General features: G+C 44.8%; 5 protein-coding genes across 5 annotated transcripts; 4 read left to right on the plus strand and 1 right to left on the minus strand.

Moving 5' to 3' along the window:
• Window positions 1-2,261: 2,261 nt before the first annotated feature.
• On the plus strand, window positions 2,262-2,897 carry LOC136495883 (GDSL esterase/lipase At2g42990-like). Its single transcript, XM_066491681.1, has one exon. The coding sequence runs from the start codon at window positions 2,262-2,264 to the stop codon at window positions 2,895-2,897; it is 636 nt and encodes a 211-aa protein (XP_066347778.1).
• Window positions 2,898-22,316: 19,419 nt separating this feature from the next.
• Window positions 22,317-25,434, plus strand: LOC136497034 (F-box protein At1g70590-like). Its single transcript, XM_066492822.1, has 4 exons — window positions 22,317-23,004; window positions 23,443-23,576; window positions 24,028-24,210; window positions 24,940-25,434. Exons 1-4 carry the CDS (start codon window positions 22,332-22,334, stop codon window positions 25,111-25,113), a joined length of 1,164 nt encoding a protein of 387 aa, XP_066348919.1. The 5' UTR covers window positions 22,317-22,331; the 3' UTR covers window positions 25,114-25,434.
• Window positions 25,435-26,415: 981 nt separating this feature from the next.
• LOC136497794 (glucan endo-1,3-beta-D-glucosidase-like) lies at window positions 26,416-27,571 on the plus strand. The gene is made up of 4 exons (XM_066493655.1): window positions 26,416-26,726; window positions 26,810-26,838; window positions 26,960-27,194; window positions 27,300-27,571. The coding sequence occupies exons 1-4, from the start codon at window positions 26,651-26,653 to the stop codon at window positions 27,323-27,325; spliced, it is 366 nt and encodes a 121-aa protein (XP_066349752.1). The 5' UTR covers window positions 26,416-26,650; the 3' UTR covers window positions 27,326-27,571.
• A 131-nt stretch (window positions 27,572-27,702) lies between these two features.
• LOC136497793 (uncharacterized) lies at window positions 27,703-28,987 on the plus strand. The gene is made up of 2 exons (XM_066493654.1): window positions 27,703-27,963; window positions 28,071-28,987. Exons 1-2 carry the CDS (start codon window positions 27,910-27,912, stop codon window positions 28,722-28,724), a joined length of 708 nt encoding a protein of 235 aa, XP_066349751.1. The 5' UTR covers window positions 27,703-27,909; the 3' UTR covers window positions 28,725-28,987.
• Window positions 28,988-29,329: 342 nt separating this feature from the next.
• LOC136496779 (amine oxidase [copper-containing] zeta, peroxisomal-like) lies at window positions 29,330-35,965 on the minus strand. Its single transcript, XM_066492538.1, has 12 exons — window positions 35,354-35,965; window positions 33,313-33,422; window positions 32,925-33,230; window positions 32,567-32,679; window positions 32,117-32,447; window positions 31,820-32,035; window positions 31,496-31,732; window positions 31,084-31,269; window positions 30,584-30,724; window positions 30,012-30,280; window positions 29,808-29,889; window positions 29,330-29,693 (listed from the first exon to the last, which is right to left on the minus strand). Exons 1-12 carry the CDS (start codon window positions 35,586-35,588, stop codon window positions 29,574-29,576), a joined length of 2,346 nt encoding a protein of 781 aa, XP_066348635.1. The 5' UTR covers window positions 35,589-35,965; the 3' UTR covers window positions 29,330-29,573.
• Between the last annotated feature and the right edge of the window lie 32,469 nt (window positions 35,966-68,434).

The following is a 68,434-nucleotide window of genomic DNA, read 5'->3' on the forward strand; positions in this document are numbered from 1 at the left end:
CGAGGGCGGTGTTCCGCAGGGACGCGCTCCAGTGGTGCCATTTTACAGCTGCAGGCGGAAGTACCACGCATGGTACTTTTTTTGCTGCTCTTCTCTCCAAAACCAAGAGATGTCAAGTTTATACGCGCCTTGACTATAGGATGCGTCCATAAATAATAGTTAAAAGAGAAATACATAGCACATGAGAAAACTTTCCACATATCACTTTCCTACGTGCTGCTACCTCAGTCCCAAAAGAATACAGTTTTAGTTAGTTTTGTTAGTTGAAGTGTTCAAAGTTTGACCAACTACAGAGATAAAAAATATCACTGTTTTTAATGCTAAATAAATATATTCTAAAGATATATCTCGTGAAAAAACTAATAGTATTTATTTGATATCATAATTATTTATAGTTTTGTATACATGGGTAATTAAATTTAAGATATTTTAACTCGCTGCTGTGTTAGAATTGTTGTATTCTTTTCTAGATAGATAGATGGAGTACTTTTCAACTACCTTGGCCCACGAAATTTGAATTTAGGGCTAGTTTAGTTCCTCAAAATTTTGCCAAATTTTTCAAGATTTTCCGTCACATCGAATCTTTGGACGCATGCATGAAGCATTAAATATAAATAAAAAATAAAACTAATTACACAGTTTAGATAAAATCCACGAGACGAATCTTTTAAGCCTAATTAGACTATGATTGAACACTAATTGCCAAATAACAACGAAAACCGCTACAATTCATTTTGCCAAATTTTTTGGCATCTAAACAAGGCCTTACTGAGATACAGATGTTGCTGAACCAAAATAAAGCCGGCAGCACTTTTGTGCAAGATTCCCGCTGCACATTCGCCGGCATGCAAGCGAATCCTCGTGTCCTACTCGGAAGCCCTTCGTCCATCCACTACCAGTGAGCGGTGTGAACGCAACACAAGTACGGCAACACTCGCACACACATAGTTAGCCGGGATCGTATACGATCGTGAATTATAGGTTAAAATAGTTTTTTTCTCATATTAAATTAGATAGTAATAAATAATTCATAATCATTTATGACGAAACGAATAGGTTAATTGTCGATGGCCACTCTCTTTACTCGATTAAAGACCAACTACTTTTCAGTCCGTCCCAAGTAGGGACGCATTCGTATCCAACGTGGATGAAATCGAACTTGATAGCATTATTTATCATATTTTAATTTAAACTTAAATATATAAAAATATTATCTGATGCAAATACAAGATAGATATTTTGAATTTGCATTCGGATACCTACTTGTTTTTTAAATAACAAGTATATATTTGCTACATGAATAGTTTTAGTAGAACAAATAATTATTCATACAGAGATTTAAAATATGAGTATATAAGGTGGATAGATACTGGACCATTCATTCACGGATCCCCTTTTCAACCCCGCACGAAGTAGCTCGTTATGCATCGCCGCCGCCGCCGCAGGTCCGTTCGTCCTAGCTGCAGCCTGTGCTAGCCCTCTCGTTCCCCTTCCCTCCCCCATCCGCGCACATCGATGTACAACAGTGAGCCCGCTCCTTCTCCTTCCCTACCAAAGCAATTCCCCCGCGCTTGTGCGTGCATGGCCAGAGGCGGCAGGATGCGTCGCCACAGCTGCTGGAAGCGTGGAGGCGCCAACATGGCCGGTACCCGCACGGGTGCTGCTGGACTTGAGGCTTTCTTGCTGGACTAGCGCCACGACCCGCGCCTGCTGCCGGTGCCGGTGCCGCCGCCGCACTGCACTCCCTGTTACTGCCGGACTTGAGGAAGAAGGGGATCCCGGCACCTGAGGACTTGAGGAAGAAGGGGATCCTGGCACTCAGCGGTGGCCGGACTTGAGGAAGAAGAGGATCCCGCATCTCCTTCGCGCGAGCTCTCCACCGTCCTCCCTTGCGCGACCTCTGGTGGCGGCGGCGGCGGTTGTCGGGACTCTCCAGCGGCGGGGGCAGTCGTGGGGTTCCTTGGTGCTTCCGCCTTCTGATACTTCTTCGTTGCTTTGGTTTCCCTCCGTACTCCAATACGGAGGGGTTTGCCTCGGTATCCAAGGGAGCAATTTTAGTTGTAGTCGAATGCCTTGGTATTGAGGGGTGAATGCCATCTCGCAATGCCAAAAACATCCAAACAGCAGAATTGAAAAAACTCAATTCCAATTCCAAATTCCACGTCTCAGTATCTACGTCCAAACGGGGTGTAAGATATAATGATTTCCCGGCTAGCAATTGAATACTAGGATCCGTAAGTGATACTAATAATCTCACTGTGATGGTTGGTGATCCAGAGAGTGACCCCCCTGTGGAAGCAACTGTGGACATGTTCCGGGAGTACAAGTCCCGGCTGGCAGACCACTTGGGCGCCGCCGAGGCACACGCCGTGGTGGCCGGCGCCGTGTACGCCGTGAGCATCGGCACCAACGACTTCATCGAGAACTACTTCGCGCTGACAACGACGCGGTTCCTCGAGTTCACGCTGGCCGAGTACACGGACTACCTCGTGGGCCTCGCCCGGGGCTTCCTGGCGGAGCTCTACGGCCTGGGCGCCCGCAAGGTTGGCTTCACGGGGCTCGCCCCCATGGGCTGCCTGCCACTGGAGCGCGCCCGCGCCCTGGGCCGCCGCTGCGCCGAGGAGTACAACGCCGCGGCGCGCGCCTTCAACGCGGCGCGCGCGGACATGGTGCGCGAGCTGGGCGGCGAGCTGCCGGGCGCCGAGATCCGGGTGGCGGAGGTCTACGGCTTCTTCGAGGACATGGTGCGCGACCCGGGGAGGCACGGCTTCGCGCGCGCCGACGTGGGGTGCTGCGGGACGGGCACCTACGAGATGGGGTACGCGTGCGGCGCGTGGGCGGCGGCGGCGCCGGCGGGGACAGGGACGTGCCCGGACGCCGACCGCTACGTGTTCTAGGACGCCGTGCACCCCACGGAGCGCGCCAGCCGCCTCGTCGCCGACCACCTCATCAACACCACCTTCGGCCGCTTCGTCTGATCCAGTGACCTTCCTCCGTCTATTGGTTTCCTGAGCTGTGTATATTGGTTAATTATTACTCACTCCATTCCAAATTGTGTCATTTGGTAATCTTTTCAAGACAAAATTGTGTCAGATGAACTAATAGTACAGGACCTAGTCAACGAACAACCAGAAAGATAGTTACATCAATTCTCAGCTAAGTACACCGGGACGGCGTGTCTGAGCGTCTCCCTCGAGGGTCCAGGCGTGAGGCGTCCAGCTCCTCTCCGGTGCCGCCGGGTGGATAAACGGTCGGTCTCGCCGTTGTGGACGCTCGACATTCCACGGCCTCTCTACCCTGAAAACACAAAGCAAATCGCAGAAATCCGAATCTTAAACCACACAGTTTTTTTCCCAAACTAGACAATGCGCACCGGGATGATTTATTTTCGCACGTAGTACCTGCTAGTTATGAGACGGGTTTCCGTGGGACCCCGGCACAGGGCGGCCGAGGCTGGCCCTCGCTTCCCTGAACGGCGTCGTCCACCGCCAGCGGCTGGCGTCCATCTGCTGCTGCGATCCCGGTGACACCCGCGGTGCGCCGCCGGAGCTACTTCCGGAGCTCTCTGTCGTCGCCCTCCGTGCCGACGTCGTGGTCACAGTGGCACGCGCTGCCACCGTTGACGAGGAACTCAGGAGCGTCAGCAGCAGGAGCAGTACGAGAGTAGGACGGTGTAACAAGTTGGGTATTCTCTCCATTGCTGTTAAGTTGGCTCTCGTGCTGTAATCGCGCATGCAGCCGATCAATTCACTGAGCTTCTGAGGTGCGTGCAGCGTGAGTGAGCAGCTGGGAGGTGGACCTGGAAGTGGTTAGAGTCTTGAACTCAGGGGAGGAAGAGGAAGGTGTGTTTTCCCTCGGACTGGGAGGAGTTGAGTTGAGTTGAGTCGATGAGATTTGGGATCTGATCTGGAACGGAACGGGTGGAGCCTAATTGCTGGTGGCAGTTAGATATAGGTGGTTAAGTGTGGCATATTTTATTTATTACTGGATGCGACACACTCACCCTGTTCTCTTGGTTTCAGCCAGGCTTATTCAACTAGTCAACAATATTTTCCTCTCAAAAAACCAGTACCAGCTAGCCCAAATCAGCCTGCACACCCACCAGCGAATGGAGCGTCTGTCATATGCTACGCAGGTTGTGAGGTTCAATTCACATGTACTTCAGCCCGAGCCAAAGCTCTTGCCATGTGCAACCGCCGTCCTATACTCCTATATGTTTACATTAGGTACTCAAACACATGTCTAGAGAAGTAAATTAACCTCTGGTCAAAATATTCAACCGAGTTATTTTATAGATGAAGTTCTCCAAGTTTTAGTGGTACCTCTATTCTTTCATCAACAACCTCCACAACTTGGTGTAAAACATACAAACTCTCATCTTGTTGGGGGAAGCCCCCGGTGTAGGGGACCCTCTCTTGGATCCAACCCGTCCAAAGTCGCGGTAGGAGAAAAGTGTTGCCCTTCGTCCGGCGACCGTGCTTCCGCCAGCTGACGGGCGCAGGTGTTCGCAAGATTTCGCTAATGGACTTGTAGGTCTTAGGGTTCACGAGCATAGTAAGAGCTATGAAGAACATTAGGAGGGTGGTGATACGATAAGAGCACCCATCCTCGCGTTCATTTACCGCCGCGGGCGCATGCGTTTTCGCCACGACATGTACTCACATGTTGTTTCGTCGTGTTTTGCATTCATCTTAAGTTGTGTTCGCTGGGCTCATCCCATCGGGCAGGTGGGAGGCGAATGTCGGATGGTCCGGCGATGGAAGTTGGCGAGATGCAGGGCGGCGAGGTGATTTTTTTTAATTTTAACATTTTTTGAAAACTAATTTTAAATCTAACACGGTCGGGTTTTTTTAAACTAACACTTTTGGTCGCGCCTATTGCCCTGGCGCGGCAAAATGCCTGTGTCGCGCCATGCATGGTGGCGTGGCAGAGGGCTGACATGGTGGCGACCAGAATTGCTGACCGCTGACGGGGCAGGGCCTACCGCGCCACCGATCTTGGCGCAGCAGTGCCGCGCCACAGCGCATGGCACGGCGGTACCTGGATGGTTTACCGCCTCCACCGTGCCTTGTGCTTGGAACTGTGCCACTCGCCGCGGCCACACGCCCATCCACCTATTGCGGCCACTACCGAGGCCTGTGCCGCCAATGAACTTCGCACCGGCGACCACCCCGTCACTCCATGGCATCGAACTCTACGCCGGCATCGAGCTCCGTGTTGACGAGCCTTTTGCAACCGGGTGTTTCACGTGTTTCAGATGTATGTTTCATGTGTTTTCCCTTTCAACGGCCGCCCATATTAACCACCGTAACGACTGGTCTTCAGTTCCCCCTTACACGCCTCTCACATTAATTATAGGTGAATCAATCGATCACAAGCACTCGTGGACTCGTAGTGTTGCCCCTTAACAACTCATAGGATATATACGTACGCACTCATCGTGGAAGTTCATCAGATGCTTTCGACTTCTGGCCTCCTCCTCCCTGTCTATCTTTTTAGCTCCATAGAATAGATAGAAATGCAACTATAAAGTTGTGATCCTCAATTGTTATTCGGTGTTCATCTGTTGTGTAGTATCTTGGGACGCCAGGAAAGCTAATTATGACGGTAGTGCTGCCGCGACGTATAGAAACGAATATGAAGCAAATAAATGAAGTTCGTGCGCAAGTTGACCACATAACATTTTCATTGTTTGACATAAGTTTGACATAACATAACCAAATAACCCCGCAAGTTTCAGATGCCAATATTCATTTGACCTAACAAACTAAGACCCAGGAGTGTAAGGATCCCTCAGACGCCTCTATCTCTTCGGATTTGTTGGCAACACATTGGTAGTGTAGCCAACGTCGGTACGGTCGTGTCGACGGTGCATACGGCTCGTACCCTGCAAGTATATGATACGCACGATTACTTATAATTCTTTATGATCGTTAGTTCATGGAGCATACATATTTAAAGAAACTATCTTTGTTAGTACCTATGAGGCTCCTTGGGTACCAAGCGGGGCACCACCTAGCTGAGACATGACAATCTCGTCCTACGCCCAATCGTCCCACTGGTCTTGCTGTCTGCGGAAGCCCAGGGGGTCATCGTCCTCGTCATCCTCGGTTGCAGGGCCCTTCCCAGCTAAAAGGTCCTAATGGATAGAGGGGGGTGAATAGCCTATTAAAAGTTTCTACAACAACACTTAACAAACTGGTTAGACAATTATGAGGCGAAGCAAGTGTTGCGCTAGCCTACTAAAAAGCAAGCCACCTACCACAATTCTAGTTTATATAGTTTCTATCCACACAATAGCTATGACACTACACTAAGTTAGTGTGCTCTTAAAAGCTAACTAAAGAGCCACACTAACCAAACTAATAAGCTCTCACAACTAGCTACACTAAAGAGCTTGACAACTAGTTTGCGGTAAAGTAATGAGAGTGAGCAATTTATTTATACCGCCGTGTCGAGGAAGGAGCCAATCAATCACAAGAATAAATACCAATGAAGACCAATCACCTCGAAATCAAATGATGAACACAATGATTTTTATCGAGGTTCACTTGCTTGCCGGCAAGCTACTCCTCGTTGTGGCGATTCACTCACTTGGAGGTTCACGAGCTAATTGGCATCACACGCCAAACCCTCAATAGGGTGTCGCACAACCAACACAAGATGAGGATCACACAAGCCATGAGCAATTCACTAGAGTACCTTTTGGCTCTCCACCGAGAAAAGGTCAAGAACCCCTCACAATCATCACGATCGGAGCCGGAGACAATCACCACCCTTCGCTCGACGATCCTCACTGCTCCAAGCCACCTAGGTGGCGGCAACCACCAAGAGTAACAAGCGAATCCTATAGCAAAACACGAACACCAAGTGCCTATAGATGCAAACACTCAAGCAATGCACTTGGATTCTCTCCCAATCTCACAAAGATGATGAATTAATGATGAAGATGAGTGGTAGGGCTTTGGCTAAGCTCACAAGGTTGCTATGTCAATGCAAATGGCCAAGAGCATGAGCTTGAGCCGGCCATGGGGCTTAAATAGAAGCCCCCACAAAATAGAGCCGTTGTACCCCTTCACAGGGCACAACACGGGGTTACCAGACACTCCAGTCATATCGACCGGACGCTGGACCTCAGCGTTCGGTCACGTGATGCGTGCCATGTGTCCCTTCTCTTCAAATGTTGATCGCCCGATCTCAACGGTCAACTGATGACCGAACGCTGTAGCTCAAAGTGACCGGACGCTAAACCCCAGTGTCTGGTCGTTTCCAGTAAGCATCCAGAGACGACTTTTCAGGACCGGACGCGTCCGGTCATGCTCGACCAGACACACCCAGCGTCCGGTCACTCGATGACTCCTCTATGCGCGACCATGTCAGTGTGACCAGACGCAGCCAGCTAGCGTACGGTCATTTCAACGCCAGCGTCCGATCGATGGCCGATGCTGCGCTTTTTCTGCTGCTACTGACCGGACGCGCCGGTCCTTCAGAGACCAGCGTCCAGTCACTTGCAGTGACCTCCATCTTTTTTGTCTAGGGCGCCGGTGAAGTTTCTAACCCTTGCTCAAATGTGCCAACCACCAAGTGTATCACCTTGTACACATATGTTAGTATATTTTCACAAATATTTTCAAGGGTGTTAGCACTCCACTAGATCCTAAATGCATATGCAATGAGTTAGAGCATCTAGTGGCACTTTGATAACCGCATTTTGATACGAGTTTCATCCCTCTTAATAGTATGGCTATCAAACCTAAATATGATCACACTTTCTAAGTGTCTTGATCATTAAAACAAAATAGCTTCTACTATTTATACCTTTACCTTAAGCCTTTTGTTTTTCTCTTTTTTCTTTTTAAGTCCGAGCACTTGATCATCACCATGGCATCACCATCATCATGTCATGATCTTCATTTGCTTCACCACTTAAAATGTGCTACCTATGTTATGATCACTTGATAAACTAGGTTAGCACTTAGGGTTTCATCAATTCACCAAAACCAAACTAGAGCTTTCACCAGCGCTATGATGTGGTGGTGTACGCACCGCAGAAGTGGCACATGTCATCTGCTAAGAAGAGCTAGCTAGTGTCCTCAAAGAGGCTAAAGACGTGCCACCCAACCATGTTGGGAGTGGCGGTTCCTCATAAGGAGTGTCCATGTAGCTCAGCTTCTGAGCTAGCTTCCTACAACTCTTCTTCACCTTATACATAAATAGATGTTAAAGTTAGTGCATTTCCCAAACACATATACACTGAACAAATATTTTTGGAACGAACAAGTTTATGTTTACCTCCAAAAAAGCCGCGTGAATGCCTGGCCCCAGCCCTCTAGACTTGTGAAGTCAAAACGCTGCTTTGTTGGACAGCCTTGACAATTGTGTCGCCTGGGTACAGAAACGTGGTTGGACAGTTTTAATACACATACTTAATACCAAAAGGATAACAAATTGTACCATTCAAGTATCTTACCATGTATCTTTAAAGCGGAGCTCTCTATAGCTGTGTGTCCTCCCTAGTGGTAACGTCGTACACATCTTCGATGACATCTTCCTCTGAGTCCTCGGTAATCACCTCCTCAATGTATGGGGGCTTGATATGTGTCCTCGTAGACCTATGAAGCCACCATAGGTACTCGTCAAAGGTGTGCTGGTCGTATGGAGGACCCATATGGACCGGATGTCGTACCCTGTTCTGCCATAAATGGATGTACGCGCTGTGTGTCACGCGCCAATCCTTGGTCTTGTACCTCTTCCTGCGGTCATACCTGCAACAAATGATGTTTGTTGTGCCACTGAAAGGTCTAGTTTGGTTTTGGTGAATTGATGAAACTCTAAGTGCTAACCTAGTTTATCAAGTGATCATGAGATAGGTAGCACACTTCAAGTGGAGAAGCCAATGAAAATCATAACATGACAATGGTGATGACATGGCGATGATCAAGGGCTTAAACTTGAAAAGAAGAAAGAGAAAAACAAAATGCTCAAGGCAAAGGTATAATCCATAGGAGCTATTTTGTTTTGGTGATCAAGACACTTAGAGAGTGTGATCACATTTAGGTTTGATAGCCTTACTATTAAGAGGGGTGAAACTCGTATCGGAGTGCAGTTATTAAAGTGCCACTAGATGCTCTAACTCATTGCATATGCATTTAGGATCTAGTGGAGTGCTAACATCCTTGAAAACATTTGTGAAAATATGCTAACACATGTGCACAAGGTGATACACTTGATGGTTAGCACACTTGAGCAAGGGTGAAGAGAACAGAGGAGATGCCAGCGTCGGTCAAGTGATCGGACGCAGGATCCAAATGCACCGGACGCTAACTGCCTGCATCCGATCACACTGACTTGGCGGTACAGTGGCTAGGGTTTACCACCGGACGCTGGGCTGTGTCCGGTCGAGGTGGACCGGACGCGTCCGGTCGAGGAAAACTGGTTTTAGACCCTTACTGTACTCGACCGGACGCTGAGGCTCCAGCGTCCAGTCAGTTTTGTCAGAGCGTCTGGTCAGCTTTGTAGCCATTGAAATCTGACGAACAGCGTTTGAAGCCAGTGACACATGGCGTCCATCAGTGGACCGGATGCTGAGTCCAGGGTCCGGTTAGTTGAACCGGTGTGTCCGGTCAGAGCGTAGTGTGCCTAGTGAAGGGGTACAACGGCTCTATTTCGTGGGGGCTTCTATTTAAGCCCCATGGCCAGCTATGGCTCATATCTTTGTCCATTTTCTTTGACATAGCAACCTTGTGAGCTTAGCCAAAGTCCTCCCACTTATCTTCATCATTGATTCATCATCATAGTGAGATTGGGAGTGATCCAAGTGCATTGCTTGAGTGATTGCATCTAGAGGCACTTGGTGTTCGTGTTTTGCTACGGATTTCACTTGTTACTCTTGGTGGTTGCCACCACCTAGACGACTTGGAGCAGCGAGGATCATTAAGCGAAGGGTGGTGATTGTCTCCGGCTTTGATCGTGGTGATTGTGAGGGGTTCTTGACCTTTCCCCGGCGGAGCGCCAAAAGGTACTCTAGTGGATTGTTCGTGGCTTGTGTGATCCTCATCTTATGTTGGTTGTGTGGCACCCTATTGAGGGTTTAGCGTGTGAAGCCAATTAGCGCGTGAACCTCCAAGTGAGTGAATTGCCATAATGAGGACTAGCTTGCCGGCAAGCAAGTGAACCTCGGTAAAAATCATTGTGTTCATCATTGATTCCGAGGTGATTGGTCTTCGTTGTTATTCATCTTCGTGATTGATTGGTTCTTTCATCTACACGGCGGTATAACCCTCTTGATCACTCTCTTTACTTTACCATAAACTAGTTGACAAGCTCTTTATTGTAGCTAGTTGTGAGAGCTTGCATGCTTGGTTGGTGTGGCTCTTTAGTTAGCCTTTGAGAGTACACTAACATAGGGTAGTGTCATAGCTCTTGTGTGAATTGACACTATCTAAACTAAAATTATGGTAGGTAGCTTGCATTTTGAGTAGGCTAGTGCAACACTTGCTTTGCCTCATAATTGTCTAACCATTTGGTTAAGTGTTGTTGTAGAAATTTTTGTTAGGCTATTCACCCCCCTTTAGCCATTAGGACCTTACAAGTGGTATCAGAGCCGAGGTCACTGTTATTTGAGGCTTAACAACCTTCGGTGTTAAAATGACTCAAATCAACAACACCAAGAAGCCACCCTAATTCGATGGCTCCAACTATCCTTATTGGAAGGCTAAGATGACAACATATATCAAGTCAATCAATAGAAAGATTTGGAAGATGGTAGAAACTAAAATTGAGATAGAAGATGAAGAGGCTCCCACCGCCACCGAAGAATTACTACTCTAAAACAATGACATTGCTATTAGTGCCATCCATGATGCTTTGGATGAGAGAACATTTGAGCAAATCAAGAACATTGAGAGAGCTCATAAGGCATGGAAGAAATTGGAAGAATCATTTGAGGGCACCAAGGCAATCAAGGGTGCAAAGGCATACATTCTTAAGGATAAATTTGCTAGTTTCAAGATGAAGGAAGATGAGAGTGTGCCGGACATGTTCCATTGGATGGAAGTGATTGTAAATGATCTTAAGGCACTTGGTGAAAAGATAGAGGACAAGGAGTTCTCAAACAAGTTCTTGAGATGCCTACCCTCAAGATTTGGTACATTGGTCACTATTCTAGTAAGGATTGGTTTGGACACCATAACACCAAACCAAGTCTTGGGAGATATCATGACTGATGATGCCTATAGCGATGATGATGAAAAAGAAGAAAAGAGGGAGAAGAAAGATGAGAAGAAGGAAGACAAGAAGAAGAGTGTGGCATTCAAGGCCACATCATCCAAGGGCAAAGCAAAGCAAGAAACATCAAGTGAGAATGATGATTCATGGGATGATAGTGATGATGAGAAGATGGCTCTCTTTGTCAAGAGGTTTGGCAAGTTCATGGTGAAGAAAGGCTACCGTGAAAGAAGAAAGAAGTCTTCATTCAAAAACAAAGATGAGTCAAGAAGATGCTTTAAGTGTGGAAGCAAAGATCATCTTGTTGCTCAATGCCCATATAATAGCGACAATGATGATGACAAGAACAAGAAGAAAGACAAGAAAGAAATGAAGGATAAGAAGGACAAGACATTCTTCAAGAAGAAGAAGGGTGGATCATATGTGGTCACTTGTGATAGTGATGCTTCCTCAAGTGATGATGATGATGATAGTGATGATCACAAGACCACCAAGAAGAAGGTTCTTGCAAGTATAGCAATCAATGAGAAGCCTTCTCTCTTCGACTCTCCATCATGCTTCATGGCTAAGACCACTAAGCTACAAACTTATGATGATGGAAGTGATAATGAACATGATAGTGATAGTGATAATGATGATGATGAACCTACTAAAGATGAATTAATTGACATGCTAGAAGATGCTAGAGAACAATTTGACATCTCAAGAAGGGAATGCAAAAGCTTGCGTAAGGAACTAAAAGCCCTTAAGCAAACATTTGATGAGCTCAATGCATCTCATGAGAGGCAAGAGGATGCCCATGAGAAGCTTTGCAAGGCTCACAAAAAGCTTGAAAAGGCTCATTCCTCTCTACTTGATGAGCAGACTAAAAAGAAGCATGTTGAAACTTGCAATGTAGGTTTAACTTGTGATATAATTGATGAATCATTATCTATGCCTATCATTGTTCCTCCAACTAACCCTTCTTATAGCACTTCCACTTTCACCTCATTTAGTAGTGATGGTCTCACTTGTGATACCTCACTAGTGGTTGAGAATGAGAACCTCAAGAAGGAGGTAACTAAGCTCACTCACACCTTGGCTAAGGCTTATAGTGGTGAGGACCACTTGCTTATGGCCTTGGGTAGCCAAAGAGCTTCTCTCTACAAAGAGAGATTGGGCTATACCCCCAAGAAAGGCAAGGCGGCCTTTGCTCCTCACAAGATAAGTTTTGTGAAGAACAATAGTCGATTTTGCACTAGTTGCAAGCAAGTTGGTCATAGAGAGCATGAATGCACCAACAAAAGCAAAAATGCTAATGTATCCTCTATTAAGCTTAATTCTTCCTATATGCTTGTTAAGGGTACAAATGGTGTGAAGGCTAAGTTCATTGGCAAACCATGGATGGGCTCAAAGAAGAAAGTCATTTGGGTGCCAAAGAGCTTGGTTACTAACCTTCAAGGACCCAAGCAAGTTTGGGTACCTAAAAGGAATTGATCTTCTTTTGTAGGTCAATTACAAAGCCAGAGGAAGGCATTGGGTTCTTGATAGTGGGTGCACTCAACACATGACTGGTGATGCAAGAATGTTCAACTCAATCAACACCAATGGCAATGATGGTTATGATAGTATCACATTTGGTGACAATGGTAAAGGCAAGGTCAAAGGGCTTGGTAAGATTGCAATATCCAATGACTTGAGCATATCCAATGTGTTGCTAGTAGAGAGCTTGAACTTCAATTTGCTATCCGTGGCTCAATTGTTTGATCTTGGATTCAAATGTATATTTGGGGTAGATGATGTAGAGATCATAAGTGTAGATGGCTCTAACTTGATCTTCAAAGGCTTTAGATATGAGAATCTATACTTGGTTGATTTCAATGCTAGTGAAGCTAAATTATCTACATGCTTGTTCACTAAGTCTACCATGGGTTGGTTATGGCATAGAAGGCTTGGTCATGTTGGAATAAAATAATTGAATATGTTGATTAAGCATGACTTAGTTAAAGGCTTAAAAGATGTTGTGTTTGAAAAGGATAAGCTTTGTAGCTCTTGTCAAGCCGGCAAACAAGTTGAAAATACCCATCCTAAGAAAAGCATAATGAGCACTAGTGAAGCATTTGAGTTATTGCACATGGACTTGTTTGGACCAACACAATACACAAGTATCGGTGGAAACAAATATGGCTTTGTGATAATGGATGACTATACTAGATACACATGGGTATTCTTTCTAGTGGACAAAATTGATGTATTTGCAACATTCAAATCATTTGTCAAAGGCATTCAAAATGAGTTTGAAACAACCATCAAGAGAGTTAGAAGTGACAATGATAGTGAGTTCAAGAACACTAGATTTGATGAGTTGTGTGATGAATTTGGAATTAGACATCAATTCTCGACCAAGTATACACCCCAATTAAATGGCCTTGTTGAGAGAAAGAATAGAACACTTATTGATATGGCAAGGTCTATGCTTAGTGAGTACAATGTGAGTCAATCTTTTTGGGCCGAAGCTATCAACACAGCTTGCTATTGTAACAACCACCTCTATTGTCACCTATTAAAAGAGAAGACACCATATGAGCTCTTGAATGGTAGAAAGCCCAACATTGCATATTTTTGGATCTTTGGTTGCAAATACTATATTTTGAAGAAAGGCACTAGATTGGGTAAGTTTGATAAAAAATATGATGAATGATTCCTACTTGGTTATTCCACTACAAGCAAAGCATATAGAGTTTGGAATTTGGATAGTGGTACTCTTGAGGAAGTTCATGATGTTGAATTTGATGAAACCAAGGGTTCACAAGTAGAGAATGAGAACTTGGAAGATGTTAAAGGCATTCAACTTTTAAATGCCATAAAGAACATAGATATTGGTGAATTGAGGCCTAGGCAAGTGATTGATGATGAAGATGATCAAGTGCAAGTGCTCTCCAACTCAAATGTGCAAAATGATACAAATCAAGCTAGTGCAAATGACTCTCATGACATTGATCAAGATCAAGTGGCTAGTACATCATCTCAACCCAATGATTTAGCAAGTGCAAGCAATCAAGTTCCATTGCTCCAACCAACAAGTATTGCAAGAGATCATCCTTTGGATACAATCATTGGTGATATTTCAAGAGGTGTACAAACAAGATCAAGATTGGCATCATTTTGTGAACACTTCTCATTTGTGTCATCCATTGAACCAAAGAAGATAGATGAAGCATTGAAGGATGTTGATTAGGTGAATGCTATGTATGAAGAATTGAATAACTTCACAAAAAATCAAGTATAGGAGTTGGTAGAAAGACCAAAGGGACACAATGTGATTGGAACCAAATAGGTCTTTAGAAACAAGCAAGATCAAGAAGGGATAGTAGTAAGGAACAAAACAAGATTGGTAGCACAAGGATATACACAAGTTGAAGGTCTTGACTTTGGAGAAACATATGCCCCGGTTGCTAGATTGGAAGCAATAAGAATCTTGCTAGCCTATGCTTGTGCCCACAACATCAAGCTCTATCAAATAGATGTCAAGAGTGCATTTCTCAATGGCTACATCAATAAAGAAGTATATGTTGAGTAACCTTCCGGTTTTGAAGATGATAAGAAGCCCAACCATGTATACAAATTGAAGAAAGCATTGTATGGCTTAAAGCAAGCACCTAGAGCATGGTATGAGAGATTGAGGGACTTTCTCCTCTCTAAAGGGTTCACAATGGGGAAAGTTGACACCACTTTTTTCATCAAGAAGATTGGAAAAGATCTATTTATATTGTAAATCTATGTTGATGACATCATATTTAGATCAATCAATCAAGATTTTTATGATGAGTTTGGAAAGATGATGGCTAATGAGTTTGAGATGTCCATAATTGGAGAGTTGAGTTACTTCTTTGGTCTTCAAATCAAGCAATTGAAGAATGGTACATTTGTGAGTCAAGGCAAGTATATTAAGGATATGATCAAGAAGTTTGACATGATTGATAGCAAAGTCATTAGCACACCAATGGGAATCAATGGCAACTTGGATAGTGATACAAGTGGAAATATGGTGGATCAAAAGTTATATCGGTCCATGATTGGAAGCCTACTCTATGTGACCGCATCAAGGCCGGATGTCATGTTTAGTGTATGCTTGTGTGCAAGATTTCAAGCCTCACCAAGAGAAAGTCATTTGAAGGCTACAAAGAGAATATTGAGGTACTTGAAGCATACACCAAATGTTGGTTTGTGATATCCCAAAGGAGCAAAGTTTGAGCTAGTTGGTTACTCCGACTCGGATTATGCGGGATGCAAGGTTGAAAGAAAAGGCACATCGGGCATATATCAATTGTTGGGAAGATCACTCATTTCATGGTCATCAAAGAAGTAAAATAGTGTTGCATTATCAACCGCCGAAGCCGAATACATATCCACCGGTAGTTGTTGTGCACAAATACTTTGAATGAAGGCCACTTTGAGTGATTTTGGAATCAAGTTCAAGAAAGTGCCATTGCTATGTGACAATGAGAGTGCAATCAAGCTAACCAACAATCCAATGCAACATGCAAGAACAAAGCACATTGATATCCGCCACCACTTCATAAGAGATCACCAACAAAAAGGGGACATTTGTATTAAGAGTGTAGGCACCGAAGATCAACTTGCCAATATATTCACCAAGCCATTAGATGAGAAAAGGTTTTGCAAGCTAAGGAATGAGTTGAACATATTGGATTTCTCAAATATGTGTTGATGCACCCCCTCATTTTTATGACATGCCTCTCCTTTGAGCAATCCAAGGTAAAAGTTGATTGGCATGGCATACATCCTTGCTAAGGACATGTTTAGTGCATCTAGTCATATTTTCAATCTTATTAGGACCTTTCAAGTGGTTCTATTTTATTAGGCTCATTCATAAAAATCAAATGAATTTGATGTTTATATGGTATCACTATTGCTTCTATGCTTGACATGATCTAGTGATAGCATATGATATGTTTATGGGCTTGTAAACCTAGTGTTTAATCTAGAAAATGAGCTCTAAGTGTTTAACTCAACATGGTACAAGATAACCCTTATTTGGAGGTATGAAGAAGCTTATCCTTGGATCAAACCGAGTTAAATATCTTTGGCAAATAATCTAGATTGGACCAAATTTGGGAAAATGATTCTCACCCCATTGATTGACATTGATAATCTCGACCCTACAAGTAATACTATCTATATTTAGAACCTTTGTGGTCATTGATTACAAAGGGGGAGAGAAATAAAGATAGTAGTAAAAAATAGTGAAAAGGGTGAAAAAGGGGGAGACATATCATAAAAGGAGAAAAACATAAAGATATCTTGATATATGACAAAGGAAAGAGACCAACTAAAATTTTGAGCACACAAGTAGGGGGAGCAAGCTCATGAACTTGTATGATGCATTTGAATGTGCATTTCATATGTTTGCTTGCATGGCATAAGTTCTAAAATTCAAAATATCCATGCTTGTGTGATATATGCTAGTTGTAAGATTGAATGATGAAACAAAATCACTAGATAACTTTCATTTCCAAGAAAGTCTTTACAAGTGGTATCTTTCAAAGTATGTTTTCAAGTAATATTGAGCTAACCATGATGCTAAGGGTGGTATATTGGTGCACTCCGATTGGTATCACGCTTCAAAGGTCTATCGTTTATACCTTAGTATCATGTGGTAGACATTGACTCCTATATTTCCTATCTAAGCATATGTGCAAGCTACAATCCAAACTCTTAGCACATATGTAGGGGGAGCAATTGCTACCATTTGGGGTTTATGAAACTTGTCCATATCCTTTTACACATGGTAAATATGCTTGGGCAAGCAACATGGATTCAATTGAATTTTAATTCATATCTTTGTATAAGGGTTGTCATCAATTACCAAAAAGGGGGAGATTGAAAGCTTTAGTTTGGTTTTGGTGAATTGATGAAACCCTAAGTGCTAACCTAGTTTATCAAGTGATCATGAGATAAGTAGCACACTTCAAGTGGAGAAGCCAATGAAGATCATAACATGATAATGGTGATGACATGGCGATGATCAAGGGCTTAAACTTGAAAAGAAGAAAGTGAAAAACAAAATGCTCAAGGCAATGGTATAATCCATAGGAGCTATTTTGTTTTGGTGATCAAGACACTTAGAGAGTGTGATCATATTTAGGTTTGATAGCCGTACTATTAAGAGGGGTGAAACTCGTATCAGAATGCGGTTATCAAAGTGCCACTAGATGCTCTAACTCATTGCATATGCATTTAGGATCTAGTGGAGTGCTAACATCCTTGAAAACATTTGTGAAAATATGCTAACACATATGCACAAGGTGATACACTTGATGGTTAGCACACTTGAGCAAGGGTGAAGAGAACGGAGGAGATGCCAGCGTTGGTCAAGCGACCGGACGCTAGATCCAAATGCATTGGACGCTAATTGCCTGTGTCCGGTCGCACTGACTTGGCAGTATAGTGGCTAGGGTTTACCACCAGATGCTGGGCTGTGTTCGGTCGAGGTGGACCGGACGCGTCCGGTCGAGGAAAACTGGTTTTAGACCCTTACTGTACTCGACCGGACGCTGAGGCTCCAGCGTCTGGTCAGTTTTACCAGAGCGTCCGGTCAGCTTCGTAGCTGTTGAAATCTGACGAACAACGTTTGAAGCCAGTGACACGTGGCGTCCATTAGTGGACCGGACGCTGAGTCTAGGGTCTGGTCAGTTGGACCGGTGTGTCCGGTCAGAGCACAGTATGCCCAGTGAAGGGGTACAACGGCTCTATTTCATGGGGGCTTCTATTTAAGCCCCATGGCTGGCTATGGCTCATATCTTTGGCCATTTTCTTTGACATAGCAACCTTATGAGCTTAGCCAAAGTCCTCCCACTCATCTCCATCATTGATTCATCATTATAGTGAGATTAGGAGTGATCCAAATACATTGCTTAAGTGATTGCATCTAGATGCACTTAGTGTTTGTGTTTCGCTGTGGATTTTGCTTGTTACTCTTGGTGGTTGCCGCCACCTAGACGGCTTAGAGCAGTGAGGATCGTTGAGCGGAGGGTGGTGATTGTCTTCGGCTCTGATTGTGGTGATTGTGAGGGGTTCTTGACCTTTTCCTGGCGGAGCGCCAAAAGGTACTCTAGTGGATTGCTCGTGGCTTGTGTGATCCTCATCTTGTATTGGTTGTGCGGCACTCTATTGAGGATTTGGCGTGTGAAGCCAATTAGCGCGTGAACCTCCAAGTGAGTGAATCACCACAACGAGGACTAGCTTACCGGCAAACAAGTGAACCTCGATAAAAATCATTATGTTTATCATTGATTCCGAGGTGATTGGTCTTCGTTGTTATTCATCTTCGTGATTGATTGGTTCTTTTATCTACACGGTGGTATAACCCTCTTGATCACTCTCTTTACTTTACCACAAACTAGTTGACAAGCTCTTTATTGTAGCTAGTTGTGAGAGCTTGCATGCTTGGTTGGTGTGGCTCTTTAGTTAGCCTTTGAGAGCACACTAACATAGGGTAGTGTCATAGCACTTGTGTGAATTGACACTATCTAAACTAGAATTATGGTAGGTGGCTTGCATTTTGAGTAGGCTAGCGCAACACTTGCTTTGCCTCATAATTGTCTAACCATTTGGTTAAGTGTTGTTGTAGAAATTTTTATTAGGCTATTCACCCCCCGTCTAGCCATTAGGACCTTACAACCACACACCTTTGAATTGTAGCTTTATTATTAATCGATAACACACCTGTGCAATGCTTGGTTGGTGGAGTAAAGCGGTGGTGGGCAGCCTATCATTCTTCCAAACTGTCTACAGACCCTGATGAGCAAGTGAATCTCAACCACATAGAAGAAAATAAGAGGGACGTCGCAGCGATACTCGTCTGACTCATCCCTAGTGATAGGACTGAGATAGTACTGGAGCTCCGGAGCATCCCAAGAACACCAATGCACCTGAAATTTTGTAATTGAGTTAGGTTGTGATATAGTGTATATCAAATAAGACACAAGTATGATAGTAAAGAGAGCGTAACCTGGTGCTGTGTTAGGACGTCGAGACCATTCGTGTACTCCCTGTACTTGTGTCTCGTATTCCCTCTAACTAACTCTGCTTCTGTCTAGATATACAGAGCTGTAGGGAGTGTATCCTGTCCATTCCATCGCTGCATTGAACACGATAATGAATTAGCCATTAATAATCTCATCATATGTAACTGTCTCGAAGAATATAGTGAACCGAAGTACTTACCGATAAACCATTATTAAGGAGCCTCTCAACGGGCCATCGTTCCCAATACCAAACCTAGAGTAGGTAGGAGCAACCTCCAAGGTTCGCATATCCTGAGGTGCGACGGTAGGCAACGCATAGCTGTCGATACGTCCATGCCAGGATTGCGTTGCCCTAGTTGTACGCCGCTATGTTCTCACACGACTGGTGTAGTATGTCAAGGAAGATCCAGCTGATGGTGTTGCCCAAGGCGTTTGGGAAGAGGAAAGCACCAAGAAAGTGCCAGAGCCACACTCGAGCAAACCTATCGATTAGAGCCTCCTCAGCTTATGGGTCCAAGTAATCAAAGCGCTCTGTGATCCAGGACGACGAAACACCGAAACTTTTCCTAAAATTGACCAAAGAAAATGAGACCCGATGGCTGTAGGAAAGCAATGCAAGTATTAAATAGGCTTAAATTACTCACTTATTTTTCTTAGAAGACTCGTCGTCCGGTGGAAGAAAGCCAGTAAACTGAGCCACCAGCTCCCTCCGATGATCATTGTCAACTATCCCTATCACTGGAAGTCCTCCCAACCGAAGGCTAAAAATAGCCTTCACGTCCTGCATGGTCAAGGTCATCTCGCCATAAGGTAGATGGAACGTGTGGGTCTCAGGCCTCCACCTGTTATAAGGATAGAACGACTGTTAGTTACCTCAAATTTGTTACAAGAAAGTTTACATACAAAGAATGCACTCGCACCTGTCTACAGCTGCAGTAAGTAGTGCTGGGTCAAGGGGCGGAAGACTGTGGTTGACAACACGGACAAGCTCGAGAAAGCCGCATGCCGTATGTACGGCGCGTAACGCTCGTCCCACTAGTGCGCCCTGGTGTGCGTGCGGGGCCTCAAAGGAGGCAAGGCCACCTCTGCGTCGTTGTCACTCAAGATGTGTGCTCGGTGCTGGTCGTCGTACTCCACCTCAAGAATGGGGTACAACGGGTGCTGCGTGGGGGGCATCCTATTACAAATTGATAAACAAAGCGTTAGAGTATTCAAATTAACAAAATTCAAATTAGCATTATGTAGCATTGCAAAATTTGAACTACTTGTTATGCAATATGAAAGCACATGTATATATTCAAAGTAAAATTAACAGACATATCACACACTAGTAACATAAACAACTTCACTAGGAATATAAGCAATTGACGAAACTTTATGAAGTCATCAAAATCGACGTATCACGCACTAGTAGGTACCGACATTTGTAAACTAGTATCTATACCCAAAATCTCTAACTAAATAACTAACTATAAACTAAATAATAAATACCTAATCAATCCATAAACCCAAAATCCTAACCTCAAACATAAAAACTACCTACGTAAATCACAAACAAATTCACTAACCTAACTATCCTAAATCACCAACTATCCTAAATCACTAACTATCATAAATCAATAACAATCATAAAATCATAACTATCCTATATTACTAATTATCTTAAATCACTAATTATCCTAAAATAATAATAATCAAAATAACATGAAATCGAGAGGGAGGTACCTTAGGAGCGGGCGGCCTTGACGCGCCGGTGTTCGTGGCGCGACCGGCGCGTGCGCGGGCGGGCGCGGCGTGGGCGAGCGCGGCCACGTGCGGGCGCTGGCGACGGGCGGGCGGGTAGGGGTGCATGCAGGCGGGGGGCTCGCTCGCGATATTTATTTGGCTCTGCCGTGCCACGGATCAGGGCGCGGCAGTGCCGCGCCAAGATCGGTGGCGCGGCAGGCCCTGCCCCGTTAGCGGTTAGCGATTCCGGTCGCCGCCACGTCAGCCCTCTGCCGCGCCACCATGCATGGTGCGGCACAGGCATTTGGCCGCGCCAGGGCAATAGGCGCGGCCAAAAGTATTAGTTTTTTTAAAAAAAAACTGACCGTGTTAGATTTAAAATTAGTTTTCAAAAAGTATTAAAATTTAAAAAAATCGACGAGGTCAAGGCAACACCTAGACGGCCCATGGCGAAAGGGGAGCGGGCGAAGAGGCTGAGCTCCCCGGGTGAGGAGAACCAGCAACGACGCCAAAGAGAGAGTTGAGCCAAGTGGACCCGTGCACCGGGGTAGTTAGGTGCCTTCTCGGGGTAACGTAACTTTTTGATCAAATTGCCCTCGCACCTGGAGAATATGCGTGGGATCTAGGGAGGCGCGAGGGTAGTATGATCTCGTGTAATGTTCCCGAATGCTTATAAATAGTGCCCCATGGGACATTGTAAGGATGACGAATAACATTCCCGTTACACCTAATTGAGAGAGCTTCGCTCTTGCCCTTTCACCACCATTGGTTCAAGATCATATTCAATTAATGTGTATGCCCATTTACTGATCCTTCCGTTAAGATTTGGCCGATGTAACATGCGCTTAATCACATAGGCCTAGCAAGCAACGATGCATGTACTTGATAGTAAATAACGTCTCCATTTAGAACTTACATAGTACAACGATAAGCATAACTTTTCAACGTGGACATACCTTGCCTCGAGATCAAGAGGACGTCGACCAATATAAATGAAAGATCTACGACCTTGTTTGGGTTTTGGTAGGACTTGTTCGATTACGGTTAGCCTCCAATCAAGACAACTGGAGGAGATCGAACTGTTATATCTCTAAACCACACCTCTAATTTTCGATACATACTTAGGACATCTAGGATGCTAACATAGACTGGCATTAGAATTAAACAACTAGAAAAATGGCGCGACCACCCGGCTGAACAACTAAAAAATGGTGCAACCCACCAGGCTGCAATGACAAATTGACAATTGATCAGTCACTGTCACAGAGCCCAAACAATCTGTGACCCCACCCGCCATTCACACAAGACACAATGATCCACACGTCAGAACAATGAACACCAAATGGCGACATGCTCGGGTCCTGCCAGTCGCTCCCACCTAGGCTCCCAGTCCAAGGCCAACAACCCCCGCCTCCTCCCCTGGCTGGCCCGACGCAGGTCGGCGCGGGCCCTCCCCCTCCTCTGATGGACATGGACGCGAGCCAAACCTGGCCGCCCCCAACCCCCTCGCCGCCGCCCTTCTCCTCCCGGCCCCACGCGTCGCCGTCCCCGCACCGCCGGCGCCGCCGGCACTCCAAGAAGCACAAGCCCCCGCCCGCGCCGACGCCGCAGGGCGCGGACTTCTCCGCGCTCCCACCGGAGCTCGTCCACCGGGCCCTCGCGGCCGCGTGCGCCTCCGACGTCGCGGCGGCCAGCCGAGCGTGCCGCGCGTGGCGGGACGCGCTGCGGCCGCTCCGCGAGGCCGCGGCGCTGCACGCGTACGGCCGACGCGTCAAGCACGGCCTCGTGGCGGGGTCCTCTGCCTCACGCGGGGCCGGAGGGGAACGTCTCGAGACGGAGAGGCAGCGCGCGCTGGGGCTGTTCCGGCGGGCCGCGAGGCTGGGCTCCGCGGCGGCGATGGTGGACGCCGGGCTCATGTGCTGGGAGGATGGGCGGCGGGAGGAGGCCGTCGGTTACTACCGGAGCGCGGCGGACCTGGGGCATCCAGTTGGGATGTGCAACCTTGGAGTCTCCTACCTCGAAGGTACTGGTGGATTTGGTTCACACTTCACAGGGTTAGCTTTCAGGAGACTTGTTCTAGGTCGTTGTAGAAACATTCGGAATTCAGGAAGGGTTACTCTTCTATTACTCTTCTATTGATCTTATATATTCTATATATTCATCGTATATATTCTATATATGCGCACTGTTAGTTTTATCTGCAGGACTTTTGAACCATTCTAAGTAATATTTTTTGGGGAAGCTTTCCACTGTGCTCTGTCACTGTCTCTTGATGTTGCGATTCATTTAGTAAACTTTGGGTTGTTTATGTCCAACTCTAAACTCTGCATAGTAATAAAGAAAGAATCCACTAATAATTGATCAGTGTAGTCAAACATGTTATTTATTAGTTAGTTAGCGATAAATCGCCTTGTTCGTCTCAAGGCATTGCGCCTGATATTGCTGCCAAATATTTCCGCAGCTGATCCACCCAAGGCCGAGGAAGCCATTAGATGGTTTTATCCATCAGCATCTGCAGGCAATGCTCGTGCTCAATACAACCTAGGCCTTTGCTTGCAGAATGGGAAGGGTGTCAAGCGGAATCAGAAGGAAGCTGTAAGATGTGATCCCTCTGCTATGTCGGTGTCGCACACCATTTTGCAAAATTTTCCTTACAGTAGAAGTACTCCTGTTTTCTAGATGCATTTTGAAAAAACTAGGAAAATTGATACACTATCCTGTTTATACAATCTATGCATTTATCACACCTCTTACTAGATAGATTAGGAATAGACAACTGATGTTCAGTTGCTGAACTACTGGCTACCCTCTGATCTGATGATGCTGGGATTACCAGGTTCTGTTGAAGTTCTTTAACTCAATTAAGAGAAACTAGTTTTTTCAAAAAGAGTATTGGTTGGATTTCCTTTACCAATGTAATTAGGATCATGTCACCCAGACCAATCAAAATACACTAACCAGCAGATACTGGACTACCAGCAGGTTCCCATATTCTTTGTAGTACTTGAGTTGTACTGTGTAATCTGAAAGACACTTATTAATGCAGGCAAAATGGTATTTGCGAGCTGCAGAGGGAGGGAATGTACGAGCCATGTATAACATTTCCTTGTGTTACAGCTATGGTGAAGGGCTTTCACAGGATCCAGTGCGTGCTAAGAGGTGGCTTCAGCTAGCTGCTGATTGTGGTCACAAGAAAGCTCTTTATGAGTGTGGTATTAAACTTTGTGCGGTATGTCTTTACTTATGTCTTTCTTATGGGAGTGCCAGACTTGCTTATCTGGATTTGTTTGTTTCAAAATGTTTGGCATAGCAGGCACTTTTGTTTCGGAACTGTTCTTCGGGAAGTTGTCATGCGTTGCTTGCCATTATGCACTTCAGTTTGTAAATAGTGCCCACACAAGGTTAGGACATAATGCTTGATTTCCTGGAGAAAATGGAAATGCTCCTAGGGGAGTTCCCGCATAATCAGATTTCCTACTAAACGGCACCATGTTGGCATTGACTTTCCATGTCTTCATTGCAAACGTGTAATGTACATGGGTAAAACTTAAAGTAGCATTGCAGCTGATCTAATTCCTTTGTAAAGGTGATTAGGATTAGAGTGGATGTGCGGGTAACATAGGCAAGGTAAATTTCTTAAACACAGATAGTAGTACCTACAGCTCAAATTGACATCACAAGGTGATAATAATTTTCACGGCGTGTGCTATTAAATAGATACCCCAACTTGTTTGGGACTTAAAGGCTTTGTTGTTGTTGTTGTTGTTGTTGTGCTATTAAATAGATCAACCCTTAATCCCTTGTATTGAAGTATTATTATAAGTTACTTATAAGTTATAACACAGACCCATGCCAGATTCCCCTACTATGATTGCTTCCTAAATTTTAAGATATCCATATGTTTACCTGTAACTCAGGTGGCTCTCTTTTCTTGTGATGATGTCTATCTTTTATACAGGCAGGAGACAGGGTCAAGTCTCTCATGTATCTGGAGTTGGCAACACGGCGTGGAGAAACTGCTGCTGCCCACATGAGAGATGTAATATTTGAATCGCTCTCTGTTGTGAATGCACAGCGTGCCATGTCGGATGCTGATAAATGGAAGCCTAGGACACTCCATCCTAGAAGGTGAGGAAATGGACCGTGCCAAAGTGTAAACAACCATATCATATGTCCATACCTACGTCGTCTGTAGCCAAAATTGAAGCACGCCACGGAAGGGTGAAGCAAACATGTATGCTTCTTCAGCATCCTCAGGAATGTTAACCTGCAGTAGCCATACTGTGTCTCTCTGTATAAAGCCATCCATTGGCTGATGTAATAGCAGGAGACTTGTAGTACAGAAAGTTCTGTAGCAAATACTAATTATGGAGATGTCAGTCCCCAACAAAATTGTACATGTGCAAATTGCTAGTTTCATCAGTTTATATCAGAAGCCTGGAGGCTTGACATTTGTGTCTTTCTTATATCAGAAATGTCTGTCCATTGAAAGAAAAAGCAGAAATGTCTGGACATAGACATAGTACATAGGGCAGTTTAGATCTATCTTGTACCATGAGAATTTCTCTGTTCTGCTTCGATTGTGTTTGGTGTTCGCAGAAGGTTTGTGTATATTTTTCTCAAAACAAAGGTTCCCAAAACCTTGAGAACATTTCTGAAATCAATCCAATCTTTCTCTTCCCACGAAAAGTAGGGGGAAAAGATATTAGACTCAAGATGTGGCTCTGTTTTTGTGAATGGATCGCCTCAAATTCCTCCGCCTGGGATGGGAAAGCAGGAGCAAAGCCAAATGGAAAAGGCGTAACGACAAGAACAAGGAACAAAGCAAGGTACGTACGTTCAAGTGCCTGATGAGTGATGACATCTTTTACGGCCAGGGGCTAGTATTTGATTTTTGGATCTATCTCTATCTCGCAGTAATGGAACCCACATGGATCAGGAACGGATAAAGTAATGCATCATTTGGTAATCATGGGTGGCTCTCTCTGTTTATTGTAGAGCCATCCGTGGATAGAAACTCTGGTTAGTAGAGAAAAGGGGCAATTCTTCAGCTCTGTTGGGAAGCAGTACAACTGTAAGCTCAAATTTGAAAGAAATTCGATCCTGAGCAGTGCCTTTTTTTTCCCTCCATATTGATCCTTTTGTTTTTGTTTTGAGAATTCCTCCATATTGATCCTGCTTTGACTAGCATACATCAGATGATCAGAAAGGCTAGACTGGGGACAGAAACCTGTGGATAATAACCAGGAGTTGGTCAACGTGGGCCAAAATGACGTGTGTGTAGAGAGAGAGAGAGAGGACCGGGAACAAGATTCCCAGTACATTTGTTATCCTGCTGAAGCACATGGTTGGTTGCCTTGGGTCGAAGCCAGAGAGACCTGTGCCGGTCACAAAAATTCACGCTGTCACATGTGTGTAGCATGCACGAGAGCATCCCAGCAAGCAAGCTGAGTCAGTGTCACCTACTCTACTGCCTACTCTAATCAACAAGGCAATCAAGCAGGGGAAATCCTCTCCCCAAGCTGTCTTTATAAACCAGCTGCTCCCTGCTACTCTTCAGTGCAGAGCCACACGCCCACACTAGTCCCCATCTGACTCTCACAAGTTCACACAGCTCCCGGCTCCATCTTGGTGCCAGTGCTCAGTGTTGTGCAGTGCAGCAGAGCAAGATGGGGGGAGGAGATCGGCCATCTGCGTCGCTCCTGCTCTTCTCGCTGGGGCTTGTGCTCCTCTACTTCACCTCAGGTGAGCTCAAGTCCACCATTACGCGCTCAACTAGAAACAGCGTTCGTCTAAAGTGGGTACTCATCTCTCTGGGTGTCTTGCAGGCAGCACCGTTGGTCTCGTGGAGGGACAGGTACTTTTGAAATCTCCATTACGCCTTTGCTCTTGACGCTGTACTACGCCTTCGAAATCTTCAATTCTCAAATGAATAACCTGGTTGTGGTTGGATTGGATCTGCGTGCCGACGAGTGCAGAAAACCTGGTGCATCGCCAAGCCGTCGGCGTCGAACGAGATCCTGGCGCAGAACCTGGACTACGCGTGCTCCCAGGTGAGCTGCGCCGTGATCCAGAAAGGCGGGCCGTGCTACTACCCGGACAGCCTCGTGTCCCGCGCCGCCGTCGCCATGAACCTCTACTACGCGTACAGCGGCAGGCACCCCTGGAACTGCTACTTCAACAACTCCGCGCTCGTCGTGCAGTCCGATCCAAGTACCACACCCTCAATCCCATTGCTGCCCCCAGTCTTCTCTCCGCTCTCAAATCCTTCGTTCATTCATGTGCCATCTGATCGAATGTCGCTCGCTCGTTTTGCAGGTTATGGTTCGTGCACGTACTACTGAGGAGCCGAGGGAGCCAGGGAGAGCGGTGCCGACTGCCGATTGTGGCGGCGGCGCAGAATGATGATTGATGCAGACGAGAGAGATCCATCGTGCCCGGCTGCATTTGTATGCGGACTGTTGGTTTTCTAGTCTAGAGTGCCAATTTACCAAGTGGAGATTGGTAGCCGTGATGCAGTGATGCAGTTGACATTTGGAGATTTCCAACAAACTCATTGATATTCCGTTCAACGTGCTTTCAAATTCAAATTCATTGCAGCGGTGCTGCATAGATTTCCCCTTTTTTTCGCCACTTAATTCAAACATGGGAATCCATGGATTTGCGTGTGATGTATTCATTCCATCGGCCGTAAAAAAAAACACGCAGCGTATAGATCGTGGTCTCTCAGCAAGCAAGCCAGCAGTGAATACTCCACGATTGTTTACAACAAACGATCCACTCCAATCCAATCGCGGCGGCGCGCTCTCGTCTCCTTCACTTCACCGTGACCTACCCAAACGCGGCGGCGCCCGAAAGCAACCCCGAACCCACGACGCGTCGCCGCTGCCCGGCACCACTCCTGTCCCCGGCGACGGCCGACGGCACGATGCGGCAGCAGCCTTTCTCGCGGCACGCCGGCTTCTTCGCCTCCCTCCAGCGGGTGGACCCCGAACCATTCTTCCTTCCTCTTCTCTTCTCCAATCGCACGGCGCACAAGCCGCGCCCTACCTCCTCTGACGCCGCGAGCGCTCTTCCTCTGCTCTCCAGGTGGAAGACCGGCTGGCCTCGGAGCAAAATCAGGAGCAGAAGAAGAGCCCGCCGCCGCCGCCGACAACGGCAACGGCAACGGCGCGCCAATCCGAGGCGTCGCCGTTCTCGGACACCATGACCGCGTCCCCTCTCCTCTTCCTCGACCCAGCAGCACCCGCACCAGGGCCCAGCGGCACGGCCGCGAGCCGCGACAGCAGCGGCCCCGCGCTGGACTTCCTCACCGCCGTCACCGAAGAGGACCAGCGCATCCAACAGGACGACGACGACGACGACGAAGATGACGGCGGCGGGGAGGACATCGCGCGGCTCATGGCGCTGCTCGGCCTGTCACCGCCGGGGGGCGGCGACAGCAGCAGCCGCGACGACAACGGCGACGGAGGCGGGTGCGACTGCAGCGGCGCCGACGGGTTCCTGGCCAAGGTCGTGGGCGTGGTCGGACCCAAGTGCGGCAGGGAGAAGGCGAGGCTGGACGCCTGGATCCGCCATTACCACCGCGGGGAAGGCGGCGGGTGCAGGGAGCCCGCGAGGCTGGCGCACCTGCTGCTCGCCAGGGCTTCCGCCGACACGGCGGCCGTTGCGTTTCCGGCCAGCGTCAAGGACTTCTTGGACCACGATCCGCCGCCACGGCAGTTGACGGACGAGTCAAAGTGATGCAAACGGAGACACGGTTTTGTGAAACTGATCGAAAAGGCTGGCAGTAACAGGATGCGCTTCTCTTCTCAAACTAGAATAGATGGCATTGTTTTGGATCATGTAAATTGAACACTGTAGCTGCACCTTGGATCATCCATCTCAAGCTTTATTTTTTGTTTCACCCTGGATGACGTAGCAATGTTTTGGTTTTTGGTTTCTGACCTAACAGGATGGGCAGTAATTTCCCTGTGAGGCATGAATAACATGATACTATGCTGTTATTTTTGTATTTGTAATAGCAGAACTAATGTTTTGTACTATGCTGTTATTTTTGTATTTGTAATAGCAGAACTAATGTTTTGTATAAGAAGTCCAGAAACGTTCGTATATGGACAGTGCGGCCAACAAGCTGAAAGTGGCTTCAGAGTTCAGAGTGATTAATAAATGTGATAAGTAATATTAGAGAGATGCCCGATGATGCTCTTATTGATGATGATGACATCAGGAGAGCCAAACTGTACCGAATGTGCGCAGTTTTTGCACGAAGGTGGTGACATTCAAATAATGAGGCGAAATTGTATTGAATGCACAAACAGGGAGGCAAAATTATATTCAATGTGGTATTAAGCAACTCCAAACAGTACTACTACTTTATTAGTACGCGAGCAATGTAATACTTCACAGCGCGCTGGTCGACAATCATAGAAAACCGTCTTTAGAAAAAGAAAAACAAGTGTAGCAAACAGAGCGGTATTACCAAGCAGCAAACAAACGGATATCGAGCAGTTCTACTTTTATTCGAGCAATAGGATAAAATATAGGCAGAGCAGCCGCGCGCTGATTTTTCCCTTGGAAGAACAGCAAAGCTCACAGCTTCGAAATGAGGCCATTCTGGATGGCCTTGGGCGACTCGGCTTCCTTGACATCCGCATCAGACGAGCTTGGAGGCACGTCGACCGCAGGCGAGCAGTTGAAGAATCCATGTGGCTGTAGTCATTAGAAACGACGGAAGTTAGTCTAATATCTCTATGTGAAAGCAACAAAGGGATCCTTTGGTTCACTGCCTATGACAGAAACACTGAAAAGCTCAAAAGCTGATACCATGAGCATGAAGCCTATGCGCTCCACCGGCATGACTGGCCAATCTTCCAGCCTTGGGATATGGGTGAGCCCAAATACATACCTGCCGATGCGGAACACGGTTTTATCAGATTTTGCAACATAGCAGTAAGCTAAACAAACAGTTCCGATTTCTGCATAACAGTAAGTGGTTTTCAAGAAAACGGTCTGTTATGAAGAAAGTACCAGAGAACAATATCGGTTTCCTCCAGAGGCCTATCCTTCTTGACCCATGTTGGCAGACCCTCGTGGATGCGAGGATTCTGGTTGGGAAACTCCCCTCCAGGGAACATCTCGTCACTCTTGTATTGAGTGACCCAGAGATTGTGCTTCAAGAACCCAGCCCTCCTCAGGAATTTCGCCTCAGGCAGAGCCAAAGGCAGGCAGTTCGAACCAGGTACGAGCCTGTAACCAGTTGGCTGCCCGGTCCGATTTACAGTTCGTGTGTTGCGTACCTGAACGCAATGCAAACAAGTAAAATGAGCAATCAACAATAGTGCAATTATTAAGGACAATTATGCTCATATTTGTTTGATGCAAGATCATTACTGGTACAAATACTAATATGAACATGCAAAGGCAAAACAAAATGCATCCGTTGTCACAACTCAGAAGAGAGCAGCCAGCCAGTAATTTTCATCATTATTGAATTGCATATAAGCATAAAGATAATGACCAGGTATTGGATGCACAATTTAATGGTACAACAATACTGGTAGGAATAACAAAATGTTAAAACATGAAAACAGAGCTCTTACAATCCAGTGGCGTGCAGATGAAGGGTCGCAATCACGCATTGCTTGCAACTCAGACTTCAGCAACTTCTCTTCAGCATAGAAAGCGTTATTATGCACATTATGTGTGCCTGCACTTTCCACTTTAACATTAACCTCAACCACCTGCACAAGAAATGATAAATCACAATGGCTTTGATATAATGGATATCAAAAGATACTGCATTGGATGAAGGCACAGATTGATATCATGCAATGCACAGTGGTCTTACACACTTGGCCTAAGAAGCACATACGTCTATGGAAATTACATGGTTGAACAAACACTTTTTTGGTAGCCTGAAGTAACTTTCATCTAAGTAGTTTATGTAACATTAGCAGGTACGGTCATTTCCATTTCTTTTATCTGATCTGATGTAAAGATATAATTGAATTTTGTGTGGTCCCATTCAGATTGCAAACTATTTTTTGTGGGCAATTTGATAGATATAAAAAAAAAGGTGCAAATAGATGGCAACCCCCACCTGGTTATGAGCCTCATTAGGTTTGCAATCAACAGCCATGTCGATACGGGCAACAAAGAAATGCTGATGAACTGGTGCATACAGACCAGGGGCAATAGTTGTGCCATATTTCCTTGATTCCCCAGGCATCAGGGCCCCTAAGCTGAGAATTCCAGTAAGCTTTACTTCTGCTTCTATTTTTCCATCCTGCAACCAAGAGGATCAACAAATAATTGCAAAAAATTGAAGCTTCAGAAAATTTTAACGTTCAATCACTAAAACCATCAATGAACTGTGATCTTTGCAGTATCAAAATTGAACTCTTTCATGCATAACTAAGCAAACTTATATAGATAATATAATATATACTGGGCATTAGGTAAATGCTACTTACTTTCTGACATTATAAGAGGAAAACCAATGAAATAGTTACCTGATAGAAGTGCCAGTAAAAACCATACTCGTAGTTTGCAACTGTACAGATAAATGAAACAGTGAGCCTCCTTGATCGCCTTACTTCTGCTAAACCAGTTCTCCAGTCTTGGTGTTTCCAAAGGATCCCATGATCCTCCTCATGCAAACAAACACAGTTCTCAATTGTCTCCACACCACCAGTGAAGTTTGTGAAATGTGCATCAAAATATTTTATGTAGCCCAAGCAATCACATCCCTGTATAAAAAGGTTAAAGAATATAGTCAAATCAAAGCAACATTAAAATGTAGAAGAGGATACTCATCAAGAACCGAACAAAATAACCTTCTTAAGAGAATGAGCATTTTTTCCAAGTCCATCTTCTCCAGCATCAAATGCATTCTTGCGATAATGTGGTTCATTTGGATCTCCATAAGGAACAACCATCTCAACAAAGCTCAACCTATGTGCTATAGGTCTACGTCCACGGCTACCATCAACATAAGCAACAGAATAGATAACCAAACCCTCTTTGGGGGTGAAGCCAATACGGAAGTTCCACTGCCATATAGCCATTAAGTTGTTATTTATTTCAAAAAAACATTATGTTAATAATAGCATTGCAGTTCAGCAAACAATTACCTTCTGCCATTCCACAAAATAGCCATTAATGCGGAAACTTGGACCCTCAGGCTGATTGATGATAAGTGGTTTTACATCACTTCGATCAACACCACCTCTTGTTTCCCCAGGAGTATAGTTTCTCAAATGATCTGGAGGGGGTAGAGGAACCAACTTCCTATCTTCAAACTCTATCACAGCATTATTCTGCATATCAACAACAACATGGATTCCTTCGACAGGACGAGCATACCCATTCTCCATGGGGCTATCACTCTCAGTTCTGCAAAATATCAGAGGCTTGCCAAGTCTGCGACTGGGAGCATCAGATTCGTTGTAGTAGCCAGCACACCTGACAATTTAATAGACAAAGTTTTAACTTTCCTTTCAATTTACAAATATGATAATGCAAGGTGCAGCATAGCACAATATGAAAATTTTAGCCCGAGAAATTCCTTATAGATAGATTACCAAGCATCCACCATAACAAGATCCATGTCATCCACACCTCTTCTCTTCATAGCTTCAATAAATGGAGGGTAACTTTTGACTGTAGCCTCACATTCAGCATACTCCATAGCATCCTATCAAAGATAAAATTTTAAAATAGTAAAGTAAAATAATCCATGCCATCCGCACCTCTTCTCTTAATAGCTTCCATAAATTCAACTAGCCGAGTAACATGAATGTTTGAAAAATACAAACAGATACCATAGTGAATGAAATAACAACAGGCCATTACATACAATTACATGGACCAAGTCATCGGCAGATTGAGACAAATAGTCATAAGGCATGAAGAATTCTGAACAAAAATTAGTCGACATACCATTGCAGGTTGAACATCTGGAACAACTTCAGATGATATCACTTTCCCTCTGTGATGTCCACCCCTAGTAGCTGCATGCACTTCAGATAGTTCCACTATCCAAATGCTAGTCTCATTTGATTGTTTATTGTAGACAACAAGTCTGGCCCTCCTAGGAGGTAACCTGCTTGGAATAACAGCAGAACCTTTGCTTCTAGGGAGCAGTGATGGCTGGAAAGGTGGAAAGAAGTAGGCATCGGCTAATGCCACAACATTCTTTTCTGGCTCCAACAGCACAGCTTCAACAAAGCGCATGCTGTCTCTTTCCTACAATCATAGAACTTTTCTTGTCAAATTCTTATTTTCAAGATTGCATGGAAAAGCATATGTATAACTTCTGTTGGCATACCTCAGGAGATCTTCCAGCAGCTCTTACAGTTGCTACAGCAACTGCAATTTCAGCAGCAGATAATGGATCTAAAGGGTGGCACCTCTGGGCTCTTGTCATTATTGGTATCCCTGCATTTTTTTTGTCCAGAAAAACACTAGTTGAGTTAACACATGGTTCAAATAGCATGTGTCTATCTAGGTTATAGGCTGTTAAATAAATGGTAAATACAGAGAACCATGTCAAGCAGGGTTGTCAAAATTTCGCGATGACCAATAAGGAAGAATATGGGACAGGTGATGCATAACGAACTTCTTACACAAACATCTTTCAACGAGTTCTAAAATATTACATGGAGCAAACATCAATCACAAAAAAACATGAATAAAATAAGGAGAAATATTAGCATAGGTCAAGCTTTCGAAATAGATAATTTGGCATGTGCTTATCAGGGGTCAGAAGAGGTGCCACCTAAATAGATATATCTCTAAGGCAAAAGATAAGAAACTGTACTGGCGTAGACCATACAGTATAAATGCAAGTCTTAAAATATTTTGTAACCAAACCAACCAGTGCCCATGTCCTGGATCTAGACATCTAATTGATGTCCTTTTTTAAGTTCACAGCCAAAGTCACCAACACTATGACCTCATTAGATTAGGCACAGTGTAACCATTGCTCATACTTCACTTCTTCATAATAAAGAAGCTGATGGTCAACAGGAATAAATCTGGTGATTTATAAATGCAAAATAGTTATTTCCACAGAAAATCCATGTCATGTCATTAAAAAGGTACTACGCAGATTTTTTGTGAAAAAAGAAAAACTATTTATATTTTCCACGTTCGCGAAAAAAGTGTTATACTTTCCACCAAAAGGACATCTGCTCAAAAATTTGGTAACCATAAGAGAATATCAATAAGAATCTCTCAAATCCGTAATGAAATTTTTGGTTGACACTTGATACAAAAGTTAATGTTGATATAATGTCATTTTCCCGTTACAGATAAAAAACAACATCGAAGTCAACATCACCTCGAGCATCCGGTGAAACTTAAAGGGTAGCAGCATGCAGACAGGCCAGACCACAATAAAGTGCAAAGGTAGCGTGCACCTCATCAATTCAGAATCCCCAAAAACGCTACTACTACACAACGAGATGTGGACTGAGTGAAACAACATGCACCAGCAGCTAATGCTAGTGGCGCATACATGAAAAACGTGAATGCCAGAAACTCTGTCGACCTATATTATTGATCCAAAAAAACTGAAAAAACAAGCAGCATATACGCCCGTTGGCAAGCTGACATCATTTATCCAAATTGGGACATTTTCCTCACTTCCCTACCGGAAAGGCAGAAACCTCATCATATACAGAAGTAAAAAACAAATTGATCACTACAACTAGTGATCAAAGAAAAAGAAAGCTGGCGCACCAAACTGTTATCGAGCACAGTTCTGAACGGTAGGCTACAAAGACTGACTATACTTTTAGATTTTTGTGGCAGCTAAGACCCACTAGTATTTTTTTTTTCGCGAGCATAAAGACCCACTAGTATGGCTGTGTGGCCTCCCATCACATCAAACCCCGTGCTCCAATCATCACTTTAGCCAGATGGGCAGAGTAAACCACGATTTGCCTCTACAAGATCTAATTTGCACACGCCCAGATTCCAAGACCTACTAATCTGTACAATCTGGTGGCATGCACACGAGAACTACTCCTATGTTGTTGGTGCAAATATCATCATCCATCCACGTATCTGAACCTGGCAGATCCTACAAACTAATCTGCATCCTCTGCTTTGCATGCGCACGAAACGATGCACTCTGTAGCCTGTATACAGCTACCACCACTAAGATTGCGTTTCCTCAATCAACATCTAACCTCACGAAAAATCGTGATCGGCAGAAACACCCACCATGGCATACCTCACCTAATTTAAGATCCATGCACGGCAGGAAACTCCCGTAACATTAGTCATGACCCAATCAAAATAGGATCCGACTTCATCGGGACACAGAGACGGAGATGGAGGGAGGTGGCGGCGATTTCGGATACCTTTGGAGGAGGCCTTCGCTGTGGTGGGCTGGACCGCGGCGATCTCCTCGATCATGGCGCCGCTTGCGCCTGCGGCCGATGCCGCCACGCGCTCACCGCCTCCCGCGGCGAAGGCGACGACCTTGCCGACCGGGGATGCTGCGATCGCGCGCATGGGGACGACAGGGGCGCCAGCGACACGCGCAGGCGCATCGCGGCTGCAGCATACCGACGCCTTTTCCTTAGCTGCGGCCATTGGAGCGGGTTCGCGAGCTGACCGTGTCCGTAGTCTCCTCCTCCGCCTCCGCCTCGCCGGCTCCCACGATCTGACATACAGCACAGGCCTCCGCCTCCCGCGCCTTCTGCCCCCTCCCGTCTCCGCCGCCTCCTCGTCGCCGGGGCACTCGCGCGTACGGGTCGGGGCTAGGGTTCCGGGAACCCTAGGCAAGGGAGCGGGGTTCTCTCCGTCCGCGAGGAGCCGCCGAGGGAGGGGGGGAAGGAAAACTGCAGCCGGTGGGAGACGGGGGTTTGCAACGGTGGGGGTGGTGGCGTTGGCGATGAGAACTGGGAGAGGGAGAGTGGTGTTGGGTTATGTGCCGCGTCGGGTGATTTGGAGAGCGATGCGTCCAGGACTCGGGGGGCTCACGTGGATTTTATAGAAGAGTCTGTCTATCTAACATTTGTTTTTAGCACCTCGAAACACACCAATTTTTTTCTCCCCATAGATATCGTTCATGTCCTCCTTTTCTCCCTTTCTTCTTGGCACAAATCACAACTAACAAATCATAAATTATAAGTAACATTTTTTTTCTACAAAAGGACAAAGATAAAATTTGGTGGCGGCGCTAGAGATGGGGAAGAAGAAGCTCGCCGGAGTTGGGAAAGATGCCGGGCACGGCAGCGGCGGCGCCGGGACGGGTGGGCGCAGGCGCAGGCGCGGTAGTGACGCGGGCACGACGGCGCAGGTGCGGCAAAAAAAATTCGTGTGCCACCGGATGATAAAATACTCGGTTGTTGTATAGCATTTCCGTTATAGAAAGGCAGGGGAAAGGTCACCCGTGCGTGCGCTGTGGATGGGCTGGATTCTTCAGGGTTTTGCATTTTCTTTATCCTTTTCTGGTTATGATTGGATTATCGCTTTTGGATTAAGGCGATGGGGACTCTTTATATGGGAAAAATTCTGGAATCTACTCTCTCGGTCATAAAATAAATATACTTAGGCACATTTTTTAACGCACTCATATTTTGAAAAACAGTGCAGAATAATTTCATTCCCATGAAACTCTCTGTACCCCTATAAACTTTCATCATCTCTCTTCATCAATATGTGTCATGCCAGCATATTTAATACATATGAAACTCTACCAAGCTCCCACTGAGATTGGCATGCACTTTTAAACCATGAACCACCACCTAACGCTAGTACCAATGTTGCATGTTACTAGTGTATCTTTTGATATAAGTATATATAATTTTGTAGCAGCATTAGTTTTTCCATTATATCTTAGGAGTCTACTTATTTTAGACTGAGGGAGTACTTCAAATTTGTGTACACTTGGATAAAAATCATTTCACTTTTCCATTTCCATGGGGAGCAAGGTGTAACTCGTAAAAATATACACTATGTTTAGGAGGCATTTAGTAGAATTTCATATTCTTTAAAATAATATCTTAGCTCCAGATGCTCTCTCTCATAATCAAGTTATTTCTCTTGCTAAATAGAAAAACAAGGATCGGTTTACTTTGTTACCTTCTAATTTGTTTTGTTTAATAATGACCTTTTTTGGTTGATTATATTGACAAAGAAGAAGGAATCGGCGAGACAAACAATAGCCCTCGAGAGGATACACAAAAAAACAACAACAATAGCTACAACAACAGTAATAACTAACTAAGACAAATCTACCAATGAGAACCTGCTCTCAACATGAGTGACCAAAAAACCGCAACAAAGATATCCACCTAAAGAAAGGACAAAGACACCTCTACTACATGTAATGTTTCTCTTACCCAATCGAAAAACTAGAATGATTCAAATTGTTCCCATGTAACTTTTTGAGTTGTTGGCAATGGTTTTAGTGATCTTATCGTCTCTTGTATAATATTTTATGTTCAGCAACAATTCTAGCAACTATGTTACAAATCTCCAATGCTGCGTGATGACAAAAGCACCCTCCATATCTTGGTTCTAATGTTTTAAAGGTACATATAGTAATTTATTATACATCTTATATTTGGTTGCGTAATATTTCCTCTATCCTAGAAAGGGTACAATTTTATGTTCGTTTCAAGTTAGACTATCTTAATTTTGACTAAAGTTTATAGAAAATAGTATTGATATTTACAACTTTAAATATGTATACTGAAAATACATTTCATGATAAATCTAGTATTAGTACCTTTTTATGCAAATCCGATAAAACTTAAAAGTGTTTGACTGAACATGACTCTAGAACTGCATTCTTTTTGGACAAAGATACTATGTTCATTTGATTTGTCAAGATTAGGTATGGGCCAGTAAGCAATAGTTGCAATCGTGCAAATAATTTTTTGGGTTTTCTTTCTTCCTATATATCGTTGTACAATGATGGTGTTGATGGAATGGAATGCCAACTCATGCACACAACCATAATAAGACATAAATCTACCTGGCATCGTGTGGCAGAACCGCCTAATTTAATGCCTCCCAGGAGTACTTGTCTTCCATTAGACACTAAGTACTCAAGGGAGGACACTAAATTACGCAGTTTCGTCGAGCACACCCCAAGGGAGAACCCAAAAATTCACATTTTTCCATCAGGATCACAAATGAGAGAATAAAGCTTACAACATTCTTAAGTCATTTCTTACATCACTTTCCATGCAACATCAAAGTATAATATTTATTGTTTACAACAGCAGAATATAACCATGTTATCAGAGTTTCAGCGAAAGCAAAATCATTTAATGACAAGTTAAACATTAACATGATGATTCGTTATATACATCATAATAGGTTATAAGTTTTTCCATTGTAAAACCTTTTGGGTGGAATTTTCAAATAAACTCTATGTCCGCAACGTTAAGGAAATCCTCGCTGAGCCCACTAGGAGATTTTCACAAGCAAGTGTCCGCTCCACATGTTCCTGTCACCTGCATCAGGGTAGAACAAACCCTGAGTACTCAATTGTACTTCGCAAGACTTACCCATCAGGAGAAAAGAAAAGACTCCAAGGATATGCAATGATATCTAGCTTGTGGATTTATTGCATCTGCAGGAGCATTACTAAATGTGCATCCTTATATTCAATTTTATTAGTAGTCATCATTAGTTCATTAACTAACCATTCTATGTAAGCACATATGCTACTTTCCAGCAGGTGGTAAGCAATCAGAACCATTTTACCATCTTTCATATTTCAGTTCTTACTATGGTGCTAAATCGTAGACAAGTCATACCGTATTACACGATGATTCGTGAACCAATATATCACAGCTGGGTATCCCAAAATACACGCCCCGCTTATACCCCAGGTACAAGCAAGACCAACCCACCACTCTCCTATAAAGGGGTCCAGGTCCCCATCCAAACTTGGACTCCAAACCCCCACTCCTAAGTCCCAGACTCAGTGTGGTGCTTAGACCTCCACCATCCCCGCCTCCAATCAATCAGTCCGGACAGAGCCAAAACCCACGACAAGAGAGCAACGAGCCTTCCCGCTCTCATAAACAAGTATGTGCTCAGGATAATAAGTCTGTAACCTGATTAGAATCCAATGCAACGGCCGGTCCTTAATCAACACAGGCGGGACAAACGCAACCAAAGCCTCGCTCGGTTACCTAACCAAGTCCAAATCCAAATCCAAAGTATGGTCCCGCCTAGTCTCCAATTATTATCCACATATATTCCATGTGATAGTAACATGATAATAGTAACAATAATATATTTCCTATCTCTCGCGAGTGACAGATAATCACTCGACTTCTACCGGAGTCCTGTAGCATAGCAATCTATACGATCCTGTCATACTAGTAAAACTCATAGGATAAGGATATATATATATATATATATATATATATATATATATATATATATATATATATATATATATATATATATATATATATATATGCAAGTGGGTTTCATTCAACTCCTTAAACTTAATGCACAAGCATAAAATAAAGTGCAGAATAATAGGGGTTATGCACCGGGGCTTGCTTGGGTAAGATATAACCAAGTTAGCTTTCATCTTGGTGGCATGATCATCGAGTCACCATATGCTTCCGCTACTCTCGATGACTCCACGATCCAACATCGCTCATATCATGAAATACATGGATGCAACATAGGGACGTAAATAATCAACGTCATCCGCAACTCTAAAATACGATTACGTCTCGCAAGCTAACGAGCCAGCTCTGACGACTAACATACTAGACCACGTATCCAAGTTGTCGAACTAGGCGCTAATTTCCCACAATGTTCTAGTTATAAAATCCCTATGTGTTTCGACATTTTATTGATTTAAACATATTTTCAAACTAGGGCTCATTTAGCTACCTTAGCAAACTAATTAGTATGGAGCTACAAAAATTACAGTGATCACCTAATAATGTTAGGAATCTACTGTAAAAATTTCAGGGCCAGTACTACTACCAATTCATCACAATAATTCCTACAAGTTCATGTTTTACCCATTTTAAGTGCTTCAAATTAATTAGTCTACTCTTAAAAATTCTATGAAACTAAGTGAACAAAATACATTAGCAGATAGGTCATGATTTTAGGAACCTAACAAAATTAGTTTCATAATTTTTGGACACCTACATGATTTTATATGATTTACCAAAGATCAGCTCAGAAATGTAATTAGAAAAGCATTTAACTAATTTTCTTAAAAAGAAAAGGCGATGAGCCCAGCACGGCCCACAGCGCGGACGTGGCCCATGCGAGCCGGACCACGACGGGGGCAGCCCGCACGTGTTGGCACTCTTGCAAAAATGCCCTCGTGTTACCAGGCATTAGTGCGAGCACTACGCGCACTATTCCTATAGACAACGACTTTGCAAGGAAGCCCTCGTATTCTCTTGTCTTCGCATCGGAGAGGTCCCCGACGCCTCCATGCTCGTCGATGCGACATTGGCCGACACTGAGCCGCTACGCCGGCCAATTAGGACCTACGCAAACCTAGCTAGGGGGTCAACCCTTACCTACGAGCTGACATGTAACTCCGGGCAGCGGTGGGACAAGTCAAGACATAGTAGGATGGCCTCTCCATGATGGCGGGCACCCTACGGTGGTGGCAACCATGTTTCGGTGAGCCTTGGCATAAAAGAGGTGATAGAAACAGTGGGTGAGCATCGACGACTCACCACGCACCTACCCGTGGCGGTGGCTTGGCCGAAGATGCCCCGAGCAAGCCTAGTCGCGTGCGCGCGACAAGCATGATGGCGGGCCATGGCTTAGGTGTGCACAGCGTGAAGGGGTGCAAGATGGGTCAGGTGGTGCAACCAATTTGGCTTGAGGTGGTGAGCTAGTGGCGGACTGGGTATTAATGGCTTTGTGGAGAGGGCAAAACTCCAAAATTGGAGCTTGGCTAAGCGCCATTCAAGGCGGGGTGGGGACGATCGACTAGATGACTTGATGGCGGCACTAGAGACACGATGCCATAACCCAAGATGACTCCTCCTAGCCGTATTAACTCACGTGGCTCAGTTAGCCATGGTAGGGAGAGCAGAGAGAGAACCAGAGCTCGACGTGACTGGCCTTGTGAAAGCTCTAGTTTGGTTTTAGTGAATTGATGAAACCCTAAGTGCTAACCTAGTTTATCAAGTGATCATAATATAGGTAGCACACTCCAAGTGGTGAAGCAAATAAAGATCATAACATGATGATGGTGATGCCATGGTGATGATCAAGTGCTCGGACTTGGAAAGAAGAAAGAGAAAAACAAAAGGCTCAAGGCAAAGGTATAAATTGTAGGAGCTATTTTGTTTTGGTGATCAAGACACTTAGAGAGTGTGATCATATTTAGGTTTGATAGCCATACTATTAAGAGGGGTGAAACTCATATCGGAATGCGGTTATCAAAGTGCCACTAGATGCTCTAACTCATTGTGTATACATTTAGGATCTAGTGGAGTGCTAATACCCTTGAAAATGTTTATGAAAATACGCTAACACGTGTGCACAAGATGATACACTTGGTGGTTGGCATATTTGATCAAGGGTGGTGAAGTTTAGGTGCAAGGGTAAGAAACTCCACCGGCGGAGTGTCCGCCCGTAGAGTGCGAACAGTCCGACGGTGCCACCGGCGCCCTAGACAGAAAAGTTGGAGGTCACTACAAGTGACCGGACGCTGGCCTCGGCTGGACCGGTGCATCCGGTCAGTGGCAGCAGAGGGTGCACGTGTTGGTCTATTGACCGGACGCTGGGTCACTCAGCGACCGGACGCTGATAGGCTGCGTCCGGTCAAACTGACGGGTCTACACAGTACCTAGGGTATTGCACCAGATGCTGGTCTATGTCCGGTCAAGGTGGACCGGACGTGTCCGGTCGAAGAAATACTCCTCGGGGAGCTTACTGGAAACGACCGGACGCTGAGGCTTCAGCGTTCGGTCAGTTTTGCCGGTGCGTCCGGTCAGTTTCGTAGCCGTTGGAATCTGACGAACAGTGTTTGAAGCAAGTGACGTGTGGTGTCCATTGGGCGACCGGACGCTGAGTCTAGGGTCCGGTCAGTATGACCGGAGCGTCTGGTCAGAGCATGTTTTGCCCAGTGAAGGGGTATAACGGCTCTATTTGATTAGGGTTCTATTTATAGCCCCATGGCCGGCTCAAAGGAACACTCTTGCACATTTTCATTGACATAGCAACCTTGTGAGCTTAGCCAAAGCCCTCCCACTCATCTCCATCATTGATTCATCATCATTGTGAGATTGGGAGAGAATCCAAGTGCATTGCTTGAGTGATTGCATCTAGAGGCACTTGGTATTCATGTTGCGCTGCGGATTTTGCTTGTTTCTCTTGGTGGTTGCCACCACCTAGACGGTTGGAGCAGCTGTGAAGGATCGGCACGAGTTGGTGATTGTTCATGGCCGCCTTCGGTGATTGTGAGGGGAGTTATACCTTCCCCGGCGGAGTGCCGAAAGGTAACTCTAGTAAATTGCTCGTGTTATTGAGTTACCTCACTTGTGGGTCAATTCTTGCGGTGTCCTATCGTGTGGACGAGGTTTGTGAAACACCTCTTAGCCATCGAACCACCAAGTGTTGGTCGACACAACGGGGACGTAGCGTGTTGGCAAGCACGTGAACCTTGGGAGAAAATCGATTGTCTCGTGTCATTTGCATTCTCCTAGTGATTGGCATGATCTTCATCTTGTGTTTGGTTCATCCCCTACACAGCGGTATAATCACCCTACTCGCTTATTTATATTCTTGCAAACTAGTTGATACAAGCTCTTTAGTGTAATTAGAATTGAGAGCTTGCTTTATTATTTACATTCATTTAGTTGAGCTCTTTAGAGTAGTAAGGTTGAGAGCTCTTAGTGAGTAGTTACATAGCAAGTTTGGGTGCCTAAGTAATCATTGCAACTAGAATTGTTGGATAGGTGGCTTGCAACCCTTGTAGAGCTAGAGCAAGTTTGCATTACGCCTTTTGTCATACTAATCAAATTGCTCTAGTTGATTTGTAGATTTTTAAATAGGCTATTCACCCCCCTCTAGCCATACTAGGATCTTTCACCTTGGTAGGATGCATCCATAGCAATCCGACCGACCCACGCGTTGCTACCACGAACAACACACGCACACCACCGACCGGCACTGCCTACGGGGCTGCTGCGCCATAAATGGCAAAGCGACGGTGCGGGTAGCAGAGGAGGGGCAAGCCCTCATGCGCACAGCGAGGGGACGAGCACATCACGACGTAGTATCAGCAGCGGCGGCATCATAGCAGAGTGGTAGGGAGAGCGGAGCAGCAACGGCTAGCGGCCCACAGCACAACGCGGCGAGTGACAGCAACATAATGTGACGCGGGACAGGATAGGACATCTACGTGATAGGGCAGCCAGGGCACCGGGTCGGCGGTGGTGGCAGCACCGCACGACAAGGCTAGACGGCCAGCTGTGGCCTGCCAGGATGGGGCAGTCATGCTGACCACGCGCGGCAGTGCGCGAGCGCGCGTCCGAGCCCAGCGACACCGAGGTTCCGCACGATGGTGACCGCGCACACTCAGCTAGGCAACCAAAACAAGTGTCGTGCACGAATTTTAAAGCATTCAAAACGTCTAAACCGTTGATCTAATCCCCAAACCACTTTTGATATACCTTAGAGGGTATATTAGGCTTCTAAAACAAGCCACAATACTACCCTACTCCTTAACCCAATTTCTCTACAAAAATTACTAAACATCACAATGCCTAACCTTCCAAAAATTCATGAAATTTTCTAAGTGTTAAATGGATTTCTATTTCTAGTTGCACTTTTAAGCTATTGAATATAGTACTTAACAACATTATCTCTCAACACCAAGTATTTCATTGTCATATACAAATCTCACATTTCAAACTTTATTAAGGTGTCACATACATGTTCTATAGTATTTTTGTTAAATAAAAATTAGTTTTAAACCCTAAGTGATATAACATGAGTATTGAATCAACTTTTGTTTCGCATTTTTGTCGTTCATTTCGAGTTACAGAAATTGATCTACATACTTTATCACATGCATTAACATATAAACATGATGCTTGTGGTAGAACCACCTGAAATAGCACACTTACGGAGGCGCTCGTCTTCCACCAGACACTAAGCACCCCGAAAGTAAGCTACAGCGGGCGATATCTGTCGGGCACACCCCGAGGGAGAACTCGAAAGATCCACATTTTTCCTAAGGATCCAATAATGAGAACGAGTTACAATACTTGTCCATTTTATACATCAGAGTTTCTTAAAAAGTATATTATTACAATACCAAATATCAGAGTGCGGAATGATAAACAGCGGAATTTAAAAATATACATCTAACGATAGGGACGAGGATCCGTCTGAGCCCACTAGAAGAATCCTCCACACAAGGTACTTCTCATGTATCACCTGCAACAGGGGTAAATAAATCATGAGTACACAATGTACTCGCAAGACTTATCTGACTAGGGTTAATAATTTTTTGACTCCAAGGAATATGATAAGTTTTATGGTTAGTTGGTTTTCTTTAGCAGAAAGCAACACTAATAGTGAGTCATTATTCTTGTTTTATTATTAGTCGTATTAAGTTATCATCTAACCAGTCTATATAAGCACCTGTTCTATTTTCATGCAAGAGTTGAGCAATCAGTTCCATTTCTTCACCTTTCAACTTTCAGTTCTTACTACGGTGCTAAACCGCAGACAAGCCGTATCAGATTTCCTAGCGATTCACGAATCAATGTGCCTAGCTGGGTGTCCCGAAAATACACATCCCGCTTGCACCCCAGGCACAAGCTGGACTAACCCATCACTCTCTAGTCCCGGGTGTCTAGGTCCCCGTCCAAACTTGGACTCTAAGCCCCCACTCCTGAGTCCCGGACTTAGTGTGGTGCAAGGACCTCCACGATCTCCGCCTCCAATCAGTCGATCCAGAAAAAGCCAGATCCGCGACAAAAGAGCAACAAGTCTTCCCTGTGCCCATACCTAAGTATGCGCTCGGGACAATAAATTTATGACTTGCCTAGAGTCATATACAACGACCGATCCTTAATCGACACAGACAGGAAAAAAGTGTAACCGAGCTATGCCCTGTTGGCCGCAGGACACAACCCCATACACCCACCAATTCCCAAAACATATCACTGCCCGGTCACCAGTTACCTTTACCATTTAATCATGAGTGATCATATTTTATCACCTATTTACGAGTAACGACAGGTTACTCATGCTACCGATATCCTGAGCATAGTAGCTACTCAACCTGTACCAGTAGGACTCATGGGTAGGTATATTTATGCATGTAGTTTCCATAAAATGCCTGTAACTTAAATGTACATCATAAATATATATTCAGCGATCATTTAAAATAGGGGTTATACACCGGGGCTTGCCTTGGGCAGGCGATGGGTCAGTAGGGTCAGCACCAGTAGGCTCCGGGGCTCCCTCCTGTACGAGGATCTCTTCCTTGTACTCCTCAATCACCTCATCGTACTCCTATTCATCGACAGGCACGAAGTCTACCAGCTCGCGATCTACATAAAATGATGATATCATGCTTAATGATATGACAACAGCAACTCTTAAAATAAAAATATGTCGATTTAACTACTAAGCTAGTGATACCGACCATGGTGCTAAGCTACCTATTGTTACCGATAACAAGGTTGAAATATGACATTCATTATTATTATAGCAACTACAGGTATTCTTACTCCTAATGCTAACTTACGCTATATACAATAAAGCAAGGGCAATAGCTACTTTATTTAGCAACTCATCCTAAGGCTACAAAATTTACAGTAAGTACATAATGACCTAGGGAACCTACTGTAAAATTTTTATGTCTATAGCTATCACCAATTGTCCACAAATATTCCTACAAATATTAATCTACATAATATTAACTCTCTAGTTTTGAATTTATGACCTAATACTTTCCACAGCTAACTGTAGTCTAACTGTACTAATAAGTAGATGGTATTTTTGTGAATCTAACAAAATTAGTCTCACTATTTTTGGACCACTACACAATTTACTACAAATTATTAAAGTTCAGCTTGAAAACTAAATTGAATAAGCATTAATAACTTCACTGGAAGGATGAAACCGCTTTCTATTTCGCGGCCCACGGGGACATCGGCTCGGCCCACAGCGGCCTCCTGCCCGCACGCAAGCGCACAAATGGCGTGGCCCGCTCGGCGTCGCGCGACGCGGCCCATCGCAAGCGGCCCACTACGGAGCCGCGTGGGGCTGCACATTTAGCGAAAAAGCCCATGTCCTTTACCCTATTCTCAAAACTAACACGAGCACTATTACACTGAGTCATAGGTTTTGCAACTGCCACCCTCTCCTTTCTCTTCTTTGCCACGGCGATAGCCCCCGGCACCCATGAGCGCACCGGCACGACGGCGCGGGCACCGGGCGGCTACGCCGGCCCCACCTGACTCTTCATTTCCTATCTAAGGGGCCAATGGTCACCTTGACGACAACACGCAATGACTGGAGGTGATACGACGAACAGGGGCGCTGTCCCGAGCTTCCTCCCCGGCGATGGTCCTTTCCCTACGACGGCGGATGCATTCCCGTGAGCGACAGCGAAAACGGAGCAAACAAGTTAGCTAGCGAGCTCAAGGAACTACCCACAAAGACCATCGAGGTGTCGGTTCAGCTGGAGATGGCCCGAGCCGAGCTGGCCGCGTGCGCGCGAGGTGGTGCTGCGGCGCACGGTGATGGCACGGCCGTGCCAGGGAATGCTAGGCTACGGTTACGCTACGGCCGAGGTGCGCAGGGGGCTCAGGAGGACCCGGCACGGTGATGGCAATGAATCACCACGGAGTGCTATGAATAGGTGGCTTGCCCTTGGTGCACACCCGATCGGTCTTAAGGACCCGGCGGAGCGGCGATTTGGAATTGAGGCACTGTGCGGTGGTACTAGCAGCGCGGTGGGGTAGGTTGGGTGGCCGGCTACCTAGCAGAGCTGAGGACATGACCAATTTGAATCACAGTACTGCCACCATGGTGAATTGAAGAAACGGTCCCGCCGGCCATGGCGACAGCGGGGACATGGGGGTTTTGGCGCGGCTCGGCTCGGCACAGTCATGGTCGTCAATGCAAAATACAAGTGCACACAACGACAAGGAACATCAAGGCGTGCTCCAGGCAGCTGTTCGCACGGCCGAACCCGCAAGCCGACGAAGCTCGGTGACGCGGCACAACAGACGACACCGGACAAAGGAAGCACTAGCGCAACACGACGCCGAAGCGATGGTGGAGCAGGCGATCGTCCCATGCGCGTGCAGCCACGGTGAGTCAACGGGACCAGTGCCGGGCGCGGCGATGGATGGCGTGTAGCGTGGCCGGAGTACCGTGCGACGCGACGGCGAGGCAGAGCCGCCAGAGCTTGGACGCAGCGCGTCAGCCATGGCGATGTGATCCGCGCGCCAGCGCATGGCAGCAGGCAACCAAGGCAACAGTGCCAGAATCTAGCGCGCAACGTGCTAGCACAGGACAGCGGTGAGGACGCGGCCGGCGCTTCGGCGCATGCTGGGGCGAGCCAGCAGCGACACCAAGCCGGGCAACAGTGGTGACCGTGATCAGCGCGGGCTTTGTCCGAAATAGGTGATGTGCACGGTTTTTAAAGCGGTCGCAAAACTCTACCCGAAGGTCCAAACGCCAAACTACTTCTTCAATACTCTAGTGGTACATAGAGCTATCGACCAAGGGCACAACATCGCACACTCCTTAAGCCGGTCGCTCTACAAAGCTTGCCAAACATGACTTCGTCGACCCGTTCTCAAACTTCGCGAAACGACTTAAACTTCGAACGGATTCGCGTCACCTCCCAATTCCTACCTACTTGATATACTAGCTAGCAACCCTCGTCCTTGACCGCACACATTCCATCGTCGACTACGAAGCGTGTACTACAAACTTTATTACAGTTCGCATAAATGTTCCACCACATTTTTATCCGATAAAAATTCGCTTAGAATACTAATGATGTAACGCGACATAAAATATAACATTTGTTTCGTGTTTCCGATGAACGTTTTACATTACTATATTACACACATCCACAGGCAAGTATGATGCTCATGCAGTGTTTTAGCAAAAATAGTACAATATAACACCGATGGTGTTATAATGGTCATGACATGTTTTAGCAAATGATTTATGGTGTAACACCGAGGGTGTTACACATTGTAGTCACTATACACTTATCACAAAATTGTACCTTAATTAAGTTCCCTTATATTATGGGCCTAATAATAGTGATGTAATAGAAATTGTCCTATTGTAAACATCATGTAGAACTCCGAAGCAGCTAACATGTGTTAGTGTATTTTTGCTACTCTAACACATGTCATTACATCTTTTTAAATTTTGAAAACACATGTCATTGCAGGAGGACGCACATTTTTATTTCTGTTGCCCATTGTATCGAGTCGAGGTATGCCATTTGTATTATTGACAAAACTGCTGTTAACACGGTGGACTGACAAACACTTTGGCTATTTTAATTTATTTCTCTTTTTCTTCAGAAGTTGAAAAGCTAGTGGTACTGGTCATGTTCATGCACCAGAAGGCGCTTTTGTCTGTCCTGCTTGTCACATATACGAGGAGAATATTTCAGCATGGCAACGCAGGCATTGTATCCTGGACTATGTGATCCTATAAAAATGAACAGTTCAAAGTAGTAGGAGTATATTTTATCGCAAAATTAGTAAATTACTGCAGGCGCTAGTGGTTAAAATGTGATTGGCGGCGCATGCGAGTGCGTGGTCTGTGACTGATCGAGAGCAGGCACACGTCACACGTCAGGCTCCTCGACACGGACGGAGGACGAGTAAGATGACGAGGTTCTTATCATCTCAGAATAAACAGTCTGCGATTCTGCATCATATCTTGCTTACTCTCACCATACGAGTAGCCTTACCCGCCGTTACAAACTCGGTTTCATCAGGTGCTAGTTGTGAAGATTTAAAACTCTGAAAGATCCAAAAAAAATCGGTCTTTTGACCCTTATAAGACCTAATCAAAAGTGAGAATCTCTCCACTTTCAATGAACTTTATCAAAGGTTTTATTTTCTTAGTACTTCTTCACAAGGGCACTCTCACTGCAAAAACTAACTAGTAGTTTCTATGTTGTAAGACTCTAACCAAGGAAACTATGCTCCCCAAAGCAATATTTGTTAGACAACCCGACAAAAAAAATAAACCAATCATTCACCTCTCCTCTCCTCTCCTCTCCCCCGTTCCTACAGATCCTGTGCGGACGGTGTCCCTATGGCTTCGACTCGCAAAGCTTTCACCAGCGGTAGGCTCGCAAGATCCACGGCAAGCCAGGTAAGCATGCAGGTCTGCAGCCGCGTGCGAGCTCCGCGGTGGCGAGCCTACGCACGAGCTTCGCGATCGGCCTACCCGCGAGGTCCGCGGTGGCGAGCCAGCCCGAGCTCCGCAGCGGCATGCGGACTCGACAACGTCGTTCTGCGCTTGAGCCACTGCTTGTGGCCGTCCGCGCGAACTCCCACCGGCGGCAGCATGAGCGAGATCCGCGCCGACAGCCACACGAGCGAGGCTCCACGGCGACGGACACGCGAGCTCCCTCTCCCCATCCATGGCACGCCCTTGCATCTGCCCATTGAAAGGTCCTTATTTGGTTTTGATAATTAAGTGACAACCTTAGGTGGACTAATATGAGTTTGAGTAAGATACACAGGTGATTAGTCCACAAGTACATCATGTGTGAGCAACATATGCCATAGAGGTGAAATGGCTTGGATTTGTTGAAAGGCTCGTACATGTGATGAAGGAGCTCATTGTATATGAGACATGACATGGAGTCATGTGACTAAGGTAGAGAAGATCAAGACAAGACTTGCTTGATGAACCGGTTGCAAGCGTGAATGGCAAGTTAGAGGCTATGGAGCAATGGACTGTGTGGCGGTGAAGCTTGAGCAAGACTTGGCGTCGATGGACGAATACAACAGTAAAAAGCAAGTAAGGTCAAGATCAATGAACCAACAAGGTCACGTGATGGTATGAAGTGAATCATATCATTTGTTGATCAAGGTTGGTGCATGTGTTGCATCGGAGGCGATGGAAGGAAATGCGCAAGGCATAGGTAGAGCATTTCATTTTATCGGTCATAGGTGTGTAGAGAAGTTTATGACCGGGTTTAGGATAAATGGCCATACTATCAAGAGGGGCAAACTTGTTTGCATATCAGTCATGTAGTGCCACTCGAGTGATCTAACTTTGCACCGTTGCTAGGATCGAGTGTCATGGGAATTTGAGTGACTAATCCCTTGGAAAAATGTTTCACTATTATAGAAAGTCTATTCACCGTCGGGACCTTCACCAACGGTTTTGAGATAACCGGCGGTGATACGTATCACCGCTGGCTCGTACCTACGGGAACCCCTCCTGGCCGAATAACCGGCGGTGATGACCGGTTTTACCGCCGGTCTGGCGTATGATCCGGCGGTGAACGTGGTTTCACCCTTCGTTGTCGTGTCGTCCGTCGAGCCAACGGTGAAAGGAGTTTCACCATCGGCTGCTCATTCTATGCCCGACGCATGAGAAACCAGTAGAGATAATAGTTTTTTATCGTCGGTGCCAAGATGGACGCGTGCGCTACAGTAAGATCCGACGGTGAAACAAGTTACCACCATCGGATTACTATATGAACCGGCGGTGAAGTAACCATTATTTGAATGGATGTGCTGGGTACGCTGCTAGGCGAGGCGAGAATTGATGTCTAATTCTAGATTCATCGCATAACAGAGTTCATTCGATCAAGTCTCGCGTTACATTTTTTGTGAGGAATTAAATTAAAAGCCAAGCAAAAGACAGAATATGTGACCACGTTCCTCTATTAAAAGCCAAGCAGAGGAGCCATTTGTGTTGAAATGTTATTGTAACACAACTATAACGCATGTGTGCACCAAATAAATTATTCAATTTGCAAACAAAACAAAGATGGCACACTAGTTTAGCTGAAATAATGACAGCATCCATCATTGAGGAAATTAACATGTCCAAAGACAAGCAAATAACATTAGTCCATTTAAAATGCATGACAAAGAGATACATCAAATGCAGCTTTATTTACTACTCTGCTAATGTATCCAAGAACAAGGAAACATAAGAAAGACACGGACAGGGATGACATGAACTTTTATACGATCCATGTCATATGCGATCATTGTTCCATCCTCCCCAGCAAAGAAAATCATATTCCACTCTGGGTGAACTGTAATCACTGTGTACTCATCAACACAATCCACAAAACTAAATATAATATTAATCCCTCCAAACAGGATCCACATGCTAACCATATGCTTTAGTGTCCAACTATTAGTACCATAGTTTTCAAGCATCCAGATTGAAAGCTTAGAATCATTGGGACCAACAACAATACATACACACAACTACACAAGTGACCCTGAGCTTCATGCATCGAGTGTTGAAGACCACTAGGCCTATCAATTTTACTCCACATGTTTCCCTCCATATCCACATCAAGTATCATAGAGTACCCCCAGAGTGCCCCATAATGTACAAACAACTGTTAAGAAACATACTTGGTGATCTGTAAAATGTCACATCAGTATCCTCGCTCCATTCAGATTCCTTAAAGATCCATCAAATAAAGTCCACAACTCAAACCAAAGTGCAACTTTAACAACCGTTAACAATTTTCATGGTACGACCTTATCTAAATTTAGAGTAGCACCACACACATATATATATATATATTTATATATATATATATATATATAACTCAAACTAGAGTAGCAGTTAATGGAGCTGTAACCATTACAATTCTAGCTAAATCAAGTCTAACCATCACACTTATAATCTATACATGAGCTCAGAGCTTCTTCCATAGGAGACAGACAAAGATTAAGAGGACTATAATTACAACATTTTTGAAGGACAAAGATGATAGAGCAATTGTTAGGTTTTGAAGATAGAAATCATCACCATAAGCTAAGGGTGGATTTGAATCAGTTCTTGACTTGAAGGCAGCAATTCCTTCTTCATAGGAGTTGTACTTTTTATAACAAGCACCATGAAACCTATGAACTTGTTCCGGGCAGTCAGGCCAGTTGTAGTAAACTCCTAGCTCACGGCCATTGAACACAACATAGCAGGGACAACTCATCTCAAATCTACATAACCCAAACAAGCTGCCTCAGTTTTCATAAGTAGAATGTTAGTGAACAAGTGGTAGTGATCATCATTGGCATCAGTAGCAACATGTGCAGCTTAAACATTAGTGGCCTCAGTCATGTGAATGATGGACACAAAGCATTGATTTGCTTTCGATGGCTTCCTCTTGTTTGGAACCAAATGGATAACTTGGTTGTCAACAAGGAGAAGACACAGAAAGCAAACATATGAGTTGCATCCTAATACATCCAATAGCCAAGTAGACATCATTGGCACAGAAATTAACAGGCCTAGTTGCACACAACCATCTATAGTAAGAACACTAAACATATGCAGAAAACCAACACATCAGTAGAAAACCAACCAGTGCCACCTCCTAGTTCTTTTCATCATCATTGACCTAACCAGATCTCCAATGCTAGAATGTTTGATGTATACCTCATGTTCAAGCAAGTACCAAAATAGTGAAGCGAACAGAAAAAGGCAAGAAAGGAGACATGTGGATCGGATATGTCGTCTCTATCGTGGCACACAACATACAAGAACGCCAATGCTATCATGCTCCACCCGAAAGCCCCACCTCCTAGCCTCCAAAAGGACGCTTGAGCCACCACAACACACTAGGGATCCTCCGCTGCCTTCAATCTCGTCTGCCACCTTCAATCGCCGCCTCCGCCGAGCTAGGGTTCATCGAAGAGAAGGAGAATGGGAACAAAGAAGGGGAATGGGCGACGATAGCCTGGTTGTAACAGTTAAGTGCTGACAGTGGGCCACTAGGGGCTCACAAGGGGCAAAAAAATGTACAAAATGACATAAAATTTTGGAACACTAGGGGCTCAAAACGGACACCTCAGGCTTCACAGGCTCTTTACTTGAACAACATGACAGACCAGTGAGTTCGTTAGAGCAGCGGTTTTAATTGAAAAAAAGACAGTTCAAAAAAAAAAGAAAAAAGACAGCAATGATCTAATGGTACTGGTTCGTAGTTTAGGTCCATCAGTGTATGAACTGTATACATGTACGCAATGATCTGACGGTGTCCACAGGAGTTAACACAAAATATTATTATCGAAATTTTAACATTATTTATAGGATGTAGAGGAGAGTTCACAAGCAAGCTACTAACCATTGAGAGCATTGCTGATGAATTCTGCTATATGCACCACCACTACAACGGCCTCAGACGCCTCAGTGAATTCGCCTACCATCTTGTCGATGTCATCCCACGATGACTTCGGCAGGAACCTCGGCTCCACCTTGTTCAGGTTGAGGACGGATCAGAGCTGGGTGGCGGCCAAGGCCATGGCGGCCCCATGATGGACTCCATGGGGTAACCACCGCCATGACCCATGTGGGCAAGGCATGGAGGCTCTCCTCAAGGTTTGCCCCCATGGGCGACACCATGTTGATGGCGGCGAGTGCCACATCTTGTAGCACGTTGAGTTCAAGGCAGCACTCCTCCGTGAGGATCACCGCGTCGCGCACCAAGGCACGCCATTTCCCCTCTAGTTCACGTGGGGTGTCCAACTCGCCCTGGACATCGCCCAACTGCTTTTGGACGGTGGCCAACTGCTGCTTGACGATGGCCAACTGCTCCTAGATGCCTGAAAAGAGGAGCAACAAAGACCATCACACACTCAAGCCTGGCATCGCACAGAATGCATAAACGAGAAGACACCAACGCTTACTGGCGACCTACGCCTGGGCTTCAGCGACCGCCGATCGCTAAACGAGAAGGCACTATGGAAAAGCACTATCGTAGCCGCTCTGACTTCAGCCTCTTGGTCCTCTCCTCAGCCGACTCGACCCTCAGCGGCATCGATGGTCCCGATGCCCTCACTAGCGATGCTACCATCTGTTGTTGATGAGGAGGAATCTAGCGAGTAATGAGGGCACCATGCATTGTCGTCATGAGTTCTGTGTACCCGCTCAACTTGTGCCAATCCACACAAGAGCTATATCTAGATTAGCAATCATGACTTCGATCAGTGGGATGGCACTACTCTTATAATGTAATAGAAGTCATGTTATATTAATGATATTAATAACTCTCCTAAAGTACTAGCTAGTACAATGTTTGAGTTGTCGGTTCCTACATTAGAATGCAAATTTTGGCAACAAGCCAATTAGGTAGTCGCAAATTTTGGCCACAACCAATATATTTCGTAATGGCAATTTTGGGTATAAAGTATCAACCAATTAGGTTGATTTGGCAACCAAAATTAGAGTTTGTAAACGGCCTTGAAAACATGGCAATTGGGTATCAGCGTTTGATATAGACGTTCCCCTCCCTAATCTGGCTGAGTGAAAAACGTCACTGCTAGTTCTGGCTGAATATCCGCTTCCATTTGTTTATTCGTAGTCCCTGGTGGGACCGACGGTGATGTTTGACGTAGCACCGCTGTCCTACGGTTTCGACCGACGGTGTAAAATGAACCGGTATATATGTGCTCATGGAAAAAAAACTTTTACCCAAATTTTTCATTCCCGTCCCGCTTAGAATGGAGCCGCTCCCCGCTCACTGTCGCCCTGCCCACCGCTGCCATTCCACCCGCTCTCCGCCATAAATCCGGTTAGCAACGCCGTTCGTCGGCTCCCCCCACCCTGCTCCATTGTTCACCGGAGCCGCTTCCCTCTCGCTGTTGCCCTGCTGTTCCACCCGCTCTCCTCCATAAATCCAATTCATAGCACGGTTCACCGACTCTGGCAATCCCTCTCCACCGTTCGCCGACTCCCCACACCCTACTGTACCGTTCGCCAGCGGTAGTCAAGCCCGCTATCCGTTTTGCTGGCCGTCCAATTCCATCTCTCTGGCTGCCATTTTCCGCACATCTGAGGTAAACAAACTTTGGATTGGCCCTAGTCCCCTTTGAGTCTAACCTATCCTCCACCCTGTTGCAGAACAGTAACTCTTTTTGTTCATTGTGTTTGTATTCCATTTAGGACCAATAGTTAAAGATAACATTTTGTAGACCTCTACTTGGAAGTAGAACTATCATATGGATACATCCGTCATAGATTTTAGTTTTCATTTAGTATATTTTAGAGAAAAGCTAACTGGCATTCGGTTGTTTTGGAGGTCCCCAACACATGATTTTATGACCGTCAGATATTAGCGGTGTTTGTTCTTTGAGCTTCTGATCCATTGCATCCGTTTGCATCTGCGTTTTGGTATGTTCTATCTTTCACATTTGTGAACAATTTAGCTTATATTTCTCTGACATCTATAATCCATAGAAATAATTTATAATTTTTTCCTAGACAATTTGGCATATATTTCGCTGAGATTTGCAATCCATAGAAATAATTTGTAATTTTTTCTGAACAATTTGACATATATTTCTATGAGATCTACGATCCATAGAAATAATTTGTATTTTTTTATGAACAATTTGGCATATATTTCTCTAAGATATGCAATCCATAGAAATAGAAGTTGTGTTATCCCCAAATTATATCATTGTGTCCAATAATATCTGTGAAGAATTCATTGCAAATGTAGTAATAAGGCATTATGAATATGTAAAAAGACATTACAAATGCAATCGAGTGCCAGGCATGGCCAGAACACTAGGTTTGCTCATACTTTATTGAGTTCACAACATTAATATGTACTAATCTAGAGCTTTGGCATGCATCTAGTGTTGAACAAGGCTTGCTTTATTTGTGCAGGTCCAAAACGACTTGTACAACACCTTCATCGCAAGGTTCGTCATCACCTATGAAGTTCTTAGTTTGGTTATGTGTACACATATTTGAATGTTCTCGATGGGAGCTTGCTAGTTAGCATCAAGTCATTTTTTCGCTATGTTTTGACTTTTGAATTGAATGGCTTGACAACATTGTGTTCTATTAGGACTTGTACAAGGATGGCGAGAGTATATGCACAGCTCATTTTAAAAATCCCATTAAGGGGGAACCCCACCTGCTTTACGCATAAAAAAGCAAGACTCATTGCTCATGAAGTACCAACGCCTGAGGGTGTCTGTCTGTTGTCCCCTTCCTTGTACATCGACCTTGGGGGAATTGGCAAGGTAATCCATCTACGTATTTTCGTAGCTGAGACAATTATTCTATTATATATAGTACAATCTTATAGCCTGAGTATTTGATCTGTATATGCAGGAGCAAGCTCCCACCAAGAATGACACAACCACAGTAGATAGGCCTGCTAGGCGCCGAGGTATCATCGAGTTGGATCTATCCAGAGAACCTATGGAGCCATCCCCTTGATGGTACCTCAACCTTGGGGGAATCGGCGGGGTAATCTATCTACGTATATCCATAGCTGATTCAATTACTCTGTTGTATGTAGAACAATCTTACAGCCTGAGTATCTGATCAATATGTGCAGAAGCAAGCTCCTACCAAGAGTAACACAAGCACATCAGATAGGCCTCCTAGGTGCCAGGCTAGGCAAGGGCGGAGCAAGTTGCGCGCCTATAAATAGTTTATCACCGAGTTGGATCCGGTCAGAGAACCCGTGGTACCATTTGGTGTCATGGGGCCTTACAAGAAGGCCATCGGGGTGTTAGTGAAGGACAACATACCCATCAAGTACAGGTACTGGAAACAACCGAGCAGCGAATGGGCAGTTCCATCCAGTCAAAAGAATCTTTACTAGGAGAAGCCAAAGGACATGTTTGTTTTTCTTGATGGGTTTGATGAAGAGGTGGTAAAGGATCGGGCATTCTTTATCATGGGAAACTCATTCAGGTATTTTAGGTACTACCTGAACTCCCAATATGTAAGGAAGGGCATCAAGCCAGAATGGAGTGAATACCCACATCAGCAAGAGTATTGGAGTAATTTCATGAGTGGGATGAATCTGATGTGCATGCATCCTCATCTACGATCTCTCCTCTGGCTTAGAGGTTAGCCTTTGAAGCCATTCAGTCAATTGACAATCTAGTGACCTACTTAGACTGTGCAGCAAAGCCTATCTTAACTATGTTTCACCTTTTTTCTTGTGTTGCAAGCAGTATTGTCATCTTTAGTGGAGCTGACCAATTTGGAGATATCTGGGCTACAAGAAGATCTTGGCAGTTGGGTTCTAGAGACCATCACCTTATCTAATCAAGGTGCCACAGTTCCTGACCTTAGAATGTCGGTTTCATTTTGGATGTTTGTTTGTGTTCTGAAAACTATATAATCATTGTGGTTGTATTGAGATCTTATCTCGCTATGGTTGAAAACATGTATGTTGCTGTCATTTTGAATGGATATTTGTGTCGGTGGTGTTCTGAAAATATATATGTTGCTGGTTATGTGTAAGCCATGAAATTTCAGTATTGTTGGTGCTATAATGTATTGTGAACAATAATGATGCACAGTGGTAACGTCGGTGGTAGTGGATAAAACATTACTGCCGGAACAAACACAACGGCGGCGGTGACTCTACCCCTCATTGCCGTCGGAGGGGGCACTAGCCGCGTGTGATGACACCTACATCATCGACGGATGGTACTCCGGGCTGGCATTGATGTTCGGGCCATCATAGACGGATGGTGCGCTGGCCCGGCATCGATAGGTCCATCGTCACCGCTAATTGGTACGATGGCCCAATGCTGATAGGTACACCATCATCGCCGAATGGTGCACCAACTCGGCGTTGATGGTTGCATCATCACCGCCGGATGGTATGCCGAGATGGCATCGATGGTTACATCATCACCGTCAGTTCGTACGCCGATCCGGCGTCCATGGTTACATCATCATCGCCGGACGGTATGCCAGGCTAGCGTTGATGGAAGCATCACCACCGCCGGATGGTACGTTGGTCCAACGTCGATGGATGCATCATCACTGCCGGATGGTACGCTAGACTAGCATCGAAGGACGCATTATCACTGCTGGGTTATATGGGCCGGTGGTGGTAAGACACAGTCACCGCTGTATGATGCGCCAAACCGACAGTGGTAAAATACCGTCACCGCCGGGGCACAACCGACGGAGATAAAGGTTGCCGATCACTGCTGACATACACCAACGGGGCCCAAAACTATTGGTAACGGGGGTTCTGGAGCTGATAGTGTTTAGCTTTCTATAGTAGTGTTTGTGAAAAGCAAACACACATGCACAAGGTGGGGTATCACTTAGAGTTTTAGCACATTTGCAAAGGATTTGGCAAAGGTGAAGAAAGGTGGTGAAACCGAGCTCGGGGTGCTGCCCTGGGGGCACCGCCACCCCCTGTCCTATGCACCACCACCCCAGTGATAGTGACTAGATGGTTGAGGCTAAGAGCAGTGGAGATGGGGTTGGCACCGCTATGCCATGTCCAGTGGCACAGCCACCCCTAGGGTGGTGCCTACCTGGCCTTGGTGTAGATCAATAGCGTGTGGTTGGTCACCGCCATGACCAGTGTACATCGTCGCGGGGAGGGCAGTGGCACCGCCACAGGTTGTCCGGTGCACCACCGTGGCACATCCCCTTTTTACCCGAGACTGGCGAGTTTAGACTTGGCGCAGGGGGTCGCCGCCCTATATTTCCAGAGACTGGGTTCTTTGTAGGGTTGGCCTAGGTGGTCACCGCGCACCCTGTCCGGTGACCAACGACTAGTTTTCGTTGAAATTTGACCATTGGGGATGGTACCGCCGTGTCCAGTGCCCTCGCAGAAACCAGCAGCTTTTCTCCAACGACTCTATTTGGTTTGGGAGCTATAAATAGAGGTGAAGCTCGGGCATGGGCTGGTTGTTGAGCACTCTTAAGCCTTGGTGGCTTGTGTAGGTGTGCTTGGGAGCCCTCTAACTCACATACGCTTGATAGTGATCATCCGATTGAGTGTGAGTGTGATTCTAGTGCGATTGCATTGTGAGAGTGCATCGAGTGGCACTAGGTGATCGAATTGCAAGTCGGTGGTGCTTGTTACTCTTGGAGGTTGCCACCTCCTAGATGGCTTGGTGGTGGTCTCCGTCAAAGCATGGAAAGAAGATTGTGCGATGCTCCGTAAAAGAGATTGTGAGGGGTATTGTGCTCACCCTGCGGGAGCCGTGAAGAGCAACTCTAGTTGAGCGTGTCATTGAGCTATCCTCACTTAGTCTGTGGGGTTCTTGCGGCGCCCAATGTGTGGGCTTGGTGTGGTGCTCATTAGCCATCGAACCACCAAGTGAACGGCCGACACAACGGGGATTAGTGTGTTGGCAAGCACGTGAACCTCGGGATAAAAATCATCATGTCATCCTTGTTTTCCCATTTGTTTGCAATCCCCTTACACAAGCTTGTAATTACTTTCATATACATTTTGCTTGTGTAGTTGCTCTTGTAATTAGTTAGCTTGTGTAGCTTGCTAGTTACCTTCTTGCTTGTGTAGCATAGAAGTAGCCCCCTTGCGTGACTAATTTGGTTTGAGTGACCTTATTAGTCACATTGCTTAGTTTGTGTAGCTAAGTGATTTGCGCTTTCTAATTTAGCTTATGTAGCCTTATTATTGAGCATTGCTAGTGAGCTTAGGAGCCTTGTGCTTTTGCTTACTAGATTGTGCAGGAGCTCCCCTGATTGCTTGAAGTACTAGTTGCATAGGTTTGTGTGACCTTACAAGGTAGAATTATTAGGTGAGCTCTAGCTAGCCCGGCACCTTTGTTGCCTATTTAGGATCTCTATAAGATGCTAGAGAACTTAGATAGAGGGATGTAGTTTTGGCTAGACCGATAGTTTTAATTTCGTATTTTTCTTGGTTAGCCGACATGATTAATTTTAGACAGGACTATTCACCCCTCTCTAGTTCGCCGTCTCGACCCTACACACACGACGGAGCTCCGTCTCAGTCTGTTGTCGCCGTTGCCGTAGCCAGCCCGGAGACCACCGCCGCCCGCTCTCGAGATCCCGCTCTACATCTGGAGGAACTGCGATGGCTTCGGGTATCTGCGCTTGACATCTGGAGGGGTGCGCGCGAGAAGGGAAGCCGACGGTGATGGGAGGAGGGCACAGCGGATCTGACTGCATCGATGGAAACTACCACCATCTTCCTTAACGCGGACGCAGCGTGATTCTCTGTCGCATTGATTCGCTCGTAGACGTTGCTTCCACCTTAGACATCGTTGCTTGCAATTTCCCTCTCTTTCTTCAATAAATACAATGTCACATCAGCAAAAATCAATAAATATAGGGGTAATAAATGGCCATAGAAAGTATGATGGAGTCTGTATTGGAAGTGCCCTAAGCATCTCTTGCCATATACCCCATCTCCATTCGATAACTTGTACAATCATAAGGAGCATTCTGTAATTCAAGATTTAAATTCTAGATGATACCCTTGGTAAATATAGGATGCTCCACTTTATACCAATCTATATATTTTTTATGGTTGTCCCCTTTAGAAAAACTTGACCCAAAGTCTAATTTCTCGATGATACTCTTTGGTACTTCAAAGAAAAATATCATATACATGGCAAACCTGTTTTAAATAAAGTTAATCAAAATTAATCAACCACCGTAGGAAAGTAATTTCCCTTTCGAGAGTTGCTCATTTTAATGAAAACAATCTTTAATGGTTTTCCAATTTTTGTTATAATTTTCTATGGTTCATTGAAATATTCAAGCATCTGAAACGTAATTGACCCACTCTACGATCAAAAATCTTTGTTATTAAGATCTTTTTTAGTTAATCTCCTCTAACTTCTACAGGAAAATAATTAACCAAACAAACCCTGAAAAGATTTTATGCACCTGATCTTAACCGGATGTCCTAATAGTTAGGTCAAGTGTATGTGCCATGTCCTGTACACGCAAGCTGTGACTTTTTGTCCACGTCAAGAGAGACGTGGATTCTGACTTTGAGCAAGCATCTAGAAATTCCTTTTGACATGTAAAGTTAAACGTGCTTTTGGATAATATAAGATTGACTTCCACGCTCAGCAAAAAAAAAGGATTTCTTTCCACCCTTATTTCTTGGTGAAAATTACGAACGGGGATTGTATCGCACTCGCTCAACGCACGACCCAAGCTCCAGATTGCTGCCATCAAAGAAGAAGAGCGCACCACTAGATTAGGGGTTGGGGTTGGGTTTTTAGGTTTTCGTGCAGAGGGGGGATGAGGTCACCAACAATCGCGGCCCAACGAGGTGGCGTGATCGCCGTCGAAGACACATGCGGTGGGCAGGGCTAGTGGTCGTGTTGGTTTGAGGAGGCGCTGAATCGAGATGGTCGGAGCTGCCAGCCGCCCGTAGAGAAATGGAAAGAGTCTGCTAGGTAGGATAGTTGAGGAGCTAGGGAGGTGTTGAAGTTGGTGCATGCGACAGGAGTAAGGGTAGGGTAGGGCTAGAGACGACAGTGATGCCACCTGTCCTAAGTAACAAGGGATTGTTGGATTTTCAATTTTGTGACCAGATCATGGCTTAACCCTCTTCGAAATCAAATGAATTGTGAGGAGATATACGCCAAACTAAGAGCTAGATGAAAACTCTATCAATTTTGTGTTACACTCATACGATAATATATGAACCTTGAACACAATCTCAGACGATAATAAATGCCTCCCTTGCTAGCCATAAACATGACTCATATCTACAACTACAAGTGGCTACAATACAACCTTAATTATGACCAATGGAAGTGTTATACGCCTGCCAGTGTCGATTTGGTGGGAAGTTAGAAGCCAAATGAGATCTGTCTTTGTTTGAGTGGGAATAAACACACGAACAGCGACCCATATATTGCAGTACTAACTCATCTTTTACTAGAATAGAAGAAAGAAGGAGATCGAGCCCTTGTTTAGTTGGACCTCAAAATCCAAAAAGTTGCTACAGTACCTGTCACATCGAATGTTTGCGGCCCGTGCATGGAGCATTAAATGTAGACGAAAAAAACTAATTGCACAGTTTGGTGGGAAATTACGAGACAAACGTTTTAAGCCTAATTAGTCAATGTTTGAACACTATTTGCCAAATAAAAACGAAGGTGCTACAGTAGCCCCAAAATCCAAATTTCACGAACTAAACAAGGGCCGAAATGGAGATTGAAAAACAAGACGGCAAATGGCAGCTGATGCTCTGGCGCCGTACGATTAGGGTCAGATCACCAGGGGTGAGACGAATTCACGGTTCGGATAACGACGATAAGGCGGCTGCGTGATCGGAGTTGGCCCGGGCATGATAGCCTGATAGGAGCAACCGCTAGTCACACCTCCACCTACCCACTCAGTCCACAGCTCAGTGCAGCTGACTGTGACCCACCGTCGACACGCCGTGGTGCGGTGCAGTACAGCAGCACAAGAGTGACGAGAGCACTAGTAGTACACTTTAAATTCAATCAATTAAAAAAAATCAAAAACTGCTGTTTAACTATTGTCGTGGTGCACAGTCCGCGGGCCCATGAGATTCCCGGCTGGACGGCACCACGTCGTCACGGACCCACCTGTCGGCCCAGCTACACTTTCCGCTCACAGGGCCAGATCGCGCCGGGCTCCGTGCCTCCATGGCGCGCGTGTTCAGCTGCGTGAAGTTTGGATTTTAGGCTACTGTGTCACTTTCGTTTTTATTTGGTAATTAATGTTCAATTATGGACTAATTAGGCTCAAAACGTTCGTATCGTAATTTCCAACCAAACTGTATAATTAGTTTTTTTATCTATATTTAATACTCCATGCATGTATTATAAGATTCGATGTGATGGGTACTTAGCACTTTTTTTTTTGAATTTGGTAGCAGCAGCACATATCGGGCCGCTGAGCCGTCCCGTCCGTGTGTCATTCTGCTTGGTAGGGCCTACTGCTTGGGGCCACGGAGTCAGTGGATTGCCATCAACAAGGGCCGGGCACCCGCAGAGAGACCGAGAGAACAGCAGAAGGCAGTGGGTGTGTGACAGCGGACAGGCAGAGTTTCATGGACTTTGATCACCTCCCTTCGCAGTGCAAGAGAATAGAAGCAACCGTGCCAAGATTTTCTCTGCAGTTGGAGAGGAGGTTGGTTGGTATTTTTGAGTTGTTGCATATTAAGTCGGAGTTTCTATGGCCTTGTTTGATACCTCATGAATTATAAAAAAGTTGGCATTTAAAAGCTAGATTGCTAAAAGCTTGATTATAGAAGCTGAATTGGTAGGTTGATCCATAGCTTGTAAAAGCTGAGATAAGCTGCTTTATAGAGCAAAATTATCATAATGCCCTTAGTCCTTGTTTTTTTTTAACATAATGGAAAGAGAAATAGTGAGGGCAGAATCGTTTTTTTGATGTCTAGAAGCTGGAAAAAGCTATGTTAGATTATGGAATCTGGAGTGCTCTATACTGTAAAAGCTGGGCAAAAGTTGTCACTGTTTGGGACTCCTGGTAGCTTCTATAATCCACCTGTATATATGTTGCTTAGAGCAGACTAGATCACATTATTTCCTTATTTCTTTTATAATAATAACTATGTGTATTGTCTTGTTACAAAGGACATAATTGTATTTTAAATAAAGCTTACTTTATCTAAAAAAATTCTTATGAACCTTTTGAGCTAATGTGCTCCAATCGTGACAAAAACAAGTAAACTCTTAAAGGCACCGTCTGGATCTTTGGAATTGAATTCATTTTAATAATCATAGTTTAGACACAAACTAATTAAGCTAATATGGTTGTATATGGATTATATTTGTATATTATTGTTGGCTATACGAGATAGATACTTATGTGTTGCATTTCTATCACAGGGGAGTGAGGTGAAGAGCGTGATATAAGTTGCAAAATAGAAATATAGGATAACAATCTATAGAATCAATTTCCATCTCCCACCCTATAATTTCGAGATAGGCTTATATGTAAACTTTGGAAAGTGATGGAATGTCAGATTCTAAGCCAAATAACCTAATTTATTAAGTAGATTGCAATTTCTACAAATGAAAGGATCCAAACGAAAATATTGTGTATCTATTTTTGACACCGAAGCTATCTATTTAAAAGGGGGAAGTGAAGCCATGCATTTGTAGCTTCAGGAAATACTGTTCTGAATCTAGAGTCGGACATCGTTAACCATATTTAAATGAATCAATTTGTCTATAGTTGAGACCCAATAATAAATATTTAAACTGCATTTGGTCTGTTGGTTATGCTTTAGATTCCTAAGCTAGTGCCCACATATCAATTGTATGTCACCGGAGGACGTTCCCATTGGTTTTGTCTTGCTCCTATATCATCAATTAAAAGTCACAATCGTTTTTGGTGAAATGTACTTGTATACATCATCACTGGCACAAAAATGAATTTTATACACAGCAATAAACCATTTCCCAGAGATAGTGAGCCATATCCGCCTCCGTGAAAAGGTCGGTGAAAAGATGCTATTTTCATTAAAGGTTAAACACCCATCTTGTAAAACTCTTTTCTAGAGATGGGTTACTCAACTGCCTCTGCTAATAGCCTCACAAGAAAAGGGGAAAAAAGTAGCCGCAGCTCCTACTGTTTCAAGACGTTGCGATTTTTTTGCTGATGAACCATAACATGCTGGTGTGCACATATTTAGAGTGCAAGCTAGCCCATCAATCCCTACCCATACAAGTTAAGCATATTATTAAACGTATAGATAAATTGGACCTATCACATGTCATTTTAAAAAGTTACATATGTACAATGCAACTCATAGGAACTCCCTCCGTCCCAAAATAAATATCGTTTTCGCTTCACGAGAAATAACTTTGACTAATTTTATATAAATAAATATTTATAGTAAACAATTAATATCATAGAAAGATCGTTGAATCTATTTTCATAATAAATTTATTTGGAGATACAAATATTGCACGTATTTTATACGAATCTAGTCAAACTTACAACACGAAAACCCAAAACGACAGTTAATTTAGGACGGAGGGAGTAACTATTAGTTATAAACATAATCCCATTGGGATAAGAAAGAGTCACATCTTAATCATGTATGCATGTTACAAATGTAAATGTGTCACATTCCAAAAGAAAAACGTTTCAAAACATATGCATGTTTGGATCCATCAGGTATGTCACATTTAAAACAAATATTATATCAACTATGCACATTAAGATCCGTCACACCAAGTATGTACGTCCAATTAAGTACGGATCCATACATGTTTGTTAGATCCAATTACAAGATATCTGTCATATCTATTCAGATTTATCTAAACGGATTGTCTACAACCAGTCCACGCTTAAGTACTATAGCAGAGCCCGACGAATAAAAAAAAGACATATCCAGTGTTGAGAGCATCCCGTACTGTACGGGGTCTGGGGAAGGGTATTAGCAGCAAGCCTTACCCTTGCGATGTGCAAATGCAAGGAGGCTGCAGCTCGAACCTAGGACCTTCCGGTCACAGTCGGTAGTACTCTACCGCCTGCACCAGGCCCGGCCTTCAGCCCGACGAATAAATTGCAAACAAATAAGAGTTAAAGATGAATTTTTAGCTCAACTTTATGTTAAAATTGTATCTCTCGACAAGATCTATAACCTTATAGTAGATAAGGTTTTGATTTGAAACTGCTTAGAGTCTCAAAATATTGTTGTAAATTCATATATTTTCTAATTTTTAAATTTTCAAACAAACTTGTCTGTTGACATGGTCTATATCAAAGTTGTAGTTTTCAATACAATCTACAACCTTGTAGTTGAAAAGTTTTTTATTTGAAGTTGTTTTATAGATTTTAAAATTTAAATTTAGAATTTTCAAATGACCTCAAATGTTTATATAGTCAACACTGAAGTTGTAGTGAGCGACCTGCTATTGATAAGTTTTTATTGAAGTTTTTTAATATCTCAAATATTTGTTTTTAAAGCCATATATTTTGAGATTCAAAATTTTAAAATTTTCAAACCCAATCACGGATGAAGACACATCCTATATTAAAGTTGTACTATTTGACAAGATTTAAAACTTTTTAGTTTGATTTTTTTTTTTCATTTGAGTTCCTTTAGTAGCAAAAATATTAAATATAATATTACGAGATGTTAAATTCTTATTGTTAAGTAGGAGGTTCAAGAGTCTCGAGAAACACGGCCATCTCTGGCAGGACCATTAACAGAGGGTAAAGTGTGTGGCCACGTCTGCAGTTCCCATTTTGGTAACGTTGACGTCCACCAGCAGCCGCACTCCAGAAACCCAGGTCAAGTGCACCGTGCACGAGCACGACTGCACGTCTGTCCCTGTCGATCTCGGTGCTCTATTACTTTGGCCTTGCCCAAATATTTAAGGACCTTTGCTAAAGAAGAGATGACTAGTGACTAGGGAGCATAATACATGTAATGGGTAAGATAGAATCTAGGACCAATCCTAAGCTACAGAGATTTTTTCTCTCTTTTTTGAAAGGACGTGAAATTTGACATAATTTAGTAATTTATTATCTAGGTTCATGCAGGAGTTGGATGGTTAAGAGGTTTTCGAAAAATAAAATGATGTACAAAAATGAATAAGTATACTTCTAGAATTAAAAAAAAGAAAGAAATATACTAGCTCGGAATGTTCTGGATCTCCTAGCGGTTGGTCGATCGTGCAAGCTGATGCGACCGACGTCAAATCGCATTCCATTCCCGGAAAGACCAAAGTGACGTCCTCCAAAAAAAACTCCAATCATGCTTGCATTGCAGCTGGCTTATAACCTTTTTGAGAGAGAGAGATAATATATGCCGACGAATGAACGTGATTAGCGTCCTAGCTTATTATGCTCTGGATGAGGACGACACGCACGGTCGGTCCACTTGACTGCATGATTGATCCCACAGGCCACAGCACGCACGCATGTCACCGTAGGAATCCAATGTCCCTGCGCCGTCCGTCATCATTAATCCACCGCAGAGCGATGCCCACATCACAAGCGCTGGTGCCGAGTGTCGTTAGGGATGTCAATGCAACTTGTCAAGTCGTGGTCACGCCGGCGTGCGCCAATCCTGATGCTCCTAAGTGGCAGCCGCGCTGCATGTGTGGTCGTGCTGCTCAGCTGGATGCGTTAACTCGATCACTATATATCCCAGATCATAAAGTCAAGGTATCACCACCCGCATCAGCTATAGCGTTTATGCTTTGAGGCGGCTATAGCTTGCCCATAAGCTACAGACGGAAGCATGGAGACCTCATGCCGTGGCACGGTGGATGCACCGTCGCCGTCCTTTGGCTTCCCCAACGCAAGGACGTGACGAGTCCACGCTGACGCCAAACATCCTTGTCGAACAGGGAGTGACAGATCGACAAAAAATATATAGAGGCGACCGAAGAGAGTAAGACCAACTTATAACTCAATTATGTCCTAAACATAACTAATATATAACAGTTTTAAACATTTTATAACACGATAACTTTGATAAACAATTGAAAGTGCATCATATTTCACAAGAAGAAAAAAAATACAATTGAAAACGGCAAACGGGGAAAGGAGAAAGGCCCACGGCTCACTTGGCCTATTGGCCTTACTAGGCCTATTTGGGTGGGGGAAACAAAGAGATGGAGAAACACCCGATGCGTCGTCTTCAACCTCCGTCGACCTCTCGTGTGTTTCAGGTCTTCAGCCTTTCCTTTCCTTCCTCCATTGCCAGTCCACTGTCCAAAAATTCTTTGGGGGGGCTGAGGGAGGGCTCCACAGGCGCGGCCGTGGTAGGGGGGGCTTGAGCCTCCCCCAGCCCCGGTGGCAGATCCGCCACTGCGAACAGGCTAGTAGCCTCGCCGGCACGCAGAGTGGCCTGCAGAGGAAGTAGTGGTTTTGTCAATCAAAAGCATGGACATGTGTTGACAGTGTGGTCCATTGACGAAAAAGTAGAGTAGTGGACATATGGGAAAGGGATCGGACGTACGTGATGGGAAAAGTAGAGCAGTGGATAGAGCTGCCTGCGATGGGAGTCTTGGCTAGAGAACACGTCTTCCTACGTGTACCGGTCCTTTTAGCCCAGGGCTAACAGCCGGTGCTGCCCCCGCTGGTGGTGCCCTTAGAGCAAGGCTAATAATACAGCTGGCAAGCCGGCTGTAAGGTTCCTTGCAGCCTTCTCTCAGCCCACTCATATAGTAGTTGACTCTTTACAGTTAATACATGGCCCACTTGTCTCTCTCACAGACTTTCTTGGTTCTTGTGCCCAAGCCGGCTGTAAGCTTACAGCCCGCTTCTCCTCTCTCTCCTCCCCTCTCTCCTTCACCTCAGCATTTAGTCGGCTTACAGCCTGCTATTATACTTGCTCTTATGGCTTCACACTTCTAGTTACTGCACACGTCAAAAGCGAATAAAGTGACGCATGTTTCTGGTCAGGCTAGGAACCACAATACTTGCAGCCCGTGTTGAGAATTTTGAGAGCCCAGATCGTTTATATGCCTATAGCCCTATATGGCCTATAGCTTTTGTGTGAA

Source organism: Miscanthus floridulus, chromosome 12 (genome assembly GCF_019320115.1).
Source record: "Miscanthus floridulus cultivar M001 chromosome 12, ASM1932011v1, whole genome shotgun sequence".
NCBI lineage: Eukaryota > Viridiplantae > Streptophyta > Magnoliopsida > Poales > Poaceae > Miscanthus > Miscanthus floridulus.

Bases quoted from the DNA above. Each gene is read 5' to 3' on its own strand.
- LOC136495883 (XM_066491681.1), top strand. From the start codon at position 2,262: ATGGTTGGTGATCCAGAGAGTGACCCCCCTGTGGAAGCAACTGTGGAC.
- LOC136497034 (XM_066492822.1), top strand. From the start codon at position 22,332: ATGCTCGGGTCCTGCCAGTCGCTCCCACCTAGGCTCCCAGTCCAAGGC. The intron at 23,005-23,442 runs GTACTGGTGGAT...ATATTTCCGCAG, and splicing joins TGGAGTCTCCTACCTCGAAG to CTGATCCACCCAAGGCCGAG. The intron at 23,577-24,027 runs GTAAGATGTGAT...TTATTAATGCAG, and splicing joins AGCGGAATCAGAAGGAAGCT to GCAAAATGGTATTTGCGAGC.
- LOC136497794 (XM_066493655.1), top strand. From the start codon at position 26,651: ATGGGGGGAGGAGATCGGCCATCTGCGTCGCTCCTGCTCTTCTCGCTG. The intron at 26,839-26,959 runs GTACTTTTGAAA...CGACGAGTGCAG, and splicing joins TTGGTCTCGTGGAGGGACAG to AAAACCTGGTGCATCGCCAA. The intron at 27,195-27,299 runs GTACCACACCCT...CTCGTTTTGCAG, and splicing joins CGTCGTGCAGTCCGATCCAA to GTTATGGTTCGTGCACGTAC.
- LOC136497793 (XM_066493654.1), top strand. From the start codon at position 27,910: ATGCGGCAGCAGCCTTTCTCGCGGCACGCCGGCTTCTTCGCCTCCCTC. The intron at 27,964-28,070 runs GTGGACCCCGAA...TCTGCTCTCCAG, and splicing joins TCTTCGCCTCCCTCCAGCGG to GTGGAAGACCGGCTGGCCTC.
- LOC136496779 (XM_066492538.1), bottom strand. From the start codon at position 35,588: ATGGCCGCAGCTAAGGAAAAGGCGTCGGTATGCTGCAGCCGCGATGCG. The intron at 29,890-30,011 runs GTACTTTCTTCA...CCGCATCGGCAG, and splicing joins GAAACCGATATTGTTCTCTG to GTATGTATTTGGGCTCACCC. The intron at 29,694-29,807 runs GTATCAGCTTTT...TAATGACTACAG, and splicing joins GCATAGGCTTCATGCTCATG to CCACATGGATTCTTCAACTG.